Source organism: Neltuma alba, unplaced genomic scaffold, assembly GCF_004799145.2.
Source record: "Neltuma alba isolate B1F8T4 unplaced genomic scaffold, ASM479914v2 tig00012586_pilon, whole genome shotgun sequence".
Taxonomy (NCBI): Eukaryota; Viridiplantae; Streptophyta; class Magnoliopsida; order Fabales; family Fabaceae; genus Neltuma; species Neltuma alba.
The window spans coordinates 308,396-380,484 of NW_021637038.1; the positions used below are offsets into that span (position 1 = coordinate 308,396).

Consider the following 72,089-nt stretch of genomic DNA (forward strand, 5'->3'; position numbering starts at 1 on the left):
TCTCCTGCTCTCTTCTCTGCTGAACCAAACATAGCATTAGAGCTTATTCGGCAAATTATTTTACGTTTTATAAGATAAATACAATGAAAAATCACTCAAAATAAATTCTTTCAAAATTGTCTCGCTCAATTGTAATTCGGGTTTCTCATACTTCTAAGGAGATGTGTTCGTTTGATTGGGTTTTTTCCACCTCCATCATTGGCTTCTGTCAATGCTGTTATTTCCTTTCATTCTGTTTGAAGTTTGTTTTTTCGCTTTGGGGTGTAAATCTTGACTGCAGTAATAATACTAGTTTCTCCCCTTCCCCCCCCCCCCCAAAAAAAAAAGTAAAAAAAGGCTAATGCAAACCTTTTTAGCATTTCGATTTTCAAGCCTAGGAGAATACTGCTTTGATGATAAAAAATAGTCCCTCGGGTGCTTTTTCATAAAAGTTTCAATTTTTCAAATGCATCTGGTTTTTTTTTATAAGGTACACTGTTAAAAGTGTCTATTTAATACATTTTTTAATTTTTATCCCTAACTAATTATATATTTTTATTTTTATTTTTATTTTTTACGATTCATTCTCTCTCGTGTTTTTTTCTACTAACTCACTCTGCCACTCACACTCTCCATAGATAAAAAGAGCTTTTGAGAAAAATTAGTTGCATTGTTTAGATATTTATCAGGAAAAAAGACAGTAAAATACCCTCAAAATTACTAAATGACAAATTAGGGTAGGTAAATTTCAAAATCCCAATTCAGACCCCAGGTACTATTTTGGAATTTTCAAATCTTGTAAAATGACAACATTGTCTTTACTGTCGGTGACTACTTCTAGATAGCTATTGACTACTCTGTTTTAACTATTGACAACTTTTGTTTTCAAAGTTCCAATAAATATTTTTATATAACTATTGACTATACAAGAGTAGTAAATCGCATTACTGGAGTTGTCAATAGCTTACCAAGAGTAGTCATCAGAATTTAAAAATAAATGTAGTCAATAGCTAAAAAAGAATAGTCAATACATAAGCAAGAGTAGTCATCAGAATTTAAAAATAAATGTAGTCAATAGCTAAAAAAGAGTAGTCAATACATAAGAAAGAGTAGTCACTAGAGCACCCCTGACCAGTCATCGGAGTTTCGGTAACGTGTCATCAAAGTTCAAAAATAAATGTAGTCAATGGATAAAAAAGAGTGGTCAATATATAAGAAAGAGTAGTCATCGGAGCTCTGACAACCGGTCACCGGAACTCCGATGACCAGTCGCCGGAGCTCCGGTGGTTGGTCGCCGGCAGGGTCGTCGGCGTCGGAGCTCTGGCAGCCGGAATTGATGATGTGGCAGTATTTAAAAAAAAAGTAAAAAAAAAAGGTAAAGGGCATTTGTGTAATTTTACAAGATTTGAAAATTCTAAAATAGTACCTGGGGACTGAATTGAGATTTTAAAATTTATCTACCCTAATTTGTCATTTAGTAATTTTAAGGGTATTTTACTGTCTTTTTTCCCTATTTATTATCTCCAACACTTTTAACCAGCTTTTTAGTTTGTATAATTTAATTATTTTGAAACTTATAAAAAAGACTGCGGCGGTTCGTAAAATAGCTTGAGATGGATGGCTCACAGTGCAGACATCTAATCAGAGAAGCTAGTGGGTTACCGTCCAGACATTTGGATTGATCAAATCTTCGGTCAAGTCGGTGACAAAATAAGTAAATACATAAAATACATTAACCACTCATATATTTTATATAAATTATAAAAACATTCTCTCTATTTTGAAAATACTTGTAAACTCCTCATTTAAAATTAAAATGCATATTAGATAAACCTTTTTTTATAGACTTGAAATTTAATTTTCATCTACCTAAAATGATTAGTTGACCATTAAATTTGACTTTTAAATTTTTATTTTGACTAAAATACTATTATTTAACATAAGAATTATTGAAACATTTATATTATCCAAGAATAAATTTTTATACGATATACAACTAATTCTAATACATATATTTTCAAATTTTCCATATGTTATAAAATTTATTGTTTTTGATTATATTATAAAATTTTATAATTTTTAAAATTTTTAATACATAACTTGAGAATAAAAATAAACAAGCTCATATATAATACTCCTTCCGGTCTTATTTATAAGTTTTAAATTTGAAGGGTGATGTGGTCTATTTTATAAGCTTAAATTTGAAGTTTATCTAAACATTTAATACATGTTTTGAATTTTGTCCTTAATTACTTATTTTCTCTCTTTTGCTATACTCTCTTATTTCGTTTCTCCGTATATTTTCTTTTTTTTTAATTATTACAAGAACATATTTGAAAACAAAACTATATTTTTAACTTATTTATTATTTTTAACAAAACTTAACTAATTATTTAAAGTTTATAATACCAAACGGAGGGAGTAATATGTATCGGTCGCAACTCTCAACTACTGTGCACTTTTAATATAATATTATTATAATACTCTTCCAGTTCTTAATATAAGGATCTAATTATTAAATTAATCTTGATTCTAAATATAAGATCTATTTTTCATATTTATCAATTTTCTCTAAATTATCCTGATAGATATTCCCTTAATCATAATCAAGTATAAAGAGAGAGGGGATATTAAAAAAAATGATTATGGTGTTTTATAAAAAATATGTCATATTTCTTATAATTAATTAACTTATCTAATTTTTTTAGTCTAATCAAATTAATTAAATGAATTTTATAATAATAATTGGAAGAGTATTATTTTTCTTTCTTGTTTTCTTACGTTTTTTTAAAAAATCATTTCACTGCAACAGCTACATGTTTTGGTTGTTTTGCAGTTTCTTTTTTTCGGCCTGAAGGTTGCTTTTCAATTTCACTTCCCAAGGCCAAGGGTGCAGAAACAGTGCAGCTTTTTATTTAAAATATTTTGATGGTGCTGCATCAGGTGTTGCTCAAAAATCAAAGTGGGAGACGGCTTTGGCAGCGGTTGGCAGGCATGGACACCTCCTCTTACAAAACCAAAAGCTGGGGAAGATCTAATTTTGATGGCTTTTTTAACTCTTTTTTTTATGAAAAGGAAAAATAAAATTAAAATTAAAATAAAGGAGGTTTAACAGGCTAAAAAAAGCAGCGAAAAAAAAAAAAGACAAGAAACTGGGAACCTAGAGAAGTCTTCAAAAGAAAGAAGAAAATATGAAGTACTGATAATGCAAGGATTTCCCGCAGAGTTTGCAGCCGCAATGCTGATAAAATGTTTGCCCACGCATAGTGTTCAAATGGGATTCCACTAGTGGAGAGCCTCGCCGGACAAGAAATGTTAGTTCATGAGATCTTTCCGGATACATGCATGATGATGATGCTCCGTACATGTAAATAATTTGTTACGAGCGTAGGAAAAGTCAAGTCTGATGGCTTCTTTTATCCAGAGTGAAAATGAATACAGCTCCGTTATTGCTCCGTTATTGCTCGATGTCGGCCACGTAAAAAGGGCAACCCACTAAGTATACTAAGCAGAGTATAGCTCCATTATTGCTCGGCCATTCCAACATGTATCCTTGGCAGCTGCGGTGCCTTGTTCTTGCGGTACTCACCGCTTCAGATCACCTCATTCTCCTTCACAGTCAGCAAGTGCCTCCGGCCTACACAGAGTCGCCGCCGATTCCCTCCACCTCTCCAAACTACGCAGTAATCGGATTAGCGATTGTGTTTATTTCGGCGATCACGGTGGGTTTATGTTGGATTTTCTTTGTAAAATCACCCGGAGGTAAACCCTTTTTCTTGCTTTTCTTTCTGCTAAGGATTTAGCAGGGGAAGGTTTCACATGCGAGAGAGAGAGAGAGAGAGAGAGACCCTAAAATATCTCTGCCCTTCCCTCGTTTTGTTTTATTTAATTTCACCTTTACAACCAGTCAGTATTTTACATACACACAAATCATCCATACCCGTTCGTTCGTTTCCTTCTTGGAGCATTTTAGATGTCCATACGAAATTATTATACAGGCTTTTACAACTCCATATGTTCTAAGTATAACGCCATGTGATGCGTAATTATGGTTTTTTTTTTGGGCCGAAAAAGAAACTACATTACTTCAAAGAAACTGAAACTTAACACACCGGTTCAGGAATAAAGGAAACAAAACCAGCAAAAAGACGAACACAAACGGAAACAATCTAACCTATACCTGTAACATCAACAAGAGAAACAAAGTGAAAGGAGGGTGGGGGGAATGAATCCCTGACACCAAAACTCAAACTCCTGCAAAGACAGCTAGCTAGCAAAATAGCCACCTTGTCAGTCCCTCCAGGAACCAATTGCCAAATTAGCTACCTACGGCGGTTCCTTCCTAGATCTCGTTCCTGCTTCCCAAATGTCCCTTGCGTCCTCTAAGCCCACGCACCCACCCATACAAGACGCACACCCGAACCTAGTTCACTCTGGGGAAAAGACGCCGCCATCGCGCCGCTCCTCGCATTGCAGATCTCTCACAAAAGAGAGAAGGGAAACTTATAAAAGCTCCCCGGCTGAGGCTCTCTCGCCGAATAAATTATTCGCCCTCACCGAAGGTAGCCGTCACGCCACACCGTCGACAAAGAGTGAGGGTTTTTCCCATCCTTTCCATGATTATTGCATAGGGTTTGGTTGGACCCATGGTGTGCAAATGGTTAAGCACTCGTGGCCTTGCCGGTGCTTGCGGTGTTGTTATGTGGTTTAAATTCTGAGATTAGATATTCCACTATTTTTTGTTTTGCTCTTCCGTTTCAATTTCTTAGTTCCTGAAGATTCATTGTTCATCTATAAACAAAATATCTTATCGATCACCAACCTCAAGATTCAATATTTAGTGGGATTAAGTTTTTGCTGTTTACGGCAAACTACAGAATCCTTATTCTGATCTATGGCAATATACGATAACACCGATGGACCCCTCTTTAAGTGATTTCCTACATCTACATGAAGAAATTACTAGATCTTGATAACATATAAAAGAATTAAGAAATTAATTTGTATCTTTCGAAACATTAAAAACTAAACAGGCGAAAACTGAAATCCGTGAAAATTAGGTTTTAATGAAGTATGATAAACCAAACCCTTTTTCAATGCCGTTGTTACTGTGCCTAGTAGCAGGATAGTAGCTAGTGAATAGGTACAAGATGTGAAAGCGACAATAGAAAAATAAACTTGTTTAATTTGGAAATTAGATATTGATTGAGTGTGTGTGTGTTTTTTTTTTATGAGGACCAACCACTTGATGAAGCAGAGCTTGGCATGGATTAAGAACGTAGAGCTTGGCATGGATTAAGAACGTGGCATCATCTTTAAATGTAATAATTAAAGTAATATTTTTGACCAAGATGACTAGTTACTAAGCAAAGTAACTATATGGGTTGAGATAAAGAAGAAAACCATCCAAAGAGAATAGTTTAAATAAGAAAAATCGTCCAAGATGACTAACTACTAAATAAGGGTAGAGACTGAAAAAGATTGGGATTTAAAGAGAGTTATTTAATTTATGAATTATAGTTGGACCAAGTATTGACCTACCCTTACTAATATAATAGGTGATGATAAGAAAAAAGAAAAGAAAGTAAAGTGGAATTTGGAAGCTAATGTGGAATATGAAAGCTAATTTGGAAGCGTAAGGCTCAGGTAGTAGTTCTTTCCTACCTCACACTTGTGTTTGATTGTTGCATGTCTGTTTGTGCCATATAGCTATTCAAAAAGTATAAGAGCATGTAATCCTTAATTCCTTGTATGCGTTATTAACCGTAATCACGTGCAGCTAAAAGATAGGGCCTTATAAGTCATTATTTATGCGGCTTTTTGAGCCATTGTATGTCCGGTCTTATGTTGTTGATGATTGTGCATTTAGCAAATTAATCTGACTATGTGTCATTGCATTTAAATGCTTTTTATGCATAGCTTGCAAGGTTATGTTCCATATGACTTGTTTTGCATGTTTAATGTAATCTGCATGTGTGTTTGATGGAAATTACTACTACTGGGATTCGTTCAAATCTCACCCTCCCTTCCTATATTATACAACCAGGGCAAGTAGTTCTAAGGGTGAGGAAGTCGTACAAGTTGAAGATGGGCATGTATGAAGAGCAGGAATGCCTGCTACTTTTGTACTTGTGAAATATATATTTTGGTAGATAATTAATTGACTTATTAAGTATTTAAGTGCAAGTGACCTCTACTTGCCTGTATATATACTATTTTGTATACTCCATAAGGAATTATGTACTGTCGGTGCATAGGTAAGGGCTATTGACTGAGATGACCAATATATATATATATATATATATCTACCTAATATGTAGTGTTACGTTATGTTTGTACACCTACTTTATTAGTATTGAGTCAGGGTTCAAGTGTGTGAATCACTCGTCAATATTAAAAAAAAATTCTGTCTTATTCCCTAATAGAACACTGGTGTTAGTGATTCACAGATGTTAAATTGATCCTATTGGTATATAGAAAACTAGGTGATGCAGTTGGAGTGGCCGCTGTTGATGAGAAAATGGTAAAAAACCAATTGAGATGTTTTGGTCATGTGTAAAGAAAGTCTTGGGAAGAGTCGGTGAGAAGAGTTGATCAAACAGTATGAAGTCCTCTAAAAAGGAGTAAAGGAAAGCTGAAGACAACGCTTAATGAAGTCATTGAGCGAGATCTTTCCATTAACAATATGTCCAAAGATTTGGCTTTAGATAGGGCTTAATAGTATCATACAATTCATATAACTGACTCCACCTAGTGGAATAAAGCTTTGTTGTTGTTAAATTATATTGAATCAAAGTTTAAAAATTAGATTTTAGCTAAGTTAAATCTATATGGGCCGAATGATTAATTTTTCTAAACAAATTTTGATGTTAATTTAACTGTTGGAGTTCCCAATCTCTCTATCATTAAACCCTATCTTTAACAAGGCACATCAAACAAGTCAAATTAGTTGACTTTCTATTTATCAGATATTTTTCCTGCTCCAAATTAAAGCAGAATCCGTTCAAATATCAATATATGTAATATCTATGACCAATTAATATGTGCTTCTGTCTATATATATTTATCAGGTTGCGGATTTTGGACTCGCTAGATTGCTACGAGAGCCCTCTATCATGACTCAAGTGCTGGGGGTCAGTCTTAATCTCTTAGTCTCACTATTAATTATAAGTACATGGATTCGCACTGGATGTGTATTCAGTAGTGCTTATTTCAATATTTATGAAATTCTGAGATTTCATTGATATGAGCGGCAATTACTCTGAGAAGTCAGATATATTCTCCTTTGGCATTGTGCTTTTAGAGCTGATTACAGGACGAAAACCTGTTGATGATCCTGAGAAGTAACCGAAAGGCAGTTTATGAGTGGGTCTGTACTGTACTACTTAAAAATATTTCTCTTTTATACAACATCTTACTAGCTATTATATGTTCCTTGATCGATAAGTTATCTTATTTATGGATGCAACTGAAAATTAATATCAGGATGCTGGATGCTACTTTGCGCATGTTTTAATTTGTTTGTTTTGATGACTTCATTGATAGAAGAGTGATAACTGTAGTGGGCTGACACGCACACACACACACGTTAAAAATCACGGGCGACAACGCTGTTGTCGGAAGCTTTGGAGAACAGAAACTTTGAAGAGTTTGCTGATGCAAGGTTGCAGAGAAAGTATGACCCGGGAGAGATGTTTCGAATGGTTTCTTGTGCTGCTAATTGCGTTCGCCATTCAGCCGAGCGTCGTCCTCGAATGAGCCAGGTTAGTGCCCATAAATTATAAAATTTTTGTTTCCCTTTCAAAGAAATTTATTAGGATTGGATTCTGTTATGAAATTGGTTTTTTTTTTTTAGAAAGTATGATAATATATATATAAATATATAAATATATAAATATAAGGGAGTCGTTGATGTAAAACAAATCATATATGAAAATGGGATAATTAATATATAAATCCTTATACTTTCATATATTTTTAATCAAGTCCTTATAATTTTTTTTCTTTTTATCAGGTCTTTATTGTTTTACTTTATTTTTAATTAGGTCCTTCTAGTTTTTATTCTTTATTTTACAAATAATAACATTTTAAAAATAATAAATTATTGTAACAATCTTATGTCAATATTCTTTTAAATTTTTAGTTAAACAAATATATTATTTATTTTCAATTCAAATTATAATAATAAATTTATCTAAAATTAAAATATGATTATAAATAATTTATATTTAAGTATGATTCTTATTCTGATTATTTATTAATTACTAAATGATTATATTAATTATTTTTTCCAATTATATAATTATTAATTTAAAAATGAAATTAATTTTAAAGAATAAATTTAATAAATAATATTTCAAAAACTACAAAGCACCTAATTAAAAAAATAAGTAAAACTATAAGGACCTGATAAAAAGAAAAAAAAATAGAATGACCTAATTAAAAACACACGAAAGTAAAAGGATTTGATAAAAAGAAAAAATTTTATAAGGACCTAATTAAAAATCAGATGAAACTATAAGGACCTGGAGATTAATTATCCCTATGAAAATCATTAAACCAAACTAAGCATCCAATCCTACCATTTACAGAGCAGTACGCAGTGGATGACTTAAACGTATAAATATCCATCGCCATAGTTATGTGATTGGGAGTAGTAAACCTCAGATCGCTTGTGATCTCTAATAGGGATAACTGACACATGGTTATCATTTACAAAGTATTCTTCACCCTTTTTATAAGGTATTTGTTCGTTTAGTTTCAAGGAGTATTAAATATGTTTTCCACAAATGCCCATATTATAAAAGTAGCACGGGAGAGAGTAAAAATTAATATGATGATGGAGTTTAGTGCAGTAAATAATGATAATGTTGGATTGGCAAAAAGAAAATAATGATAATATTAGAAATCATTTAAATTTTTTTAACTATTTTAATCAATATGTGTGAATTAGCTAGACTTTTTTCCCACCGTGAATAATTAGAAAAGATTTAGACTAGAGAGAGTATAACGCAGTCAAAATAAAAGAATGTCAGGGATTACGGTGATCGCGGTTGGGAAAAATAAAGTCATCACCAACCAATCAATGAACTCTCAAGAGGAGCTAGCGAATTAGATTTATGATATGTCACGATCCTACTTCGTCTAGTCATAACCTTAATAACTTTTCTTAGTTATTTTAGGTCACTGTATAATTTTTAAGGGAAAATCCCAAAAAGGATTCTTGGAATATGAGAAATGTCAAATTGAGTCTTTAAATTTCGAAAATGACAGAATGGATCATTGACCCAATCTGTCATTTGTGAAATTCAGGCGAATTAACAATTTTACTCTCATTTATTCATTCACTACAATGATTCAAAGAATCACTATAAGAGTTTAGGTGTTACCTAAATTCGCGTAGCGAATAACTACTCATTTTTTCATAGTCATGTGTCTTGTTATTAACTACAACTAATTCTGTAATCACTAGAACAATGTAAACATTACCTAGATTTGTATAGAGAATAACTACTCATTTTTTCATAGTCAAGTATCTTATTATTGTCAGGTACCTTATTATTAACTACAACGAATCTTGTAATCACTAGAACAGTGTAAGTGTTACCTATATTTGTTTAGAGAATAACTACTCACTTTTGCTCAAGGGCAAAAATGTCAATTCGCCTGAATTTCATAAATGACAGATTGGGTCATTGACCCATTCTGTCATTTTCGAACTTTAAAGGCCTAATTTGAGATTTGGTATATTCCAATAGCTTTTTCTAAGATTTTCCCTATTTTTAATAATTATTTCTTCTTTATTTTCTTATATTTCTTACTCAATAGTAGACTTTTATAGAATAATTATTTTCCTGAGGCTTTAAATAAATATTTATGCCTCTTAAACATCTTATAAATTTGTAGCTACAAAATTTGGGATATTACAAGCATTATTGTATTCACAATGTTATTGAATATGAAGGAATTAACTATCTTGAATAGCTACAATAAAAATGATTTAACTGATTCACAGGCATCTAAATCATATCATATTTGCCCAAACTATGGATACGCAATGTATTAACTCTTGCGCCTCCAAAAAGTAGTGTGGTGACGCATAGTATGGCATGTACAACAGCCAACACAAAGATGATATAGTGATTCTAGCTAGTGACAATAGTAGAATCTTCCCCTGCTTTGCCAAACACAACCAACCAATATATTATAGAGAGGTATCCCGGTTTAGCGAGTTCAATTTCAAAATCAAAACACACGCAAGGAATCTCACCAAACTGATTTGTTTGATACTACTACCTCCGGTTCTTATTATAAGACCCCATTTGACTTTTTATTTGGTCCTAATTATAAGACTCCAATCTATTTTGTCTCTCATATTTATGCATTTTTTTCTAAGATAATCCTTCTAATAATGATAGTTCTAGCTAATATACTTAATTAGCAAGGATATTTTAGGAATGACAACACTTATTTATTACAAATAACTAACTTAACTTACTTCCTTAATCTCCTCAATAAGTCAACTGGGTCTTATAATTAGGACCGGAGGTAGTATTATTATTTCTCACTAAGCACATGTTTGAAAATAAAGTCAACACAAACAGCAAACATAAATAGAGAGAGAGAGGTATTCTAACATTTCTGGGTTTCTCATTTTTTTTTTTTAAAACCCGAACTACATTGAGAAACAGTGAATATACATGCTGCTGTAAGAAATTCATGGTCATGATTAAACATGGATTATCGTCCTTAAAATTATAGTCTAGTCTTTCAAATGCAATAGGGATGGCACAAAAACAAACAATAAGAAGTATCATTAGATAAAAGTTGAAAGCCAACGATGAAACAAAACTGCATTTAAAGAGATAAGAAAGAATAAAAATGACATTCAATACCATGGTGAATGTAGTCATTGTTTATTATTTATTATTAGGTAGATATTCAAAAAGGTAACATGACAGTGTGTCATCATATTCATATTTTAATACTGAACCAATGAGCATGAACTATAATGGCCTGCTTACAAATATGTAAACCGCAATACAGGTCATTTTAGACAATGTTAAGCAGCTACTATATACCAACTAACACCCTTTTTTTCATTGGAATATTTGAAAGAATTGGCATTCAACGCTTAATTTTGTTAATATCAAATGTTATTTTGAAGCACAACGAACTGCAATCGGGAAGATCACCAAAGACAAGTATAAAATGAAGTATATGTCTCTGGTTGCAATTTGAAATAACTCATCAGATTAAAATGAATGAACACTAACTAAAGTTAGAGGCTAATGAATACAAGGTTTTGCTTTTTCTCGTGACGAGTGATAAGAAGATTGTTGCATTGAAGTAACATTTATGCAGAGTATGTACGAAGCTTGATTGCTATATATTACCAATCCTCGGCTAAGCATCTCTGATTTCTTTGATTTCTTCATGGCATAAATCTCTCCAGTACTTTTAGCACGACATAACCTCACCTGCATTATATAAAAATGCCACGAACAAAACAAACTATTAGAATCCTAAATTTGTAATGCAATCTATCTTCATTGCGCACCTCGCCAAAGGCACCTTTTCTAATTACAGTTTAACTGCTCCAAGTCATCAATTCTAACTTTACATCTCTGCAGTCTCATATATTCAGTCTCTTGATGCTCAAAATTCCGCATCACTACCTCATTTTCTTCAGCTGAAATTTGAGCTTCTCATGCCTGCCTTAGAAGCGTTTTATGTCTGAAACAAAAGCATGATTTATTGAAGTAAACCTTATAGTTTATTTGCTTTGACTTTTTTAAGTTGAATTGATAATTATAAAATCTAAGCTCATACATCCTGAACACCATCATGAATAAGTTGTTGAAGAAAACCCCTTTACACCCATAGTACTCTGTCATTTGACCTCTGATTATTGCTTCCACCATCAAAGTCAGATTTGATATAGAATTAAAGACCCGAATAGAGAAAACAACAATCGATGATATAATCAGCAAGAGAATGATTGAGCTGAAATTTAAAACATCATTCGATTAAACACATTAACAATGTCCGAAAGTTTTTTTCCTCCGGAAGAAGCAGAACAATAAAATACACAAAGACAAAAGGCAACATCAAAACTATGAGGAAGACTAAAGAGAGTATGTAGAAAAGTGAAAGGAAGAAGAAGGCTTGGATTTACCTGTAGGCTTCACTCCAGAAGCACTCCCTGCCGTATATGAGAGTTATCGGCATCAGAGGCAGCAAACTGAAGGCCCCAGAGTTGGTTTATAAGCGAAGAAGAAAGAGTAATGATTCCCCTGGGAAATTGAGGAGGAGGGGGGAAGGGATGTGGAGAAATAGAATTAAAAACGCAATTGAAAAGCAGGGAGTTAAAAGTGAAGAATGGATTTGATTTGGAAAGGAAAAGGTACGGGTAGGGGAAATTTTCAAATTTAAGACTGAAATGAAAAAGAGAGAAAGGGTAAGGGTGAGGGGAATTTCAAAATTTGAAATTCAAATCAAAGCACTCAACAAAAGTATCCAGAAAATCTGCACCACAGAGATACACCATACATTTTTCTCAAAGCACATCATTGTAGCATGGCAGCCCCCGTCCAAACCAAGCGTGGATAACCATCTTTTGTGCGCACGTAGCCCAACGCGCACCCAGTACTGTTTATAGAACAGCGAAAATAGAGAGGAGCCGACAATGGTGGCTCGGCTTCTCTCATCGTTTCATCCTTATCCTCTTCAGATCTCATGCACCACTCTCTCCACCCTGCACATTCTCCCTTTTCGAAATGACGGTGGGGAGGCAGAAAAACCGAGGCACCAGTCGACGAGGGTAGCAGATCTACGAGATAATGCACCAGTCGATGAGGAGATAATACCGTCACATTCTTCCAACTCTCTTTGCTGGTGAGCGGCGGGAGAACACGATAGGGCTTAGGAATGATGGAGGCAAAGTCGATGATTGCAAGAAGATGGAGTCGAGTTTGCGAGGCTCCTGTTCAACGCGTGGCCGACTGTGATGCTGGAGGTGAATTTTTTTCTGTTATTATCTCGTGTTCTGGGCATTGATCTGGTATTCCATTTTTGTTTTCTCACCATTTGCAAATCTGGTTGATCTGGTCTTCCATATCTGTTATTATCTCACCATTTAAGAGATAAAAGAAAGCAAACGATCATCCCAAGGATTTTCAGAGTCACACTACCCACTGCAATCCGCCTAACCGATCAGACAAACATGACCGAACAACACTGTAGTGGTATAAATATCATCAAAATTGCTTCGAGTATATTTTGATCGTTAGTGAGCAAAAGTGACTTCTAACTCAACTAAGTTTTGTAACTGAAGTTAGAGTAAAAGTCAGTTAGTGTAATGTAATTTATGTTTAGATATATACTTTTAAAAAGTCAGTTGAAAAAATTAAAAGTTGTTTGGATGATTAATAAAAAAATTAGTTTAGTTGTAAAATGACTGAAAAGAATATAGAGTAGTACTTGAAATTTTATATTTTTAATATGGTAATAATTTAAAGAAATACGTAAAATTATTATGATAAAATATAAATAATTTATTTGTAAAATTATAAAATAAAAATATTTGTTACAAAGAAAAATTTGAAAATATATTGTAGATAATTAATTAAATATACATAATGAACAAACATGAATATAAATTAAAATTTATTTGGTCTCTAATTAAAGTAAATAAAATCACATAACTAATTAGATCATAAGCTTTACACAATTTTTTCATAAGTCAGTTAAAAAAGTTGATTCAGATTACGTTGGATAAGTCAGTTAGAAAAGTTATTTCTTTTTCATAAGTCAGTTAAAAACGAAACTCAATCCAAACAATCTTCTAAACTGTAATAAGCCACAAACCTCAGTTTCACGTTTTCCTCTGTGCTTTTGGCATTCCAGACGGCAATCCAAACAAGCCATTCGTATTATTTTTCACCTAATAAAAGAACAGTATCCCTCTTTTTTACTTCTGTGGTTGCAGACCAAACCCAATTTATGCGAGACCAAATATCACAGTTAAGATCTATAATCCCAAACCCACATTTTCCTGCTTACTGAGACCGAATACTACTCATTTAAGATCTTTAATATATAGCTTAAGATTAATTTTTTATGCCTGTTGTTCTTCCGACCTTCATCTTCTGTTCCTCATTCATTTTTCATTTTTAATTTGTCTTCTGTTTTTCCTTTTTCACTGGCCATTACTTATTTTGTTGTATACCCTGTTGAAATGAAGAAGTTGAAAATGATTCGGTGTTTCTTCATAATGTTGAGCTTTAAACACGCGCGCGCGCGCGCCCCTCTATTGCAGTGGGGTTTTGTTGGTAAGCATTCTGTCCTTTGTATCTCCATTCATTGAATATTCTTCTTTGAATGTTGTCTAAATTGTTTATTGTTTATTGCCAAGTTTGTGGGATATTGAAGTCAATTTGTACGTTTAGCTGGACTTTGAGATATTGAAGTTAATTCTCATGAAATCAGCTACTCCTCCGGTCCCTAATATAAGACCATTTAACTAATTTGATTAGATTAAGGAAGTTAGGTAAGTTAGTTAATTATAAGAAATGTGACACGTTTTTCCTAAAATACCATAATCATCTTTCTTAATACCCTCTCTTCCTCTTCTACTTGATTATGGTTGAGGGAGTATCTATAAGGGTAATTTAGAAAAAATTGAAAAATATAATAAATGGGTCTTATATTTAGGACCAAAACTAACTCAACAATTGGGTTCTATATTAAGGACCGGAGGAGTAATACCATAAAATAGTAACTTTGACTTTTAGTATTAACAGCTCTTTTTTTGGACTGCAAGTATTAACTCTTTTACATAACGTTAATTACAAAATTATTCTCTATCAATTGGGCATTATGTATGTTCAATAATATACATATAAGTCATTTCGTATTTTGTATTAACAAACTTTATAATCAATTCACAACAGTTCTTTTTCCAATTTCCAAGTAAATCTTTCTCTTTTTTTTTTTTTACAATGGAAAAGGCAAGCAAAAGCTTGAAAAGGGGGGAGACTAAGACTCCTACAAAAGACCCGAAGTCAGACACGAAGTTTTGTCTTCCAAAAACATCTTCCTGCATCCATCAGGAATCTCCCATCTCAGCACCATCCCCATTGATCCTCTAGGGCCTGTTTGGGTATCCCCAAACCGTGGTTTCAGAAGCACTTTTCCGCAAAACGAGATAATCTCCTCCACATATTTACTTCGTAATCCGTAAAAGCACTTCTGAAACCATGGTTTGGTTTCTATCCAAACACACCCTATGTCCTTCTCGGGCCATGAAATCCGCGCACTTAATATGGGTCCGACTTGTGTGATGAATCTGAACATTTCTCTCCTCGAAAGCCATGTCTCTTATCTCCGTTATGAGGTCTCTCTGTGAGTGTTCCCCGACATAGTCTCTCATAAGTAAATTAACCGCTTCAATAGAGTCTGTGAAAACCAAAACCTGTTCAGCTGAGAGGTTTCTTCCTAGCTGGAGCCCCGCGTGTATCGCCTGTAACTCTGCTTCCAGAGTTGAGCATATACCTAAATTCTTATGGAAACCCACGATCCAGTTGGCATTTGAGTCTCTGATGACTCCACCGCACGCCGCTTGTTGATGCATCCAAACCGAGCCATCCACATCGATTCGGATAGCATTTACTGGTGGTGGTGTCCAATGTTCCTCCCTGTATCCTAGCTTGCCGAATACTCGATGCTTAAATTCATTGTTGATGACGCCTTCCATCAGCATGTAGTAACATTTGTGCAGCATTTCCTTCGGTGATGATGTATGCCCTTCAAAAACAAACTTGCACCGTGTTGTCCAAAGTAGCCAGCAGGCTAAGCTGAAGACTCGCATCCAAGGATACTTGCTAACACTTCCTCTGCCTGGGTTATGCACAGCGTTCCAGTTAAGCCAAACCTGCAAAGAGCCAGTATAAAAACTAGAAAAATAGTTAGGATGAATAATAAGCTTCCAAAGATCTTTTGCTCTCTCACAATCTCTCAAGTAAATCTTTCTCTATATTAAGCACTTATTAAAGGTATGTTTGGATTAGTGGTAGAAAAAGTAACTTATTTGCAATCTAACTTTTAGAAAAATGAGATTGGGTAAAAGTTAAATTGAGTAATGTGATTTATATTTGGATTGACTTTTATAAATAAGTTAGTTTGTGAAAGTAAGTTGTTTAGACTATGACTGAATAAGTCATTTTAGTTTGTAAAAGTACCAAAATGAGTATCACTTTTATTAAATAATGAAAAGTTAAAAAAATAATCAATTTACATAATATAATTATTTTAAATTATTTATAAGCTCCGGTTCATCTCATATATATATTTTTATTTTTTATCAATTATTATGAGGGTATATTTGAAAATAAAAGTATATTTCTAATTTATTTATTATTTTTAACTAATTTTAACTGATTTTTTTATTATCTACAAATCAGTTATTTGAGAATTATAATAAGAATAAAAAGAGGTAGTAAATTTTTTAACTTTTTTTCTCTCTATGTTTCAAAAGCCATAAGTCATAAGCAGCTGATTTTTACTTGTAGTTTATTGTAGTTTTTTATACTAAAGTGATATTGCTCAATTACCAACCCAAACATTATAAATTGTTCAAACGTGCTCGTGGTTAAAGAAAAGTAGCTTATTGGCCCAAAAACGCTGAGCCCAATAGGCTCTAAACTATCACTTTTTCACAACAGAGCCATTTTTCAATATTGTTAGCTTTTAATGAAATACAAAAATTGTAAAGAAAATTTTGATTGTGATGTAAGTTTATTCATCCGCAAAATTTAGAAAGAATGTAAAATCAACAAAATTTGCATAAAGAAGTAGGTAAAACACAAAATTATCTACAGAAAAGAATAGAAATGAAGAGCGACAGTGCCTTCTTCCTATTGATAAATCAAAACAAAAGGAGATGAGAAAACCTTGTTCTTCTTGTCATTTCAGTAACATTGGCAAGTCCTTGCCGAAGATTACAGATCAATGAGACAAGCAAAATCATGTTACTTGCTTTTTAAGAATTTTGTGGTTTTTAATTAAATGTAATTGTCTCTTAACAGTCCTCAAATGTTATTATCCACCGAAATTTTTAGTACGCACAAGGTCAATCGTACGTGAGTCAACGGTCAACGGTTTCAGGATATGTCTTCACCTTCTTCTCATTTTTTCACTGTTTGCTTCTCCAGAGTTCAGAGTTCTTAATTATTCTCCTTAATTATGTCTTCGCCCTCTCCGCCGTCTATACCTCAAGAGTCCCGGCCGTGCCGCCGCCTCGTGTCCCACAGTGATGAACACTCTATAGTGTTGCCACCGTCTACCTCGCCATCTGTAACCTCGCCGTCTCCCTCGCCGCCTGCTTACGAACGAGCCGGATCACAGCCAGGCGATCTATTACTGGGGGCTTTGCTTAGCTCGCTGATGACTCCGTTGCTGCTGACTTTGGTGCTTGGTGTCTTTTACGTATGGAGAAAGAGGAGGCACTCACCACAACCACCAAACCAACCATCAGCTCGTAAACCCTTTCTGCTTTCCTCTCTTTTAATTTAAGCATTTCGGTTTGCAATCCACAATATAGGGTCCGGTCCCTCTTCTTTGTTTTATTTAATTTAACATTTACACTTAGTTAATTAGCATATCATTTTACATTTCCTTTATATATTAGACCTATATTAAAACATTATTTTATTTTACATTTCCTGTGTTTCTTGGATCATTTATGAACAGGCGGCTAAAAGAAATAATCTTTTTCACTACTAATAGAAATGATAACAGGTTGATTTGGTCAGATGATACACCAAAAAGCAAACAAATTAAATCAGCCCACATCTAACAGATCGAAGTGACAGACATAAACTCTTTTTATAATAACCTCATGCTTTATGATTAACGACAAACAATTAAATAAGTGGGTAGGGCATGGCTCTCTCTCTCTCTCTCTATATATATATATATATATATAATAATATCCCCATCGGGTTTGATTATATTATAAAATTTTATTATTTAATCTTTCCTCACATTTATCGGTTTCTTTTGAATAGCTAAAAGCATGATTCAAAGCATATTATTTTAACATTTAAAATTTTTAGATACTTTTTTCTATAAACATTTATAAACACATTTAGTCAATTATATGTTTATTAAAAAAATTATTCAAATTTCTAGTCAAGTTTTTTATATCTACGTTAACTAAATTATTTCTACTTCTATGCCAATATGATTAAAAAAAATAAAGGAATAATCTTTTGCAAAAAAAAAAAATTAAATAAAATAAAAAGAAAAAACAGTTAAATTCTTCAAAATAATTTGAACTAAAACTGAGGATTAAATATGATGAAGGGTAGATAAAAGGGATGTCCATGTGGTTAAGGCAAAATGTAAGGAATGTTAGAATATTTTACTCTAAATTTTACTATGGACAAAACATATGTCAATTTGCTTTTATTAATTAGATCAAGTTCATGTGTGAATTTATAAAAGCATACGTATATTTTAATAATTTATAATAGCAACATAACTTGATCTAACAGATATAAAAAACCTGACCTAAATTTTATCCTTATACTATACATACATATATATATATATATATATATATGAACATACATACATAAATACATAGCTGCATACATGTGTGTGCATATCTATTTTTGATTGTTGATGTCACCTTCTCTTGCAGCTGAAGAGGTTGCAGTTTCACTTCTACCATCTTCCATTGCCTTTGAACACTCACCGGGCACATTTACATATGAAGAATTAGAATTGGCAACAGATGAATCTCAGAGTCAAATTTTCTGGGCCAAGGTGGTTTTGGCACCGTCCATAAAGGAATCCTTCCTCAAAATAATCAAAGTGTAGCCGTTAAGCAGCAAAAATCTGGAAGCAGACAGGGAATGCAAGAGTTCCAGACTGAAGTGCAGGTCATTAGTAGAGTCCATCACAGACATCTTGTTTCCCTTGTTGGCTACTGCATTGCTGAATCTCAAAAGACTTTGATGCTTGTTTATGAGTTTGTCCCTAATAAAACCCTAGAGTTCCACCTCCACGGTATGATTTAGGGCCTGTTTCACAATGTTGTAGATTTCTGTAGGTTTTTTTATGACTCTTTTAGCTGTTGGTATATGGGGAAATCACTAGTCAGGTCCCAAATAAAGAATATAATCACTAAAAATTTTCAATAATAAATGAGCAGTTTGGAACTTCTTGTTATTTTCTGCACGAGAACTTATCTTTCACTAGTTTTGAAACTTTATAGTAATTATATTTCTTTTTTGAGATCACAATGTGATTTCCCCTTGATAAATCATAAAATATTGTTAAAAGGGAATTATCATAACATGTATATGTAGAGGAAATTAGGAAAACGTAATGGTACACACACTCTTCACTTTTCTCAACAGTATGTAGATATGTTAAACATGGATAGGAATGTTTCGAAGCTCTTGGAATCTCTAAGTGTTGGAATATCCCTATTTATAGCATAATGAGAAGGTCCCTTTATAGCTCTTATAAAAGAAGTCTACGCGCTTTGCTTCCATGCACATATCAGAATTTGAACAAAAAGGAAAAATGATGTACGTAAATTTTATAAGTTTGTTCATAATGGTGCAAATTATATCTTGGCCAGTCTTGGCTGTAAAGATACCATAATGGATATATATGTGCAATCATTCAGGAAAAGATACAGAAGCTGTGGACTGGTCAACAAGGATGAAAATTGCAAATGGCTCTGCAAAAGGATTGGCATATCTGCATGAAGACTGTGAGTTTAGTTACTTGATATAATATCCAGTATAAATAAAGAAAACTTATTTCACTTATTACTCATAGAAGTTTTACTTTTTCAGTCCAATAACGTTTGTTACGTTGCAGGTGAACCCAAAATCATACATCGTGACATCAAGGCAGCTAACATTCTTATTGATAACAATTTTGAGCCAAAGGCAGGTCTCTCATTGTATAACCCTGACTCTGTCTTTAATGAAGATATCAACTAACATTATTCCACTTTCTCTGCATCAAATGCTTTCCCTGCACTAAAAGAATCGATTCAAATATCTTGGGGACTTGTTCATCTTCCCACTTGGCACTTGATATCAGACACTAATATCTATAAAGAGAAATAACGCGTGCCTATTGTATCTATTAATCAGATTTCAGATTTTGGACTTGCCAAACTTTCATCAGACACTGATACCCATGTCACCACAGCTCGAATAAAAGGAACCTTTGGGTAAGTCTTACATACAGTCTTATATTATCTAACTTCTCGTCTGCCTCTCGATGAAGTCCGTGGATTTCCGTTAGATAATACGTTTCTTTGAATTACCTTCTTTCACCATTAACTCTTTCTTTTCATATTCATGCATAAATTTCTGTTTTCATTGAATTCAGATACTTGGCTCCAGAATATGCATCCAGCGGGAGACTCACAGAGAAGGCAGATGTCTTCTCCTTTGGTGTTGTGCTCTTGGAGTTGATTACTGGAACGAAAACCTGTTCTTGAAACTGGGTCTTCTACGCAAGGTAGCCTGGCTGAGGGGGTATGTGCTGTGCTTTATTATTATTTTTCCTTTTCGATCTTAGGTTTATGTTCGAATTTTTTGCTTAAAAAGGAATGGATCTCATTGATAGATATATGATAATACAAGCAAGGCCGTTACTCTCCACGGCATTGGATAATCGAAATTTTGAGCTTCTTGCTCATCCGAAGTTGCAGAATAATTACAACTCCGAAGAGATGTTTCGCATGGCTTCTTGTGCTCTAAATTGTGTGCGCCCCTCAGCAGATCGTCGTCCTCGAATGAGCCAGGTTAGCGAACCAATTCTTAAAATCTGTGTTTTTTCTGTTCAAAACTAAAAGAAGTTGAATTACTTGCGACATTTCTAATTCTAACAGTAGTGAAGCCCGAGGCCTCTATGACAGTAGATATCATTATCCTTGTTCTTAATACAGCTTCTTTTTTACCCCTGCGTCCTAAATTATGTAACAAAGATATAGATTTATTCACCTTCTTGGCTTGTTAATTCTTCCATATCACTAATCATTTCCCATCTATTGTTGAAAAGCTTGTTAAAGTAGTCACCCCATCTGTCTCTGATATCTTCATCTGAAATCAAAACTTTCCATCCTTAATACATCTAATCAGTCCAAAATCTTGATTTCCTTTCCCTATACTTGAAAATTTTGAATATCTCTCTGAATTTGACGTCTACGAACTCGTTATGGGGTGATATTGTCGTAGAACGCCTAATAACTTTTAGGATGACCATTTTGCGAATTGATTTTCTAAACCAAAATACCCATATATATAAAAGATTAAATTTAATGACATGAAGCTGTCTGCAGGTAGTTGATGCTTTAGAAGGAAAGAGTCATCTGGATAATCGGGACGAGGTAAACCCACAAGGCGGCGGCGAACTTAGTACAAATGGCATTAGACGGAGTTTGAAGCCACCAAAATGCTTGAGAGAACTTGGAATGTGAAGGGCTGCTTGGTGATTTTAAATATCTATATATATTTTCCAGACTGGGTGCATATTTTAATTGCTTTTTATTCCGGGAAACTTTAGTCAAACAATATGGATAATTTTTATGTAAAATACGGAGTGATAATTGAAGTAAAATTAAATAAAAGAAAGAAGAGGGAGAAGAGCTGGGATATTAATAAACACAGGTTGGAATTTTCTTCACCCATAATGATCCATGTCTGAGCTGGGTGTGGGAGTGGGGTTAGTGAAATAAAAACCAAGAATGAAGGGGACGGGTATGGCTGGAAGCTGAGAAAATTGGATTATCAAGAGAGTATTATTGCACCGATGACTTTGGGCCTACGGTGGGCAAAAGTGAAGATATATATATATATATTTATATATAGACGCAACAGAAAGAAGACCTGGAGTGTGGAATGATTTTGGACTCTTCTCCCTCTGCGTATCCGAATATTATCCATTCGAATCTATGTAAAAGTACTTTAAAAAAAAAATCAAAACTCTTTTTTATCGGGTTTTTCATTGGAGCCATTGAAGCTATAAAGTCCACGATATTAATTTTTTGTACTCCATTATTTTCTTAAAACTTCAATAACAAGTAAGTAATATGAATTTGTTGTTATTTCTTGCACTGAAATTTGTTATTGAACGTTGTGAACTTGTTATGAGGTTTTTTTAATAATTACGTTCTTTTTAAAAATGTCCGTAATGATTTTTCAAATTTGAGTGGTGCTTGGTCCATGAGTTGTTAATTGTTGTTGGGGGTTAAATGTTAGGATTCCCGTTCGCTTTTTTTGTGCGGTCCAAGCCAACCCATTGCACACGTTCATTCGTGCGCCCAAATTCCTTTTATTAATTGTGAGAGAAAGGCCCAAAACTATCATTTGGATCATAAGATCTAGTTAGTGACAATATAGAAGACAGATACTGAAATTATGAAAAAAAGAGAGTAATTAAAAAAATTGACTCAAAAGATACCTTAAGATCAGTAAAATATTACATAAAAAATCACTTTAATTAGGACGCTGATCGGTGAGTGAGTGAGTGCGTGCTATTAAGAAAACGAAAAAGTATTTGACGTTGCTCATTTCTTCAAAACAAAACCCTCGTAACAGCACAATAAAAAACAATAGAAATTTTGTCGGGAACTAAATATTAACGTTGTAAGAAATAGATAGGGAAAACCATATTAGAGGTACTTATACTTTTTTTCAATTTTCAATTTGGTACCTATGTGTTTTTTGTTCTTAACTAAATCTTTATTTTTCCTCTATTAACATCATTAATTCTTATATAGAGACTAAAAATATCAATAGAACAAAGTTATAAGAGCTAATGTTGCTAAAAAGATAAAATTAAATGTTTAATTAAAGAGGAAAAAACACATAGGTACCAATTAAAAATTGAGAGAAAGTATAGGTACCTTCAATATGGTTTTCCCAAATAGATATTACTTTGATCTTTAATATAAAAACTAGTTTGATTTTCAATTTACTCCAAAATATAAGATTCCAGTCCACTTTATTTCTCATATTTATCTATTTTTTTAAATAGTTATTATAGTAGTTGCATATGTTAAAGTTTTAATCAACTTTATTTCTTATATTTATTTGTTTAACGTTGTAAGAAATAGATAATACTTTTGATCTTTAATAATAGCTATTTTTTTAAAATAATTATTTAAAGATTTTAAATCTAAACCGTCAAATAAAATATAGACAGTTCAAATTTGATGAGTTTAGAATACTCATCAAAGTAATGTGTATTGAAACTGGTTCCCAATGGGCACCACTAGATCTTAATCAATAATACGAGTTCAGCGTTATGATAATGTAACAGTGATATGTTGGATACACAAACTCTATATTTATGACTTAACCCTTTCACTTTATGCTAAAAAAGTTTAACAAGAATAGTTATAATTTTAACAGTAGCTCGCCTAAATCTTTAAAGAATGAGAAAAAGAATTCTAACTCAACCTGAATTCATGATCTATGTACGCCTCAAAATAAGCAGGGGAATACAGCAATGCAATAAAAAATATATTATAAAAATTTTAAGAGTAATTAACAGATAACAATAATATACAATGTAACGTAGTTGAAACAGTTATTGATGCCAGCTCTCCGTGTGATCAGGTAAAGTTGAAGTAGTTTCAAGTCCAGCGTCACGAGTTGCTTCTGGCCTTGTATTAGGGCCTCAAACATTTACATATCAGGAATTAACATTGGCAACAGATGGATTCTCAAGGTCAAATTTTCTGGGCGAAGGTGGTTTTGGCATTGTCCATAAAGGAGTCCACCCCAGTAAGAATAATAAAACTGTTGCCATTAAGCAGCTTAAATCTACAATGGAAGAGGCAAAGAGGGATTTCCAGTCTGAGGCCGAGATCATTAGTCGAATCCATCACAAACGTCTTGTTTCACTTGTTGGATACTGCGTTAATGAAGTTCACAAAAAGATGATGCTTGCTTATGAGTATGTCCCAAATAAAACCTAGCGCAGCAACTGCATGGTAAGATTTGTAGCCTATTCCAATGCTCTACATTTCTCTGTTTACTAGGAAAAATCTCTCAGCATTCGCTACTGCATAATTATTGATGTTTGATGATTATTTTCATTCATATTTAACGGTTTAGAACCGTCGAATATGAAAGTATCATATATGATTAGAGAAAATGTTTATGTATGCAAATTCAGGAGAAGGCACAACACATGTAGACTGGGAAACAAGGATGAAAATTGCTGTTGGCTCTGCGCAAGGATTGAAATATCTGCATGAAGACTGTAACTTTTCTTGACCTGCCACTGTAGATTAATTTGGTTCACTATGTGTGTTACTCTTAAGATATTTGCTTCTTTCAATCCAATATTATTCTTGTTTATTTAGGTCATCCTCCAATTATACACAGTGACATCAAGGCGGACAACATTCTTCTTGACGATAATTTTGAGCCAAAGGTAGGTCTTGTACAATTGCTTATTAATTTCCAGCAAGATATGCAAATTTACATATGGCCAGTAATTGTAATAAGACAATATCTATATCAAGTCTTTATCTATTATGGCAAGTTTTCCAATCACGCACTATCATGTGTGCTATTTTTTAACATTATTAGTATTTACTAGCATTTAATTATGAACACATACACAAGATTAGGACACATATCCATACATGGTCGGAGAACTTAACACAATTAATATAAGAAATATAACCGAAGTATTTTTCATTGTAATATACCTTAATAATTTGGTTCTTATATTTTTTTTTTCTCAGTTAAAACTCAATCCCTAATTGAATATGATTTAATTCTTATAGTTTTGACTTGATCAAAATTACTTGGTCTCTAAATTTTGGCTTAAAGCAACTCAATCCTTATTATTTTACCAGTTTAAAACATTGGCTCCAAGAATTCAAGAAATAGCTTTAGTTCTTCTTTTCTTGTTGAAATATAGGTACTGATACAACTATAAGGAATGGATTACGTCGAGCTAACGTTTAAGGGTTAAGTTTTAATGAAATAAAAAATTATAAGGATTGAAGCTTTATGAGCCAAAGTTTAAAAATTAAATTTTAGCTGAGTTAAATCTATAGGGGCCAAATGATTAATTTTTCCTTTATACTTAAAAAACAAATTTTGATGTTGACTTAACAAGGAGAAAATTGGGAGAGTTCCCAGCTCTCTCTATCATTAAACCCTATCTTTAATAAGGCACATCAACTAAGTCAAATTAGTTGACTTTCTATTTATCAGATATTTTTCCTGCTCTAACGTAGAATCAGTTCAAATATATCAATATATGTAATATGGATGACAAATTAATATGTGCTTCTATCTATATATATTTATCAGGTTGTAGATTTTGGACTCGCCAGATTGCTGTTAGAGGCCTATATCATGACTCAAGTAATGGGAACTAAGGGTTCAGTCTTAATCTTTTATTCTCACTATTAATTATAAGTACATGGATTCGCACTGGATATATATTCAGTAGTGCTTATTTCAATATTTATGAAATTCTGAAATTTCATTGAACACAGGTACGTTGCTCCAGAATTTGCTATGAGCGGCAATTACTCTGAGAAGTCGGATCTATTTTTCTTTGGCAATGTGCTTTTAGAGCTGATTACAGGACGAAAACCTGCTAATGATCCTGAGAAGTACCCAAAAGGCAGTTTGTATGAGTGGGTCTGTACTGTACTACTTAAGAATATTTCTCTTTTATATAACATCGCACTATTATATGTTCTTCGATAGATAGGTTATTTTATTTCCTAACTACATCCAACAGCGTGATCCTATCTATGGATGCACATAGAAAATAACATGATCCTACTTTATCTCCTAACGTGATGACTTCATTGATAGAAGAGTGATAACTGTAGTGGACTGGTACTTGCATATATACGTTAAAAATCACAGGCGACAACGTTGTTGTCGGAAACTTTGAGAAACAGAAACTTTGAGGAGCTTGCTGATGCATGGTTGCGCGGAAAGTACGACCCGGCAGAGATGTTTCGAATGGTTTCTTGTGCTGCTAATTGCGTTCGCCATTCAGCCGACCGTCGTCCTCGAAGGAGCGAGGTTAGTGCCCACAAATTATAAATTTTTTGTTTCCCTTCTAAAGAAATTTATTTGGACTGGATTCTCTTATGAAATTGATTTTTTTTTTTTAAAAAAGTATGATAACACACACACACAAGGGAGTCGTTGATGTAAAACAAATCGTATGTGAAAATCATTAAACCAAAATACATATCCAATCCTACCGTATACGGAGCAGCAGGTAGTGGATGACTTAAATATATAAATATGTATCACCATAGTTATGTGATTGGGAATAGTGAACCTCAAATCCCTTGTGATCTCTAATAGAGATAACTCACACATAGTTATCATTTAGAAGGCAGTCTTCATCCTTTTTAAAAGGTATTTGTTTAGTTTCAAGAGTATTAAATATGTTTTCCATACATGCCTATATTATAAAAGTAGCATGGGAGAGAATAAATTAATATGATGATGGAGTTTGGTGCAGTTAAAAAGTTAAAATCTTGTGTAAAGTTAAAGGGACTAAATGTATAATTTAGTCTTCTAGATAATACATATTTATTACAAATAATTAACTTAACTAATTTTTTAATATATGTAAATTAGTTAATTAGGCCTTATATTAAATACAAAATGTAGTAGTAATAATATCTAACAGGTGGTTAAAGCTTTAGAAGGAGTGATTTCGCTGGACAATGATTTGACGGGGGACCCCGCCGCAATACGTCGAGGGGAAGCATACGCGGAGACGTTGAGAAGGATGGTAGCAGGATCAGGTAGCACGCCGCTCCCATCCGATCAATGATCACCACCTCGAGGATTAGTTCTGATCGATGGCTCCAAAATATCCACATAATTATGAATTTAAATTGTGTGATTTCTATTTGTTTTGATTATGGTAATTTCCTTGAACTTCCGTAAGCTGTATGTTGTGTTGGAATTTTTTTTTTTGATGAATTAATTAATATATATGTGGGTTTGTCATAAATTAAATAACTATTTGGTAAATTATTACGTTTAAGCAAATAGAGGTTCCCCACTAGACTAATAATAATATCTGAATATAACCATCAAGGAATATGGTCACCTTTGCAATTATCTAAAGGGAAATTTGTGAATAAATCCCAAATATATGAGACTTGTATTCCCACAAATTTGGAAAACAAAAAGCCTACTCTCAAGTATTTTGTGATGACTTGATTGCGATTAATTTTTCCTGTGAAATAACACAAATGCCATTGAATTCATCCTCTTTAACTGACATTGGTCGACCGTTGGTGGCCGTTAACCGGTCATCGATTCAAAATAAAAAAATTTAAAGCTACAACGTACTTGAAGATGGTAGTGCAATGTATGAATTGTTCTTCCCTCAAAATTAGGAGCAAAATTAATTCTAATGTTTACAGGTTTTAGTGAATCTAGTAAACACACAAGAAAAGTGTAATGTCAAGACATTCTCTAGAAATTGGAATTAGGAGCAATACTAGATCTTTCACTTAATTAGTTCCTCATCGACATTAGAATCAATCAATTATACCTAAAAAATCCCTTTAAACTTGTGCAATCACTCCTTTCATCTTTTTTAATAAAAAAAACATTTGACTAAATCACATGGTTCTAGGAGGAAGAGAGAATGAGGAAATGAATGAATGGTGCTTCAAAAAATGAGATCATAAATATAAATTGAGTATTAAAATAAGTAATTAATGGCATTGGTTGGGTGCAGAGAATTGCATGCAATAATAAAGCAATAATTGTATAAGTGAAAGAGATTACCAAATGCGTATCTTTTAAGAGGCAATGACGTGTTACGTTGGGAGGCAAAGGATAAATTTAAACATCTGTATCAAAGATAGGCAATAAATTAAAATAGCATATTCATAGCAGTACCAATTTTGAAAGTGCTTTAGAAGCAAAAGATATAGAGAAAAACTGTAGTAGTGAAAAGGCAAGAACCGGGTTCCATACATATTTTCAGTCTTGATCATGGTACACTCTTGGTTCAAAATGCTTTTGGTGAATGGGATTCAACTTCAGCTCCTCCAAAAGAAGTTCGTGGACATCATTATTAGAAATACAATCAATGACAACATCAATTATAAGGTTAAGCGAGGAGGGCTTAATATTTAGAACACAAAATTTCAAGTCAATGTATGATATGGACATCATTATTAGAAATACAATTAATGACAACATCAATTATAAGGTTAAGCGAGGAGAGCTTAATATTTAGAAAACAAAATTTCAAGTCAATGTATGATACCAAAGAGGGTTTTACCTAGATGTTACAAAATGTTAACATAATCGCCAGTAGGCATCAAATTAAAGCAATATTATTGTATTCACAATGTTGTTGAATATGAAGGAACTAAACTATCTTGAATAGCTACAATAAAAATGATTTAATTGATTCACAGGCATCTAAATCATATCATATTTGCCCAAACTATGGATATGCCATGTATAGCTTAAGATTCATTTTATATGCCTGTTGTATTTCCCGCCTTCATCTTCTGTTCCTCATTCATTTTTCATTTTTAATTTGTTTTCTTCTGTTTTTCCTTTTAGTGTTATCTACTTTTATTACCTACTTTTTCACTGGCCATTACTTACTTTATTGTATTGTTGAAAATGATTCGGTGTTTCTTCATAATGTTGAGCTTTAAACACGCGCGCCCACACACCCCTCTATTGCAGTCGGGTTTTGTTGGTAGGCATTCTGTCCTTTGTGTCTCCATTCATTGAATATTCTTCTTTGAATGTTGTCTAAATTGTTTATTGTTTATTGCATAAGTTTGTGGGATATTGAAGTCAATTTGCACGTTTAGCTGACCTTTGGGATATTGAAGTCAATTCTCATGAACGCAGCTAATACCATAAAATAGTAACTTTCACTTTTAGTATTAACAGCTCTTTTTTTGGACTGCAAGTATTAACACTCTTTTACATAACGTTAGTTACAAAATTATTCTCTATCAATTGGGCATTATGTTTGTTCAATAATATACATATACATCATTTGGTATTTTGTATTAACAAACTTTATAATCATTTCACAACAGTTCTTTTTCCAACTAAATCTTTCTCTATCTGCAGCACTAACTAAACTATCACTTTTTCATACAGAGCTATTTTTCAATGTTATTAGCTTTTAATGAAATACAAAAAATTGTAAAGAAAATTTTGATTGTGATATAAGTTTATTCATCTGCAAAATTTAGAAAGAATGTAAAATCAACAAAATTTGCATAAAGACGCAGGTAAAACGCAAAATTATCTACAGAAAAAAATAGAAATGAAGAGCGACAGTGCTTTCTTCCTATTGATAAATAAAAACAAAAGGAGATGAGAAACCTTGTTCCTCTTGTCATTTCAGTAATATTGGTAAGTCAAGGTCAAAAAAGAAAAAACTAATATTGGTAAGTCCTTGCTGGAGATTACAGATCAACGGTTTCATGATGTCTTCACCCTCTTCTCATTTTTTCACTGTTTGCTTCTTCAGAGTTCAGAGTTCTTAATTATTCTCCTTAATTCTGAACTCAATCCAAGACGACACACTTGACCGGTGCCGCAACAGTATTCTTCGCCGGCAATATGTCTTCACGCTCTCCGCCATGTACACCTCAAGAGTCCCGGCCATACCGGCGCCTCCTCTCCTACAGTGATGAATACTCTATAGTGTTGCCACCGTCTACCTCGCCATCTATAACCTCGCCGTCTCCCTTGGCGTTTTACCCGCCGCCTGCTCTCCCATCGGACCGACCAAAGCCAGGCGATCTATTACTGGGGCCTTTGCTTAGCTCACTGATGACTCTGGTGCTGCTGACTTTGGTACTTGGTGTCTTTTACGTATGGAGAAAGAGGAGGCACTCACTACAACCACCAAACCAACCATGAGCTGGTAAACCCTTTCTGCTTTCCACTCTTTTAATTTAAGCATTTCGCTTTGCAATCCGCAATACAGGGTCAGGTTCCTCTTTGTTTTATTTAGTTTTACATTTACACTCATTTAATTAGCATATCATTTTACATTCCCTTTATATAAAAGATCTATATTAAGACATTATTCTCTTTTTTTTAAAATGATAACTGGAAAGCATGTAGCAATTAAAGAGTACAACCCAAACTAACATGCCTTGCTCTCTGACAATCTATTATTTTTATATATTTTGATATCTTTTATATGGGTTTTGTCAACTTAATTAGTTCTTTTGGCCTTAATTGATTGATAATTGATTTAATATATTTTATTTTGAATTAATATTTTATAGGGGCAAAATTGTCATATTTTGGTTTAATTATGATTAGTTGATTTTTAAGAACAATTAATGTTACCTTGTTCTTGAATTTTGACTACAGGTTTTTGGAAGGCATAAAAATAAAAAATAAAAAGAAGAAAAGAAGAAAATGGATTAAATAAATAAATAAAGAAAAAAATAATAATAAAAAGAGGGAGCACCTGATACACTGATATTCAATTATTCATCATCATCATCATCATCTTGGTAAAAGGGGGGGCTGGACGAAAGGGTTTTGGCAGCAGAGTTTGGCAGGAAGGAAAAAAAAAAGAAACAGAGTGGGCGCTGGACACACGTTAGCTTGACGGCGCAGGGAGATTCAGCGACGGCAAACCAGAGGGAGAACACGAGACGACCAGGGGAGCTCGGCGCACCATCCATCATCTTCTTCTTCTCCTTCTCCTTCTCGACGCGAACAGAGTGGCAGCGGCGTGAAGAATTCAGCATGGACAGTGTTCTTCCATGGAAGCTTGACATCATCCACTAAGAATTCAGCATGGGTAACTGTCTTCGCACCATCGAGTCACTAAGTTGATAGCCTCTATGCAGTCTAAAGAGATACAAATCTTTCGAAGAACTCTAGACCAGCATAAATTCAACTTAGACTGCATAGAGGCTATCAACTTAGTGACTCGATGGTGCGAAGACAGTTAGCCAGACCAGCATAAATTCAAACCATGCAGAAGCCCCATTAGTTCCTCAATGGTTGGGGACACATTTGTGAGCTTTGAACAAAAGCCAAATATTCAACGGTCCGAGTGATCCTGAAGAACTCCGTCACAGCCACTATGTCCATTTATCATAACAGATCCATCCACATCCAACTTAACAAAAATATCATCAATACAATTCGTGTCTTGCAGCTGAGTAGTCTTCACCCTGTAAACTGTACAAGAATTTGCTAGGTTATAATCCAAACAAGAGGAAATGTAATCTTAAACTAGGGGACATTAAAATAGGGGATGGGATGATGTTGATGAAGCTGAAATTTTATAAAAGTATGAAATAAATGCTGTTGCTATTATAATTTTAGGGACCTTGAATATTCGATGTTGCTGAATTATTTTTTAAGACTAGGAATAAATGATCTAGATATATATATATCTGAAGATTAATCAGCCCTTGCTTATATAATTTATAGGATTTGATATTTGTTCGAATCCATTAAAAAGTAGCCAAGAAGGAAGCAAGGGGAAGGGAACATGGAAGAAAAAGCAAAAGGTAGTAACGCTTTTCTTTTAATGTGATTGTGTATTGATTGCCACATGCTTGAATGTGCCTTTATGCTGATTGTGCATGAGAACATGTAAGTTGCCTTTGCATGATAATATTTGTCATGAAAATATGCGCTGGTTTCCATGTATTTTGGAATATGGGCGTGATAAATAGCGACTGGCTATATGAACGTATGGTGTATGTACATCATTGATTATATTTAGATACATGGTTTTGTTCTCTTTGGCCTGTATAGCATGTTGTTTGTGATCTTGTATGATTACTTGAAGAAAATTTGTTACTACTGAGATTCTTTAGAATCTCACCCTTTCTTCCATGTAATATAGCAAAAGCAGGTACTCCTAAGGGTAAGAGAGTAGTGATTGTTGGAGCTTAAAGGTGCAAGAAGATGAGGATTTTTTGTATATGTATTTTGCTTAAAAATGCATCTTATTTTGAAGTGAAGATATAATGTATATCTACTATGATATGTAAATATTCTTCCATAAGGATATAACTAAGGGCAGATAAATCATAATAACTGCTATTGAAGGAAATGATCAATATTTTGATATACAGTTATCATATTTAAATAACCGCCGTAAAAAAATACTTTTAACGGCGGTTTTTTAAATAACTGCCGTAAAAAGTCTATCAGAATTTTAAAATCCATCACGCGATAGTTTTCACTTTTCAGAGTCAGAGCTCACAGTCCCCCATACCACATCCTCACTCGATTTTCTCCCTCCTCCTATATTTGTCGGCGTTTATCCATTGCCTCTATCATTTCCGCCATGTTCTTCCATCACTGTCACTGTTGCTATTGCCGTCACCATCGCCTCATCCTCTTCATTCTTATTTGTGAGTTTTTCACCTCCATTCTTTTTGTGGATTTTGCAGTTTTTGTGGTTTGATATGATTATTTTCTTTAGTTAAAAAATAAGATGCTTAATCTGAGTTTAAAGAGATCTGATTTTTAGCAGATCTAAGTTTTTGATTTTATCAGATCTGAGTCTTTGATTTTACCTTTATTAAATCTTAGTTGCTTCGATCTGGTGGTCGAAGGTGAAGCTAAGTGACGCTATGAAGGCAAGAAAGAATCTATATTTACTCCATCAGAATGCTTTTAACTGGCGAGAAATTTCCTTTGAGGCTTTGTTCTCCCGTTCCCTCCTTATCAGTAGGATGAAACGTAGCTTAAAGGAATAAAAATTTTTCACGACGGTTATTTATATAACCCATGAAAAGTCACATATCACGGCGGTTCTTAAACCGCCGTGAAATCCTCTACATTTTACGTCAATGGCATAGACGTCGGTCTCAAAACCGTCGTAAAAAGCTTATTTTAACCGCCGTTAAATGTATTTTTTGCAGTAGTGATGAGCCTATGGCCACAGTATTGAATGTTAAACCCTACTGGCTATAGTTGACTTAATACAAGATTCAAAAGGCTAGATGGAAAGAAGAATGAGTTCAACGGTTGAATACGAATCATGGTTTTTAGACGGTTTTTACCATTTTTGTAAAAGTGTTAAATCGGCTACTTGAACCACTAGACAGGTTTTTTCGAAAGTGAGTTTTTAAAAAGTTTAAAACTTTTGAGAAAATCCAATTTCTTGAACAGGATCAGACCTTATGTTTGGGAATTATTAAAAAAAAAACATGTCTTTAACTTTATTGGTATATAAGGGATAATCGTTACAGGTCTTCTCTGGAAAATATATCAGTATCTACTTTGCCTGACCTGTGTTGGCTATTGAGGGACAAGGGGCTCCACTATTGAGTTGCAGATTTGATAATCTTACTGGTAACATATAAAGGAATCGTCCCTCATATAATAATCAAAGTGTTGCAATTAAGAGAGGCTAAAATCTGGAAGCAAACAAGGGATGCGAGAGTTCAGACTGAAGTCAAAGTCATTAGCAGAATCAGTCCATCAGAGACATCTTTTTTCCCTTGTTAGCAACTGTATTGCTGAATCTCACAGGACGATATGTTACTTATTCATTTGTAGTCTGTTCCAAATGAAACCCTAGACTTCCACCTCCACGGTATGAATATCGATCATCCAGAGCCTTGTTTCTTAGATTTCTCTTTACTTTTGTGAACTAGAATTGCCTGATCTTACATATCACGAGTATAACGCATTAATAAGATGCTATGGATCAACATGTGTAAAATCATTCAGGAAAGATCGCAGTAACTACGTACTGGACAACAAGGATGAAGATTGCTACTGGTTCAGCAAAAGGATTCGCATATATATATCTGCATGAAGATTGTGAGTTTACTTGTTGATTTTAGTCCACTTTGTGGAAATCTTATTCACTTCAATTTTATGTTACTCTCCGAAGTTTTACTTCTTTCCGTCCAATATATATTAGTCCACTAAATTGATTAATTTTTAGTGGGTATTGGGTGTTACTGGGTACTAAAAATTAATTAATTTAGAATACTACATGCTAGTAAAAAAATACTAACTGGAAAAAATTTTCTGGATGCACAAAAAATTCATTAATTTGTGATGCTGGGTGCTATTATAAAATACTTTAAATTGTTAGATACAATTAAATTCAAATAAAAAAAATTAATAAAATTAAAGTTAAAAAAGAAAGAAAGAAAGAAAGTTGATATCTCATCCCCGGACGCTGCCATTTGTGGTGATGAGCATTCCCTTTTCATCAATTACACTAAAAATTAATTAATTACTTTAGGATACTGGATGCTATAAAATATTTTAAGATGCTAGAAGCACTAAAAATTAATTAATTAAGGATATTGAGCACTGCTGAAAAAATATTTTTGGATACTAAATACACTAAAAATAATAAATTTAAAATGCTTAGTGCTCCTGAAAATGTACTTTAGAGTGTTGCATGTAACACCCCGAATTTTTTGACTCAGGATGAGCAGAAAAGAGAAAGTTCATTAAAATTATTTAATAGCTCAATCAATTAGGAAAAATTATGGAATATTGATTTTTTCAAGGTTTAGAAATATTTTGGAAAAGTTCATTCCCCGAAAAGTGGCTTAAATGATTTTAAAGCTATTTTCATAGCAAAATGGGTTATTTTCTTAGAAAATACTTAGAGGTTTCTAATTAACTAGAAAATTTTAGGGAAATTATTTTATGGTTCAAAGAAGCTAATGGATAAGAAAAATCCATTTATGATATTTTGGTTTAATTTCTGGACATATCTTATATTTCAGAAAAATAGGAGAAGGATAAGATTGGAGAAATAATTATTTTGGAGGGCAAAATGGTCCAGCAACTATGTAATACACGTGCTTCCTTCTCCATTAGCCACCTGATTCACTTCTTCATTACATAACTGATCACCGTGGCATTCTTTCATTTCCTTCCATCCGCGACAGTGAGAGAACTCGAGAGAGGGGAAGACCGAGAGGAAGAAGTTGGTGATCGGAGGTAGTGATCGGTGGCCAGATTCCTGCATGCAAACGGAGTTTCAGATTCAGGTGAGCCCCCTGATCATCATTCTACTCTTCGTTCTTTGGTTTGTTGTGTGTTTGAAGAGTTAATGATGAAAGAAGTTTGGGTTCTAGTGAGAGAAAGTGAGTAAAAGGATACAAGTTTTAGTGAGCTGGTGTTTTTATGGCCGATTGAAGTATATGGTGCTGGTTTTTGAGCTTGCATGTGCTATTTTTCTTCTCTGTTTATGTCAACCGAAAACAGAGGTTAAAGGGAGGAGAAGGACGCTTCTTTTATTTATATATATATATAGATATATGCATGTGCTGCGGGATCATGAAGGTGTTTATATGTGATAGGTTGCTCTGTTTCTTGAATCCGAGACAGGGGAGTGGGTTTTGTGCTCGCATGTTGTTTTCGGTTGTGGTTCTTAGCTTCTAACACAGGAGCTAATAGCTTGAGATAATGATGTTTGGTTTTTGGTGGTTGGATGTTATATGAATGAGGTATATAGGTTTGTTCTGGGATTGCATGTCGTCTAGCTTTATTGTGCGTGAAGTTTCTAAGTTCATGAGCCCTGATTCTGGTAAGCCGAGACAAGCTCTAAAGGTTGGAAAGTTTCTGGTTTTTGTTGGTTATGAGATAGGAAAGAAAATGATACACGTTTGTCTATGGCGCCTCGGTCAAGTTTGTGGGAACTGAATTTACATAGTTAAGTGGCGTTGGGTTCACTGGTTGTGAGGAGACCGAACTGACATATATGTATATAGTTTCGGTACATGTGTGTGTTTGTTGCTGTCGTGAGACTTGAATTCATGGAGCTAGGGGAAATAATCAATGGTTAGATGATGACTGGTTTGGAGAGGAGACTGAATTGATGTATATATATGTATATAGTCTCACAATATATAGTAATATATGACTTACGTGGGAATTTACAGTGGTTATATTTTATATATAAGGGCCGTGGGATTATAATGGAAGGAAAGGTAATTGAGGAGGAATGTTAAAGTTTGAAGGAATTAAATGGGTAGATGTTTGAAGTTAGAAATGAATTAATAAAATGTGAAGTGATTTTCATGAACTTAAGATATGGAGAAGTAAGGAAATAGACTAGTGGTAATAGAATAGATATAATGGGAAGTTTTAAAGATTGAAGGATTGAGTGAGAATTAAAGTTAATGGCTGTTTGGTCGCCGAATAATCTTAAAGTTAGATAGTTGCTTGAGGAAGTTTAACTTGGGATCTAAGAGATTAGAATAATTAAGTGAAGGGAACTCATTATTTTGCCTTCAAATATAATAGATAAAAATAGTATATTTGACCAAGATGACCAGTTACTAAGAAAAGTAACTGTTTGGGCTGAGATAAAGAGAGAAACCCCCCACAGTAAATGTATTAAATAAGAAAATTGTCCAGAATGATCAACTACTAAGTAAGGGTAGAGATTGAAGAAGATCTAGGACGTTAAGTGAGCTATTTAATTTATGAATTTACAGTTGGATCAAGCGTTAATCTATCCTTACCAATATGATAGGTTTTGATATCTGCAAAAGCCCACCAAGAAGCAGAAAGAAAGGAGAACGGTAAGGTTTGATTTGGAGGGATGCGGACCAGGTAGTAGTTCTTTCCTACCTTACACTTGTGTATGATTGCTGCATGTCTGTTTGTGCCATATTACTTTTCTAAAGCATGAGAACATGTAATCCTTAATTCCTTGCATGGATTTTTAGCCGTGACCACGTGCAGCTGATAAACATGGGGCAGTGATTGCCAATTATATGCGCGGCAGTGATTGCCAGTTATTTGCGCGGCAGTGATTGCCAATTATATGCGCGGCAGTGATTGCCAGTTATTTGCGCGGCAGTGATTGCCAATTATATGCACGGCAGTGATTGCCAGTTATTTGCGCGGCAGTGATTGCCAATTATATGCGCGGCAGTGATTGCCAGTTATTTGCGCGGCAGTGATTGCCAGTTATTTGCGCGGCAGTGATTGCCAGTTATATGCGCGGCAGTGATTGCCAATTATATGCGCGGCAGTGATTGCCAATTATTAGCGCATTATTTATTCAGCTTGTCTAATAGACATGGGGCAGTGATTGCCAGGTATGTGAGCATTATTTATTCAGCTTTTCTATCTGTCATTGTGCATAAATGCTTAATTGCATTAGCTTGCAAGGTTATGTTCCACTTTGGCTTGTTTTGCATGCTTTATGTGATCTGCACATTTGTTTGATGGAAATTACTACTACGGGGATTCTTCGGAATCTCACCCTCCAATTTATGATGAACAGTGAAAGCTAGTAGCCCGAAGGACAAGGAGGTTGTTTAAGAAGAAGGTGGGCTGATTGAAGAGCAGAGATACCTGTTATAATTCTGTAAATTGTATAGTAAAATATTCGGGCAAGTAACTTTACTTGCTTTATGGAAATATTATTTTGTATCCTTTAGAAGAAGGAGGTGAGCATTGCCAGGTGCACGTATATGCTGTCAACCAAGAGCGTTGCTTTATTTTTAATATAATATTTAAGATTGTATAGTATGAAATTATTTTAGGTGATAATAGATTGAGTTGAAAGCAGGGTTGATATTGGATCACTAATCTGTTATCTGAAGGTTTGAAACATTTGATCAACGGATTCCAATGTTAAAGAAAAAAAAAAATTCCCTGTCTTTTCCCAGGACGGAAACCTGGCGTTAGTGATTCACAGACGTTAAAATGATCCTATTAGTATATAAAAGTGAGGTGTTGCATTGCATATACCAAAAATTAATCAAATTAGAATATTGAGTACTTCTAAAAAATATTTCAGGATACTAAATCCAACTTAACCCAAATGAGTAAAAAAACAAAAATTCCAAAAAGTGATGGGTCTCATTCCCAGACCATGCCGTATGGGGGATGAGCATGCCCTGCTCATAGACCCGATGAGCAGGGCAAGCAGACTCCATTTTTATGATACTAATAGTCTGCCTGTTACTTGAAAAAATTTCTTTCAGTATCTTATAAATAGGATTAAAAAGTATTTTTTCTTTCAGCTCTATGTCATTCGTTTTTATTATATCTAGACGCTGGACAGAAACTGAGATAAATTATTGCTTAACGTGGAATTCTCATGAATCTTGCTATATGAAGCATCGGGGAGCTAATGGAATATTGAAGGATGAATAAAATTTGGATGCCAATTCTTAAAACGTTTCTAAAATAAAGGAATACAATGAGAATGTACAAAGAATTTTATTTTTTATTTTCATTCAATTATTTTATTTTATTTTTAAGTAAAAATTACAATTCAACTTTTTAAATTGGGTTAGAATAATTAACTTCACAACATGAGTTCTCTTTTATTGTCTCTCAAACATGAGTTCTCTTTTATTGTCTCTCAATTATTTTATTTATTTAATTTTATTTTTACGTAAAAATTGCAATTCTATCTTTTACACGTAATCCAATAATTTCCCATATGTAACGTCATACTTTTTATATCCCTAAGATTTAAGTAAATTTTTATTAAGATAGAATAGATAGTTGTTAAATATATATAAGCAATTAAAATAATTTAAATTATATATATGTGTATATGTATAAATACTTATATATATATATGAATAAATGAATAAAATAATATTATTGAGAAGTTTCACATTGACTAAATAATGAGAAGATAGATAAAATACCAATGTAGAGAAATCCCACATCGACTAAATAATGAAGCACCGCACATACCCACTCAACCAGGCTATCTTCGGTAGAAGACCCAGTTTGAAGGACAGGTTTTCGTCCAGTAATCAACTCCCAGAGCAAAACACCAAAGGAGAAGGCATCTGCCTTCTCTGTGAGTCTCCCGCTAGATCCATATTCTGGAGCCAAGTATCTGTACTCAATGAAAACAAAACTTTATGCATGAGATGAAAAGAAAGAGTTAATGGTGAAAGAAGGTGATTCAAAGAACCGTATTATCTAATGGAAATCCACGGACTTCATCGAGAGGCAGACGAGAAGTTAGATAATATAAGACTGTGTGTAAGACTTACCCAAAGGTTCCTTTTATTCGAGCTGCGGTGACATGGGTATCAGTGTCTGATGAAAGTTCGGCAAGTCCAAAATCTGCAATCTGATTAATAGATGCAATAGGCACATGTTATTTTTCTTTATAGATATTAGTGTCTGATATCAAGGCCAAGTGGGAAGATAAGCACGTCCTCAAGATATTCGAACCGATTCTTTTAGTGCAGGGAAAGCGTTTGATGAAGAGAAAGTGGAATAATGTCAGTTGATGTCTTCATTAAAGACAGAGTCAGGTGTTATACAATGAGAGACAACCTTTGGCTCAAAATTGTTATCAATAAGAATGTTAGCTGCCTTAATGTCACGATGTCTGATTCTGGGTTCACCTACGACGTAACAAACGTTATTGGACTGAAAAAGTAAAACTTCTATGAGTAATAAGTGAAATCAGTTTTCTTTATACTTGATATATCTGGATATTATATCAAGTAATTAACTAAACTCAGTCTTCGTGCAGATATGCCAATCCTTTTGCAGAGCCATTGGCAATTTTCATCCTTGTTGACCAGTCCAGAGTTCCTGTATCTTTTTCTGAATGATTGCACAGATATATCCATTATGGTATCTTTACAGCTAAGACTGGCTAAGATATCATTTCCACCATTATGAACAAACATATAAAATTTATGTACATTTTTCATTTTTTGTTCAAATTCTGATATGTGCATATAAGCAAAGCGTATATAAGCAGCCACTAAGACTTCTTTTATAGGAGCTATAAAGGGACCTTCTCATTATGCTATAAATAGGGATATTCCAATATTTAGAGATTCCAAGAGCTTCGAAACATTCCTATCTATGTTCAACATATCTATATACATGTTATGATAATTCCCTTTTAACAATTTTTTATGATTTATCAGGGGGAAATCACACTGTGATCCCAAAAAAAAATATAATTACTATAAAGTTTTAAAATTAGTGAAAGATAAGTTCTCGTGTAGAAAATAACAAGAAGTTCCAAACTGCTCACTTATTATTGAAAATTTTTAGTAATTATATGCTTTATTTGGGACCTAACAGTGATTTCCTCGCATATCAACGGCTACAAGAGTTAATAAAAAACCTACAAAAATCTACAACATTGTGAAACAGGCCCCAAATCATACCGTGGACATGGAAGTCTAGGGTTTTATTAGGGACAAACTCATAAACAAGCATCAACGTCCTTTGAGATTCAGCAATGCAGTAGCCAACAAGGGAAACAAGATGTCTGTGATGGACTCTACTAATGACCTGCACTTCAATCTGGAACTCTTGCATTCCCTCTCTGCTTCCAGATTTTTGCTGCTTAATGGCTACACTTTGATTTTTTTTTTTTTAAGGAAGGATTCCTTTATGGACAGTTCCAAAACCACCTTGGCCCAGAAAATTTGACTCTGAGAATCCATCTGTTGCCAATTCTAATTCTTCATATGTAAATGTGCCCAGTGAGCGTTCAAAGGCAATGGAAGATGGTAGAAGTGAAACTACAACCTCTTCAGCTGGCAGAGAAGGTGATATCAACAATCAATAATAGATATACAGACGCATGTATGCAGGTATAAGGATAAAATTTAGGTCATGTTAGATCAAATTTTTCAATCACAGTGGTCATTTTGCTATTCTAAATAATTAAAATATACATATGCATTTATAAATTCATATATGAACTTGATCTAATTAATATAAGCAACTCGACATATGTTTTGTTCATAGTAAATTTAGAGTAAAATATTCTAACCTTCCTTATATTTTGCCTTAACTACATGGACATCCCTTTTATCTACCCTTCATCATATTTAATTCTTAATTTTAGTTCAAATTATTTTGAAGAATTTAAGTGTTTTTTTCTTTTTATTTTGTTTAATTTTTTTTGCAAATGATTATTCCTTTATTTTTTTTATCATATTGGGATAGAAGTAGAAATAATTTAGTTAACATAGATATAAAAAATTTGATTAGAAATTTGAATAATTTTTTTAATAAACATATAATTGACTAAATGTGTTTATAAATGTTTATAGAAAAAAATGTATTTAAAAATTTTAAATGTTAAAATAATATGCTTTGAAGCATGCTTTTAGCTATTCAAAAGAAACCGATAAATGTGATGAAAAATTTAATAGTAAAATTTTATAATATAATCAAACCCGATGGGAATATTATGTGTGTGTCTTGCCCTACCCCACTTATTTAATTGTTTTTCGTTAATCATAAAGCATGAGGTTACGATAAAAAGAGTCTCAGGCTGCCACCTCGATCTGTTGGATGTGGGGTGATTTAATTTGTTTGCTTTTTGGTGTATCATCTGACCAAATCAACCTGTTATCATTTCTATTAGTTGTAAAAAAGATTATTTCTCTGTTCATAAATGATCCAAGAAACACAGGAAATGTAAAATAGAATAACGTTTTAATATAGGTGTTATATATAAGGGAAATGTAAAATGATATGCTAATTAACTCAGTGTAAATGTAAAATTAAATAAAACAAAGAAGAGGAAACTGACCCTATACTGCGGATTGCAAAGCGAAATGCTTAAATTAAAGGAGAGGAAAGCAAAAAGGGTTTACCTGCTGATGGTTGGTTTGGTGGTTGTAGTGAGTGCCTCCTCTTTCTCCACACGTAAAAGACACCAAATACCAAAGTCAGCAGCACCAGAGTCATCAGCGAGGTAGGCAAAGCCTGCAGTAATAGATCTCGTGGGGAAGCAGCCGGCAGGTAAGATGGCCTGGGAGACGGCGAGATATACGGTGGCAACACTATAGAGTATCATCACTGTAGGAGATGAGGGAGAAGGCGAGTATCGGTGTACACGGCGGAGAGGGCGAAGACATATTGCCGGCAAAGAATACTGTTGCGGCACCGATCAAATGTGTCATCTTGGAAAATAATTACGATCTCTGAACTCTGAAGAAGCAAACATTTAAAAAAATTAGAAGAGGGTGAAGATATATCATGAAACCGTGGACCCACGTTCGGTTGACCTTGGGCTATTAAAAATTTTGGAGGATAACATTTGAGGACTGTTAAGAGGGACAATTCCATTTAATTAAAAACCACAAATTCTTAAAAAGCAAGTAACATGATTTTGCTTATCTCATTGATCTGTAATCTTCAGCAAGGACTTACCAATATTACTTCAAATTAATTTTTTAGTTGAAAATTTGTTATTTATGGAATATATAATGTTTATATCAATTAAAATTAAATAATTTATTTTGGTTGTTTGACATATTATTGAGATTTTAATTAATTTAGAATATTGAAAATGCTGAGGATATATTATTAGAGAACTTTTGAAGTTTGAAGCTTAACTTATAAATTAAGAATTATATACAATTAAATTAAATTAAATTAGAAATTAAATTAAAATACATAAGCTTAATTAATTAATTAATTATCTTATATTAATATGTGGTTATATTAATTGTGCAGATTAATTATTGGTTAACCGCTTTCTATTTGTTATATATGCTAATGTGTTGTTTATGAGTATTTTGCTATTTTGGAATAATGATATGCTTTTTGGAACCTGAATAAATATGTTTTAACTTTTGAGCTATGAAAATTGTCTTGTGGGAATTTTGAAATTGTGATTGAAATGTTTAGGAAAAAAATTATATAGTATATGATTTATATCTTATGGATTATGTTGAGAAAAGATTAACGTATTTCTGGTTACAGTGTGATTGATTGGATGGTTGACAAACCCAATTATTTTTATATATTTTGATATCTTTTATATGGGTTTTGTCAACTTAATTAGTCCTTTTGGCCTTAATTGATTGTTAATTAATTTAATAGTTTTATTTTGATTTTTATAGGGGCAAAATTATCATATTTTGGTTTAGTTATGACTAATTAATTTTTTAATGACAATTAATGCTACCTTATTCTTAAATTTTGATGGCAGGTTTTTGGAAGATTTAAAAATAAATAAATAAATAGAAGAAAAAAATAAATATTAATAAAAGGGGGAGCAAAACGTTACGTTTTGCCCCATCCCTATTCCCTAATGCCCAATATTCATCATCATCATCTTGAGAAGGACCAGGCGAGAAGAGCTGGCAGAGAAGAAATAGAAGAGAGAACCAGAGGACGCAAGGCACAAAACTAACGGCAAAAAGAAAAACAAGAACAGGGGGATTCAGCATGAACAACAATAGCGCCTTCATCTTCTTCTTCTTCTCGACGTCAACAGAACCAATAAGGACCAGAGGATTGTGACAGCACGACAGAATCAGAACAGAGCAGCGACGACGTGAAGCTGTAATCAGGCATCCATATCCTATTCTCGCTGAATCTTCACTCCTCCTTCAATATTCTTCATGGCTGGATATGGTAGACTGCTGGAGGTGGCATTTTTTATGGCAAACCGTGGCTAGAGCTTAATAATTCTCTAATTTAACAATAATGGCAGGAGTTCGGATCATCAAAGGGGAGTTTTAGTTACTTTAATTTTCTATCCAATAATTGTTTAACAATTCATAGGTCTTAGGATAGCTATTCTGATTGTTGAAAAAATTGTATTATTTAATCTGATTATATTTAGAGATTATTGTGGTTGGATTATTGTTTAGTATTTGACATTGGGCTGTTTATAGCTTTGATCTCAATTATGATGTTGTGGTTATGGCATTTGTATTGATTTTGGAGTTAATATATTGTAATTTTCTGAGGTGGCTTGTAGTCTTGGATCATATTGTCTCTTGCTAACTTCAATTCCGTTGTTTTGGATTTAAAAGTTCTAATTAAGTATTGGTTTTTAGCATTCTTAATCCCATTTTACTATTCTGGTTGCAGTTAGTAAGTTGGGATTTTAGGAATGTATTTTGTGGCAATTCGAGGTGGCTCGGTTGTTGGATTAAAAGTTTAATTATAATTATAAATTCATCGTTTTAACTCTCGTATCTTTTGGAGTGATGATTGTTTGCGTTATTGAATTGGAGGATTGATTATTATCATTGTTATTCGTGTGTTCATTTCCATTTCTTTCATCTTCATTCATTTTAGTCATTTTTATATAAAAAATAAAAAAATATTTTAATTTCAATTTGATTCATAGTATTTAATTAGCAATTCATCAAAATCAAAAATTCTTTTTATAGTTTAGGTTACTTGCATTTATTTACTATGATTTAATTTCGTTTTCGGCTCCTCAAAGTGAATACGACCCAGATTGTATACTATATTGTATTAATTCGGTTAATATTTGAAGTAACCCTAAAGTGATAAATTAAGGGCAATTATTTCAACTGGCACCATTGCCAGGGAGCCAAGAAATTGGTTCTCTAGTAATTAAGTGTCAAGTAACCTTGATTGGGGTTCATTTGTTGAGCTTTTTTAGTTTTCATTTTTGTTAGTTTTTGTATTTTTTTAGTAGTTTGCATTTGTTTCTCTTAATTTTTCATAGCACTCCTTTCATTTGCCAAAAAAAAAAAAACTAAATATCTTGATTTTTCATTCATTTGTATTTCTCATTTTCATTTTCATTTTACCTCTTGCATTTTCATTCTCATACACATACACTTGAATTGCATTGCATTCATCTTTTTTTTTTTTGCTTAATTGCTTCTGGTTGGTTGATTGTTTATGCCAAGAAGGAGTAGGTCTAAAATCCTAGTTCCTTCCAATCTTGAGCTTCAAAGTTTTTTAAGAGAAGTTAGACAAGACCAAGGGGTAGAAAGGACTAGTGAGGTTGAACTAGACAATTTAACTGGTCCAGATTTGGTGGTTGACTTAGGTGACATAATGGAAACTAATAACAATCCCAATAGTGGTAATGGTAGAGGGGGCAATGGACATAATAGGGAACAGGATAGAGTAGGAGAGAATAATGGAGGTAACCCTAGAAGAACCATTAGAAAGCCACTACTTCTGATACAAATTATGATCCTTTTAATATTGCATGCCCTAATGTTGATGTTAATTTTGAGATTAAAGGTCCACTGCTTAATTCTTCATCTAAATTCTATGGTTTGACAGGTGAGGACCCGTACAATCATCTAAAATCTCTCTCTATGATATGTTCTAGCATGAAGCCGGTCGGGACTAGTTTGGATGAGGTTCTTTGAAAGGTATTCCACTTGTCTCTGGGGGGCAAAGCACAAGAATGGTATATGAGCTTGCCTATACATATGGCAGATGCCTACCATAACTGGAACAACCTCAGAAAAGCATTCTTAGAGAAGTATTTCCCCGCTTCTCGGGCTTCCATATTGAGAAAAGAGATCTACTTTGTGAAGCAAGACTATAATGAGTCACTTTATGACTACTGGAACCGTTTTCAAGACTTGCTTTCTAGATGTCCACACCATTAGATTCTGGATGAACAGTTAGTCCAATACTTTTATGATGGACTTAAGACCCAAGACAAGGGGATGTTAGATGTTGCTTCTGGGAGTTCTCTCATTGATTTAACTGCTGAGGAGGCATGGGAACTTATCAAGAAAATGGCTTTGAACCATCAATAGTATGGCACCAGTGAGTCTAAAAATGTTAATGCAATACATACTAATCCTTCTTCAGTCCATATTTCTCAATTGGACACATTCACTTCTCAAATTGCTGCTTGGACTACACAGTTGAATAAGCTTGCATCTCATACTCCTCCTGTTGACACTCAAAATCCTAATTCTATGGAGATCACTACACCTTGTTGTGAGCATTGTAATTCTGTTATGCATATTTTTGTTACTTGCCGTCATAGATATGAGGAAGTTTCCGCCATGTATCAAGGAAGGGTCAATCAATCCAAGCAATGGAACCCATACTCAAATACATATAATGAAGGGTGGAAAGCTCATCCAAATCTATGATAGGGAGGAGGTGATAATAGGCAAGTTCAAGAAGGGTTTCAAGGGAATATGGTTCCTCAAGGGCAATCTTACAATGGAGGGTTACAAGGAAAATCCTCTAGAGGTATGTCTACCCCACAACAACCGCAGTCTAAGGATGATGAGCGATTTTCTCAAATACTCAAGGGCATTGAGGTAATGACAGAGCACATATCTAAGTCTGAAGCTAAATCTGAAGCAAGATTTGCAGCCCTATAGAATAGGATGGAGCAATGGGAAACCAGAACCTCTAGTTTGACTTCTTACATTACTAAGTTGTCAAATAGTATGAGTGAACAGCAAGCTAAGGCTAGTGGTTCAATGCGTTCTAACACAGTGATAAATCCTAAATCTTTGAATGCGATCACATTGAGGAGCGGTAAGGAAATTTGTGCTAAGAAATTACAATTCAAAGATGATGAAGAACCAGTTGACAAAGAGTTAGAAGTTGAGTCTCCTCCTTCTAAAACCACTCAAGACATTCTCAAGACTACTCAAGAGACATCCATTCAATCCAAAGGGCCAATAGAGAAAGGATCACCTTCCAGAGGTGATGAGGTAAGTATTTCTAACTTGCCTTTTTCTCATTCTTATCTCATGAGTAAGAAAGTTGTTGAAAAGAAAGATAATGAAGAGCTTTTTGAAATGTTTAGCAAACTTGAGATTAATGTGCCATTACTTGATTTGATTAAAAAGATACCTAAGTGTGCTAAGTTTCTGAAAGACCTTTATACAAACAAAAGGAAGTATAGGCATAGTGAGAGAATCCAACTGGGGTCTAGTGTTAGTGCTATTTTCAAACCACAGCTGCCTATTAAGTGTAAAGACCCGAGTTCTTACACTATTCCCTGTACCATAGGCAAAACAAACATTTCACATGCCTGACTAGATTTAGGTGCAGCCATAAATGTTATGCCTACCTCTATCTATGAGAGTTTGGGCATTCATGCCTTGAAAGACACCAGTGTTGTGCTAGGTCTAGTTGATAGGATTGTGAGACACCCTAAGGGCTTTCTTGAGGACGTTCTTGTGCAAATGAAGAGTCTTGTGTTCCCAGCTGACTTCTATGTGCTAGACATGACTGATGAGATTAAAGCTGGTAGCACTCTGATTCTAGGAAGACCTTTCCTTAGAACAACCCAAACCATAATTAATGTGAAAGACAGGGTCATTACCATAGGCTTTGTGTAACATCCTGAGTTTTATCAGGTTTTAATAGCCTTTTTTGGGTTGATTTTGAGGATAGATTAGTGATTTAATCTTGATCTTGGTGTTTGGGTTGGATTTGAGGTTGGTTGGAGGCATAGGTGAACGTACCCCTCTCAGGGTATGTTCGCCGCGGCGCACCGGGAGTTTCAGAGGGGAGTGTCTTCTCGGGAAGGTTTGGCCGCGGCGAAGTCTAGGGGACGCCGCGGCGAAGTTGTTCAGGTGAGCGAGGCTTCCCTTTCGGGAAGGTTTCGCCGCGGCGAAGGTAGGGGTATGCCGCGGCAAATGTTTTCTGGGCGAGCGAAAGTTTCCTCTCGGGAAGCTTTCGCCGCAGCGAAAATTGGGGTTCGCCGCGGCGAAGTCAGGTTTTCAAGCGACTAATTCCTCTCGGGATTAGTTCGCGGCGGCGAAAGGTCGCGAATCTATATATTCACGAGAGCAGTCAGCGTGCGAAAAATAAGAAAATCTGAGGAGGAGAGAGGAGCTCTGCTAGGGTTTCGTTGTTGAGGCTTGGGAAAGGCATTTCTAAGGATCCATTATCTCAAGTAAGTGATTTTAACCTCTAATCTTCTTCCTTTCTTGGGATTTCTTGGAATCTATAAGGAATTATGGTGAAACCCTAGGATTTTCTAGGTTGTGTTGGAACTGAGGTTTTTGACCGATTGTCTTGAGTTTAATTGATTGCATTGGGTTAGTTTAAGTGTTTAATCAGTGTAACTTCCTTGGATTTAAAGAATCTTGAATTTTTGGAGCTAGGGTTTATGGAATTGGATGATTTGGGATTGAGGATGATAATGTAGAGATTGATTTTGAGTTTTGTGAATTGGGTTATGTTAAGGAGGGTTAAATTGGATGTTTAATCGGTTTAGATTTGTTGTTGGAACCTTAATTGCTCAAATGAGATGTTGGAGGTTGAATTCCTATAGTGGGTCCTTGAGGTTTGAACTCTAATTGATGCTTGGAAGGAGACTTGATGTTTTAATAGACTTTAAGGACTTTGGAGTGTTGTTTTGATAGTTATACCCTTTGAGTTGGGTAGAGTTTTGATGGAAGATAGGAATTTTGTGTCCCCAAGTGTTGTTTTGGCCACATTATTAGTTTGAGAGCTAATATATGTTGGTTGTGTGTTTGTGTGCTTGTGTAGACCGGTTGTGAGTCTTGGTGGTGCGCGGGGCCACTTTATTGGTTGTTATTCCTTGCTCAGGCGAGAGGTAACCACTTTCCAATCCTTAGTACTTGCTTCTGTGGTATTGTGAGTAGATTTATTTTGTGCTCTAAGTAGTAATTATGTTCAAACTATATGTTGTGTATAAAAAGGAAAACCGTCTTGTGGGGTTTCGACTAATAATGAATGAATTTTGGAATTGTGAAAGATATGCCACTGAATGAGGTTAATTGTGAAATATTATTACTCTTTGATTATGATTTGAGCATGATGCATTAATTGGGAATTGGTGAGAGTTTTGTCTGTTACTACCACGTGGTAAGGCCTCCATTAATGCATGATGGTTGGCTCTTTACGTCCCCTATAGTGAGGGATAGGCCTTCGGGCTCATTACGTCCCCTAGAGTGAGGGATAGGCCTTTATGGCTCCTTACGTCCCCCATAGTGAGGGATAGGCCGGGTTTGGCTCCTGAAAATCCCCCAAAGTGAGGGATTTGATTGATGGGATTGCATCATTGCACTTGCATGAATTGTTGTGGCTATCAATATATATATATATGATTTGTGAACTGCCCCACTTACACCTCACGAGCACCTATTTAGTAGTACCTAGTATTGGAAAGGTTGGTTACTGGGACTTTGTCTCACCCCGTGGTTTACAATATTTTCAGGTGAAGGTTCTAGGCGTGCGCCTTCGGGAAGAGACGCAGAGGCTTGAGCTTGGTTAGCTTTAGGCCTCTAGCCTTTGTTGATGTATGGCTAGTTGTATATTGCCACGTTTAGGGTCCTTTTAAACTATTTTGATTGCCCGGTTTATTTGTAAACTGGAGGAAGTGTATCTTCTTATTTTAATTGGGCCGGAGGCCCCTTTTTACTGATTATGGAACTTGGATTTACATGGTTGGAAACCGTTTGGATGGGCTAATTTTGTTGTCTTTTGTTACCCGAGCTGGAGGCTCGAAGGCCCAGTGATTGTGATTGAATGATGATAGTTGCATGCAACTGTGTTTGAGATAGAACCAAGTTTTAAATGTTAATTTTTCTAAAATTACGCAATTTCTTTCTACTATGGTAGTTGTTGTAACATCTTTCTTTTTCTACCATAGTAGTGGTCTTATGACAAGTTATAATGTTTTAAGGTTAAGGGTTTTACACTTTGGGGACCAACAGATTACCTTCAACACTTCCGATGCTATGAGTCAAGGTTATGCAGATTGCTCTTACTTGGGTGTTAATTTGATTGATTGTGCTATGAATGATGTTGATGATTTGTATGAATCCGAGATGCATGAACATGGCTGGTATGACGAGATTGTTGAGCATGATGATGCATTTACTTGTTTATCTGCCCCTCATTCTTCTTCTTTTTGCTCATGTTATAGTGACGTGGTGTGTGTTAACTGTTTAGAAGTTGATTGCCTCCTTTCCACCTCTCATGATTTTGATGCATCATCTTGTCTTAACCGTGATCCTGCTTTGAACATTACACTTGATGATAGCCTTGAGAAAGGTGAGTTTGTTGATTTTGTAAGTACTGATGATAAAGGAGCTGTTATACAAGCTACACCGGTAGCTTCTCCTTTGAGTGGTGCTAGAACATTAGAAGAGGCTAGCAACAAGCTTGCTATTGACTTAGTCACTTCTAATCCCACTCTTTCTTGTGATTTACTTAATGTTTCTGCTGGTAAAATTGATACTGATCCTTCTTTTTGTAGGTCATCCAAGAATGACACTGAGTTGGAAAGTGAAGGACACACACATCATGATGAGCTTATATCTCCTTCCCCAAGCCATATGGACATGCCGCTTGCATTGAATGCACTTGATATAGAAGATTTAGTTCCTTCTATTGTGCAACCTCCTGATTTAGAACTAAAACCCCTCCCCCTTAATTTGAAATATGTCTTTCTTACTGCTAATTCTAAATTGCCTGTTATTATTTCCAGTTCTTTGAGTAGTTCTAAAGAAGAAAAATTGATTTCTGTGTTAAAGAGTTATAAAGGGCTATAGAATGGTCTTTAGGGGATATACCAAGGATTAATCCCTCAGTTTTGCACACACAGGATCCTTTTGAATGAAGGGTCCAAGCTAGTTAGGCAACCACAGAGGAGACTGAATCCTCTCATTTTGGATGTGGTTAAAAACGAAGTCTCTAAACTATTGAGTACTAAGATCATCTATCCCATATCAGATAGCGAGTGGGTAAGTTTGGTACAAGTAGTACCAAAGAAGAGCGGTATCACAGTAGTGAAAAATGAAAATGATGAACTGATTCCAACTAGGGTTCAAAATGCTTAGAGAGTGTGTATAGATTATAGGAAGTTGAATGATGCTACGAGAAAGGACCATTTTCCATTACCTTTTATAGATCAGATGTTGGAGAGAATTTCAGGGAAGTCTCACTATTGTTTTTTGGACAGTTTTTCTGGCTATTTTCAAGTGACTATTGCTCCTGAAGATCAGGGCAAGACTACTTTACATGCCCTTTTGATACCTTTGCTTATCGAAGGATGCCATTTGGGTTGCGTAACGCTCCAGGCACCTTTCAAAGGTGCATGATGGCGATATTTAGTGATCTTCTAGAGCAAAACATGAAAGTTTATATGGATGACTTTACTGTTTACGGTGCGAGTTTTGATGAGTGCTTGAATAGCCTAGAGCAAGCTCTTGAGAGGTGTATTGATAAGAAATTGGTTTTAAACTTTGAAAAGTGTCATTTCATGATTGATAGAGGGATAGTATTAGGTCACCTCATCTTCCAAAAGGGGATTGAGGTTGATAGGGCTAAAATTGAAGTTATTGCATCCCTTTCTTATTCTTGTTTAAAGGACTTGAGGTATTTCTTAGGGCATGCAGGTTTCTATCAGCGCTTTATTAAGAATTTAGTAAAGTTGCTTTGCCTCTTTCTACCTTGTTGAAAAAGGATACTGAATTTAAATTTGATGATGAGTGTAGATATGCTTTTGACACTTTGAAATCTATGCTTATTTCACCTCTTATTCTCACTGCACCTAACTGGAATTTACATTTTGAGTTGTCTTGTGATACTTCTAACTTTGTAGTAGGTGCCATGCTTGGACAGAAGGAGGAGAAACAGTCTAGAGTCATCGCATATGCCTCCAAGATGCTTGATTCTGCTCAAGTCAATTATACCACTACAGAGAAGGAACTGTTTGCTATTATTTTTGCTTTGGATAAGTTTAGACAATATCTAATAAACTCTCGAGTGGTTGTCTTTACAGATCATGCAGCGGCTCGGTACTTGTTTAAGAAGCCTCAGTCTAAACCAAGACTACTGAGATGGGCTTTGCTGCTACAGAAGTTTGATATCGAGATCAAAGATAGAGCTGGAGCAGAGAATCATGTAGCTGACCACCTTAACCAGTTACCTAAAGGGGCACAGGGAATTGATAAGCTGAAGAGGGAGGCAAGATACTATATTTGGGATGCTCCAATCCTGTGGAAGCAATGCAGTGACCAGATCATCAGACACTGTGTTCCAAACAATGAGATCCACTCTATCCTTACCTTTGCACATTCTTTATCTTGTAGGGGGCATTTTAGTGCTAATAGGACTGCTAGGAGGGTTTTAGAATGTGGTTTTTATTGGCCTTCTCTATTTAAGGATGCTTATTCTTTCTGCAAGTCTTGTGATAAGTGTAAGAGGTTTGGGAGTTTGGGTAGGAACCATGAGATGCCTCTAAGACCTATGCATTTTTGTGAAATCTTTGATACGTGGGGCATGGACTTTATGGGTCCCTTCCCTTCATCTTTTGGGTTTTCATACATATTACTTGATGTAAATTATGTGTCTAGATGGGTAGAGGCAGTGCCAACTAGGTAAGATGATGCTTCTACTATTGCCAAGTTTTTATGTTCTCATATCTTTTGCAGGTATAGCATTCCAAGAGTAATCATCAGTGACCAAGGAATATACTTCTGTAACAGGACCATAAAGTTTTTATTGGCTAAATATGGAGTCAATCACAAGCTTGCCACTCCTTATCACCCTCAAACAAATGGGTTAGCTGAGGTCTCTAACCGGGAAGCAAAGCGAATACTTGAGAAGATCATGAAACCATCCCGTAAGAACTGGAGTGAAAGGTTTGAGGAAGCTCTTTGGGCTTACAGGACTGCCTACAAGACCCCTATAGGCATGTCTCCCTTCCGATTGCTCTATGGCAAGGCTTGCCATCTGCCTATAGAGATCGAACACAAATCTTATTGGGCAATCAAGGCATGTGATGCAGATCTTGAATCTTCACTTGTCAATCGGAAGATGCAACTCCAGGAACTTGAAGAAATGAGACTTGAGTCCTATGACAATGCCAGAATCTACCAGGACAAATTGAAAATGATTCATCACAAACAGATTCTAAGGAAGTAGTTTCATGAAGGTGACAAGGTTTTAAAGTTTAAAGCTCAGTTGAAGCTGATGCATGGGAAGTTTGTCACCAAGTGGGAAGGTCTGTTTAGAGTTACTAAAGTATATACCTTTGGCACGGTAGAGCTCGTAGATGAGGAGACTGGTATAACTTCACAAGTCAACGGCCATCTGCTGAAGCACTACCATGAGGATCAAAGACTTCCCTGATCACACAGTTGTTCCCTTCCACCCTACTCTTTTACTTTCTATTGTATTGTTGGTGATATCTATTTGCTGAGATGGTTAGGAGTAAGTGTGGGGGAGGGAACTTTTCTAGTAGTTGTAGTTGTAGCTGTCTATTTCTGTTTAGTAGTTATGTGTTTTGTTTCCTCTTGATTCTGTCATCTCTTTTGATCACTTAATTTATACTTGTCCATTTTCATTTCACATTATCTTATCCTACCTCTCCCTTCTCTCTTCTTCATGATAGTGACGTGTTGTGCTTTGATTTCAAATCGGACTTCACAACTTCCACCTCACCTGAAAGTTTAGGTCAAGATAATATTGTTTTTCTTACATTGAGGACAATGTATTGATCAAGTGTGGGGGAGGGATTGTTGTTGAGTTGTTGGGCTGAATTTAAAGGGGGAAAAAACAAACTTTGTCTTTGGATTTGCTCCTGTTTCCTAAGTATTGCTGCTATAATTGCTCTCTTCTTTGTCTCATTGGTTGATTTCTGAATACTATCGCATGATTTGAGAGTAATTCTTGCTTGGAAATTTTGTTGTTGGTTTCTATATCCTCCTGTTTTTACTCGCCTCAGTGTTTTGCACTCTGTATGGGCGAGTTGCTATTTTCTTTGTTGCTGACTTGACTTTTGTAATCCTTGGACATCTCTTTTTAAAATCTTTTTGCACAATGCTTGTGAATGTTGCACAGCTGAGTTTGATTGCATTTGATTTGAGTGATTTTTGTTCTTAGTTGATTAGCATAGGAGAATGCCTTTGGTGCAGTGTTATTAATCTTGTTTCATAGCTTGATCCTTAAGGAGAAAACATTTTGGAGAAAGTCTTGATGGAAGGATTTTTGAGCCATATATTCTTTCTCATCTTGTGTGATTTTCACCTAGTTTTGGTTAACCTCTAGAACTTGTCTAGATCCTTTTTTCAAAGCTGCATTAATACCTAGGTTTGTGAAGATGATAGGAGCATTCATTTCTAAACCCTTTACCTAAACACAAGCTATTTTATTTAATCTTTGTTCACCCCTTTGAGCCTTCACTTTCATTCTATTCATTACTTTTTAGCAAGTGTTTTGCATGAGTCACATTTGGTTTTTCAATTTGAAAAGTATATCATTAAAGTCTATATCTTTGCTTTCTTGGGTTTGGATGCCAAGAAAAAAAAGAGAGAAAAAAAAAGAATACAAAAGAAAAAAAAAGAAAAAGGCAATAAAGAGGAGAAAATGTATAGAAAAATCCAAAGAAAGAAAGTTATAGGGAAAAAAAGAGAGGAAATAAGTTGCAACAAAAGAATAAAATTTAAAATAAGGCGTTCCATGGTGGTTTGAAAAGCAAGGATTTCTGTTTCAAAAGTTTAAGATTTGCACATTGGTGTTGTTTCATGATTGTACCTTAGCTTACTTTGAGTTAATACTTTATTACTCATGCATTTCACTTGTTAGTTTATTTCATTCATTTGGCCTTGCTTTCCAACATTACAACACTTCAAGTCCCCTTGATCATGAGTCCAAGGTGTATTAGTGGTGGAGACATTAGAATCTTTACAAGCTTATGGTAGGTGGTAATCTAGGTGGAATGAGTGAAATTTTTCCCATTTGAGAGATGAGTGAAACACTTGTATCCTATGTGAGCTCTATTATGTTTTTCTTCCTTTATCCTGCTATGTTTCTTGTGTTAATTTCTTTTCACTGAAGTATTCTATGATTGTTGATTAATTAGGAATAAAAGTTGCTTGAGTTAATTGCACATTCATGCTTAGTTGATTTTATGGTTGCTTGCATTGAGTCTCTCTATCGGATTCTTTTTTAATGAAGTTTTGTCCAGGAGTGTAAAAGGTTAAGTGTGAGGGAGTTGACAAACTCAATTATTTTTATATATTTTGATATATTTTATATGGGTTTTGTTAACTTAATTAGTCCTTTTGGCCGTAATTGATTGTTAATTGATTTAATATGTTTTATTTTGAATTATTATTTTATAGGGGCAAATTGTCATATTTTGGTTTAATTGTGACTAATTAATTTTTTAAGGATAATTAATGCTACCTTATTCTTAAATTTTGATTGCAGGTTTTTAGAAGATTTAAAAATTTAAAAAAAGAAAAATAAGTAAATAAATAAATATTAATAAAGGGGGAGCAAAACGTTGCGTTTTGCCCCTAGCCCTATTCCGTAATAGCCAATGTTCATCATCATCATCTTGGGAAGGACCAGGCAAGGCAAGAAGAGTTGGCGGCGAAGAAATAAAAGAGAGAACTAGAGGACGCGAGGCACAAAACTGACAGCAAAAAGAAATAAAAGAACAGGGGGATTCAACATGAACAACAACAACCCCTTCATCTTCTTCTTCTTCTTGGCGTCAACAGAATCAGTGAGGACCAGAGGACTGTGACAGCACGACAGAATCAGAATGGAGCAGCGACGCCGTGAAGCTGTAATCAGGCCTCCATATCCTATTCTCGCTAAATCTTCACTCCTCCTTCAATATTCTTCATGGCTGGATATGGTAGACCACTGGATGTGGCATTTTTTTATGGCAAATCGTGGCTAGAGCTTAATAATTCTCTAATTCAACAACAATGGCAGGAGCTCTGATCATCAAAAGCGAGTTTTAGTCACTTTAATTTCCTATCCAATAATTGTTTAACAATTTGTAGGTCTTAGAACAGTTATTCTGATTATTAAAAAATTTGTATTATTTAATCTAATTAAATTTGGAGATTATTGTGGCTGTATTATTGTTTAGTATTTGATATTGGGCTGTTTATAACTTTGATTTCAATTATGATGTTGTGGTTATGGCATTTGTATTGATTTTGGAGTTAATATATTGTGATTTTCTGAGGTAGCTTGGAGTCTTGGATCATATTGTCTCTTGCTAACTTTAATTCTATTGTTTTGGATTTAAGAGTTCTAATTAAGTATTGGTTTTTAGCATCCTTAATCCTATTTTACTATTCTGGTTGCAGTTAGTAAGTTGGGATTTTAGGAAAATATTTTGTGACAATTCGAGGTGGCTCGGTTGTTGGATTAAAAGTTTAATTATAATTCTAAATTCATCGTTTTAACTCTCATATCTTTTGGAGTGATAATTGCCTACATTGTTGAATTGGAGGATTGATTATTATCATTGTTATTCGTGTGTTCATTTCCATTTCTTTCATCTTCATTCATTTAATAATTTTTATATAAAAAAATAAAAAATATTTTAATTTCAATTTGATTCATAGTATTTAATTAGCAATTCATCAAAATCAAAAATCCTTTTTATAGTTTATGTTACTTGCATTCATTTACTAGGATTTAATTTCATTTTCGGCTCCTCAAAGTGAATACGACCCAGATTGTGTACTATATTGTATTAATTCGATTAATTTCTGGAGTAACCCCAAAGCGACAAATTAAGGGCAATTATTTTAATGGTATTTAGTTTTGGAGTTGAGTCATGTTCTACCACATATTAAAGCTGTCATAGGTGCATATTGGTTGGCTTTCTTCATTCTCATAGTGAAGGATAGGCCATTGTGTCTCTTATTCATCCCTGAGAGTGATGGATGGCCTATGTGTCTAATTGATCCCTTATAATGAGGGATAAACTTATGTGACTTGTGTGTTAGCCCCCATAGTGAGGGGTTTAGATAATTGAAATTATCTTAGTATAAATGTTTTATACTTCTAGTGATATATCTATATTTCTTGAGAATTAATAATTGTTCTATTTGACACTACACGAGCAAATTTTGAGCCGAAGGTTGTCTCTCATTGTGTAACCCCTGACTCTGTCTTTAATGAAGACATCAACTGACATTATTCCACTTTCTCTTCATCAAAAGCTTTCCCTGCACTAAAAGAATCGGTTCGAATATCTTGAGGACGTGCTTATCTTCCCACTTGGCCTTGATATCAGACACTATATCTATAAAGAAAAATAACATGTGCCTATTGCATCTATTAATCAGATTGCAGATTTTGGACTTGCCGAACTTTCATCAGACACTGATACCCATGTCACCGCAGCTCGAATAAAAGGAACCTTTGGGTAAGTCTTACATACAGTCTTATATTATCTAACTTCTCGTCTGCCTCTCGATGAAGTCCGTGGATTTCCATTAGATAATACGTTTCTTTGAATTACCTTCTCGTCTGCCTCTTTCTTTTCATCTCATGCATAAAGTTTTGTTTTCATTGAATACAGATTCTCGGTTCCAGAATATGCATCTAGCGGGAGACTCACAGAGAAGGCAGATGTCTTCTCCTTTGGTGTTTTGCTCTTGGAGTTGATTACTGGACGAAAACCTGTCCTTCAAACTGGGTCTTCTACGGAAGATAGCCTGGTTGAGTGGGTATGTGCGGTGCTTCATTATTGTTTTTCCTTTTCGATCTGAAGTTTATGTTCGAATTTTTTGTTTAAAGAGGAATGGATCTGATTGATAGATATATGATTCTACAAGCAAGACCGTTACTCTCCACGGCATTGCATAATCGAAATTTTGATGTCCTTGCTGATCCAAAGTTGGAGAATAATTACAACTCTAAGAGCATAAACAACTCAAAGAGATGTTTCGAATGGCTTCTTGCGCTGCAAATTGTGTTCGCCACTCAGCAGATCGTCGTCCTAGAATGAACCAGATTAAAATACATTTTTGAGAGTTTTCCCTCCTAGTATTCTTTCCTTTCCATTTTTCTTCCCATCCAAACTAAGAATAAGGGTGTGAGTAAGTTGTGAAGAGTTTGTATAAATTTAATGAGATGTTTGTGCAAAAATGAAGCAGGTAGTGGCTGGTTTAGCAGGAAAGATTAGTGTGGATAATTGGAGCGAGGAGAGCACAGAAGTGGAACTGAACAAGTTGTGGAAGGAGGCACTAGGCGGAGGCAATAGAACTGGAGAATGCTGAACCTAGCAGTTCATGAAGCCGCGAAAATACAACTGAAGGCTCTTCTTGAACTTCTGCTTAATAGACATTTATGTGTTGGTTTCTTTATAATACCATTTCTAATTATGTGTATTGGTATTGCTCCCCGATAAAAACTTTCTTATTATATACAATCTACTTTGAAAAAGAAACTATAAATTTGTGGGATAATATGGATCAAAATTTTATATTTAGAATTGAAATAAGCCAATTTTCTAAACTTTATATTTCGGACTGGAGGTAGTACTTCAAATTTTAACAGATGAATTTGAGATGATTGTGGTGCAGTATACTGAAAGACATGTTACAAATCACAGGCAACGCCAAGCTTTGGAAACCAGAAACTTTGAGATCTCATTTGGTATGAAGCATTGAAAACCATTAAAAAAGCATTCAATATAAGGAATTGCTTGTTACTTAAGATTGAACAAATTACACCTATATAGGTGGGACTTGGGAATACCGCATCTTTTAATGGGATTTTCCAATTTCAAGTAACAAATAATTCCGCATATTAAATACTAACTTCTTAATGAGTTTTTCTAACATCAATCCTTGCCTCTCGTTCTTAATGCTTCATACTAAACAGGACCTGAGGGTGGTATTGCTGATTCATGGTTGCAGAATGATCAAGATGTCGAAGAAACATTTCAAATGGTTTTCTTGCGCTGCAAATTGTGTCCGCCATTCGGCCATGAATCCTCAAATGAGCCAGGTTAGCAATAGAAATCATCAAATATGCTTTCAAGCTAGTGTAGTTATCTAATTCAGAAGAAAACAATTACAATGCCTTATAGCCTTTGGAATTCAGAGAGAAATTGACTATTTGAGGAGTTTTTTTTTTTTTTCATCTTGAAAATTAAAGAAAGGAACAAACAAAAGAGTAAGGTTAACTATTGAATGTAATTAATGCGAGGAAGCAGGCAGTTCAAGCTATAGAAGGAGTGATTTGGCCGGATAATAATGATCTGACGGAGTCAACTTAGCAAAGACCAGAAGAAGTTGGGGAAGATGGCACACTAGATAGGATCATATAGCACCAGTGAATCTCATCACCAGTTCTGCCATCAAAATATTCTAATACACATGAAACTTGAATATGTAGATCTAATGTACAGTTTTTTTTTTTTCCGGGGGAAAAAAGAGAAGAAGATAAAAGCAAAGGAGGAAAGCCAGACCCTAAAGTTGCAACTCCTTGACTTCTAGTTAACTAATTTAGAAAGACTGAGGAAGTTAAATAAGTTACTTTTAAAGTACTCTTTAATGTAAGACCTAGTTAACTAATTTGAAGAGATTAAAAAAATTAGTTAAGTTAGTTATTTGTAATAAATATATACTGATAAATACCCTTGCTAATCTTGGTATTAGATAAAACTATTATTTGATGAAATCTTTAACATGTGTAATTAGTACAAAAAACTACTTTAAAAAAATGGACAAATATGAAAGGCAAAGTGGATTGAAATCTTATATTTAGAATTAATTGAAAGTCAAACTAGCTCTTATATTGAGAATTAGAGATAGTATTATACCTATTCTTTTTATCCAAACAAATTTTCCTGGATTATCAACAGATACATAATATAATAATACATATAAATATTTTAAATAGATCATGTGACATATGCTATAATTATGTAATTTTTTAATTTTTAAAATTTTTTTAAATTAGTCAATCAGGTCTTATATTAAAGACAAGAGTAAGTAGTTATATATATATATATATATATATATATATATAATATTGCGCTGTGTGATTTTATTTTTGGTCTTCCACGAAAATTGCAACAAACCACCCTGATCCTCTTCAGATGAAATCACGGTCAAGACCCCATAATTTCTCTCTCATCCTTCAAAATCTTTTATCTTATTTTATATTATCTACAAAATAGACAAGATATAAGAAGATTTCGTGGAAAGATAACTTTTTATCCAGAAAAAATATATAGAGGAAAAATAAATAAAAAATATATAATATCTATAAATTCAGTTTAATATCTCCTAAAATTTACACATATTTATAAGTCTGCTTAGGAGATTTGAAAGATGTCTATGATAAACCACCAATGACCTTGTCGTCAACAAGAATGCATCCATGTTACGATCATCAATCAAATCCGCCACTATTGAGAAAGACAAATGTGTCGCTCTCATCTTCCTTCCAATGATAATTTTTTTGCTCTATTTTTTTTAAAAAAATATTTAGGTATTGTAATATGAGAAGACGACCAAACCCGACAAAGTGACTTGCTTAGGGAAAAATAAGCAGTGAATAAAAAATCAGACCCAATCGGCCGGTTTAACTGGTGAACTGGGAGGCAATAGAACTTGTAGAGAACCAATTAAACCGGTATGAATTGGTAATAAACCGGTTTGGATGATTAAGTTATTATTGGTCCTATTTTTTCTTATTTATCTTCTAATATCTCAGCCTCTATAGACTTGAATGAATTTTAATGATAATTTTGGTGTCAATGATTATTAATTTTAGTTAATGATTAATCATAAAGATCAAAATTCTCAATATTGTTATAATTTATTATTGTTACAATTAAACTATTATCCTTATATTTTGTTATTAGTGATTATTAATGTTATTATATTTTATTTTTTTAATTAAATTATATTATTTTAATATGACCGGTTGGATCTCGAGTTGATCTCGATCTAATCAACTAACCCTTGAACCACTAGCTAAACCAGTTTAGTGTCCAATTCGGTTTTTTGTTTATTGAAAATAACTTTCATCTTATTTATCACAGGAATTATAGGTTAGGTCAAGTCAAGGGCTAGTATCTTCATTTCATATTTTCATTCAGCCCATTATTTTCAAGTCAAAATAAAAGTAAGGAATTGTTTTAATCAAATAATTTATAATTAAATTAAAAGATCCATTTTTCTGAAACGAATTGGCCCAACTCGGTTTTGCAGATGTGGCGCTCCTGTGCTCCGCTTGTTTCTTGTCCTTGAGAAATGAGTTTCTCCGCTTTTCTTTTTATCTATTTTTCATCTCATTCGTTAAAATTAAAATTTGAACAATTCAGATTTTATATTTTATAGAATAATTTCTAAAATTTTATTATTATTTTTTAAATTGCCACGCCTTTAATTTAGCAGTTTCATTTTTTTTTTTTGAAAACTTAATATTTTATTCATAATTTTGTAAGAGATGAAATTTGGGCAGTTCAAAATTTAATTTTTTTATCATATTGAGATGATAAGAGAGAAGAAACATCACAATTAATAAAAAGCAGTTGGGTGCATGAATTCAATATGAATAGTACCGCTAGCCGTGGCTCTTAGATTTTAGATTCTAAACTTGAGTTTAGAGTTAACATGTTTATGTGTGTGTAGGTTTAGATTTTTTACTTTTCCGATTCTTAATATACAACCTTATTGTTAAGTTAATTTTGATCTTAAATATAAGACATATTTCTCATATTTATCAATTTTTTAAATTACCCATGTGGATATTCCCTCAACTATAATCAAATAAGCAAAGGAGAAAAAATATTAAGAAAGATGATTATGGTATTTTAGAAAAAATATGTCATATTTTTTATAATTAACTAACTTACCTAACTTTTTAATCTAATAAAATTAATTAAATAAATTTCATATTAAGAATAGGAGGAGTATTAAATATAAAAAAAAGGGACATGTGCAGTGGTGTGAACCGCGCAAAAAGCAAATGGGGTCCTGATATTAAAGCCCCAGCAACAATTAACAATCCTGGGACCATGCTTGACTTCAATTTTATAGGAAAAATTATTATGGGACCTTCAAGAAGGGATGCAATTATCAAAAAGTTTTATAACAAGCAAGCAACATGACAAATTTCAACAATATAAATAACAATAATAGTTCCATATCACTCAATTACTACTAAAATTTTTAAGTAGTTGTATTTTTTTCTGGGAATTGTATCGGTGATTTTCTCACAACTCAGTAATGATTGATTGGGTGCTGGTTTTGGTTTAATCAAGCCTCAGTAGAGTTTGCAGTACTGTTTGCAAAAAGTGTTTATTAAGGTGGTCCGAACCAGGTGATGATGATATGCTTAGTAAATTCTACTTCTGATCCTAAATATAAATACTAGTTAAAGATTCAATTTGATTTTAAATATAAGACTCTAATTTATTTTGTCTCTCATATTTTCTCCCAAAATAGTCTCCCATGGTGAATTCATATGTTAAACTTTATATGAAATTTTAAACTATAGTCTTTTCATGTTTATCCCTATTAAATGTGTACTACTTATTAGCTCTCTGTGATTAACTTTCACTCATTATCTCTCATGTACTCTCTTTAAAAATAAGGGTATAATTGAAAAAAAAAATCTGTATATATATCATACATATTTACTGTTTTTAACTAAATTTAACTAATATTTTGGACTGCGTGATTTTAATAATTGTTTCTTATTATAAGTCGTGGAAGGAGTCCCATTCTAAGTCCTTTTCAATGAATTCTCACATATCAATGAATGATAATTAAGTCATTAAATATGTGTTAAGTTGATAAAAAAATTTCAAGTTTATCCTTATTAAAATTTTATTTCCTTCTATATTTACAAATCATTATCATCTTTTTCGTCTTTCTATCTTTTCAACAAGAATTATATAAGAGTTTAGAATAATTAATAGGGATATTTTAAAGAAAACATTATAAATTTAAGAAAACAAGTATAATTAGTTCTCATGTTAAAGAGGGATATATTTTAGGAGTTGTCAGGTTCTCAAATCTTAACGTCGTAAGAAATAGACATTGACTTTATTTCTTGGTTGTCGTCAGCACTGAGGTATTGGGACATGGATCGTATAGGTGAAGAAAATTCAAAACCAATCAATGTCACCAATTAAATGCCTCCACCAGCGTCTAAGCTAACATACTCCTCTGGTCCTATTTATAGGGCAGAGAGAGAATGTATTTTTTGGTCCTATTTATAGGGCACTGAAAGAATTTTTTGTATGGATATACAATTTCACCCCTCATTTATTATTGTGTTGACTTGTTTATATGAGGTATAATATATATTAAATAGGGATAAAGTTAGAAAGTCATTAAATTTTAAATGAGAGTTAATGAAGTTTAAGGTTTTTCTTGATCTGTGTGAAACATGCTGGAAGTGCCTTATAAATAGGATCAGAAGAGTAATTGTGCAATTGGGCAAATTTAATTAATGGTATTTCGTGAGTCAACGTGGAGTCAACGGGAGTCTTGCAATAACACGAGATCCCTTGCTGCTCTCAATATTCTGCACATCATCGCGCTCGCCCGCTGCTTCAGAAAGCTCAGGCGAGCCTACAAGGCCGCGGCGAACTCTTGCACATGCCTTGGAAAGTGAGAAACGGAGTTGATGGCAGTTCCAGAGTGGGTGCATATTTTAACCGCTTTTTATTCCGGGAAACTTTGGGCGAACGATATCGATAGTAAAATACGGAGTGATAAGATCAACCTCCACCTCTTATGCAACAGGAGGAGGAGCTTGATGACGAGTGTTAGCTCGTTTAGCTTGGCTGTACTTTTGTTTCTTTTGAATCCAGTTTTCATTCAAAAAAAAAAATACGGAGTGATAATAAAAGTAAAATTAAATAAAAAAAAGAAGAGGGAGAAGAGCTGGGATATTAATAAACACAGGTTGGAATTTTCTTCTCCCATAATGGTCCATGTCTGGGCTGGGTGTGGGAGTGGGGTTAGTGAAATAAAAACCAAGAATGAAGGGGACGGGTATGGCTGGAAGCTGAGAGAATTGGATAATCAAGAGAGTAATATACTAATATAAAATTACTTTGAAAAATCAAAACTCTTTTTTATCGGGTTTTTCATTGGAGTCATTGAAGCTATAAAGTCCATGATGTTAATTTTTTGTACTCCATTATTTTCTTAAAACTTCAATAACAAGTAAGTAATATGAATTTGTTGTTATTTCTTGCACTGAAATTTGTTGTTGAACGTTGTGAACTTGTTATGAGATTTTTTAATAATTACATTTTTTTTAAATGTACATGATGATTTTTCAAATTTGAGCGGTGCTTGGTCCCTGAGTTGTTAATTGTTTTTGGGGGTTAAATGTTAGGATTCCCATTCGCTTTTTTTGTGCGGTTCAAACCAACCCATCGCACGCGTTCATTCGTGCGTCCCAATTTTTTTTATTAAGAGTAAAATACACCAATTACCTTTCTATTTTATCTCAATTATAGAAATCTCCCCTTGATTTTGAAAACATATATAAACTTGCTTTACAATTACAACATATGTTACATAAACATCCCTCTTATATTTAAGATTTTATTTTCATCCATCCAAACTGTTAGTTGACCGTTAGATTTGACTTTAAATTATTTTTTGACCAAAATACCCTTTTTAAATAAATAATTATTGAGACATTTATATTTTCCAAAAAATATTTTTATAAGATCAAAAAATAATTATCTTTAAAGTTTTTAATATGGTATAAAATTTATTAATTTTGATCTAAATCATAAGATTTTATAATTTTCATATTTTACTTTAAATCATAAAATTAGTTTATTTTTAATCAAATCTTTTATATTTGCCTTAACTAAATGAAATTGATGTAACTTTAAAAATACAATTTAGGAATTTATTAGAATGAGGAGTAAAATAATCAATAAATTTTATTTTGATATACATTTTAGTTAAAAAATATTTTTAGAATATTCCTAATGGTATTAACTAATTGGACCAAATTGTATGTTTTTAAAATAAAGGAGAGGTCTGTGTAATTGATACAAACTAGAAGGGTAGTCAAAGTATTTTACCAAGACCCAAAACTATCATTTGGATCATAAGATCTAGTTAGTGAAAATATAGAAGATAAATACTGAAATTATGAAAAAAAGGTAATTAAAAAAATTAACTTAAAAGATGCTTTAAGATCAGTAAAATACTACACAAAAGATTACTTTAGGATGTTGGCCAAGTGCTATTAAGAAAATGAGAAAATATATGAAGTTTTTCATTTCTTCAAAACAAAATCCTCGTAGCAGCCACAATAAAAAATAAGAGAAATTAATTTCGTTGTGAACCACATATTAACGTTGTAAGAAATAGATATTAGTTGACTTTAATTTATTTCTAGTCTTGGCCAGCTCAGACGTGGATCGTGAGCCTTGGCTCGCTCTCTGCTTCAGAAAGCTCAAGTAGACGCACTCGAACGGAAAAAGCCACAACTAACTCTTCGCCTCGATGCATCCACCGTCTCTGGGTACACCTCTCCCCAGTTACAGAATCGACGATTACCAGCCAGAGGCCCCACCCCCCTGGGACAACTCGCCGCCTCCGCCGCCTTCACAGACAGAGTTGGGCCTTGCCCCAGATTTGGCCCCTGGCACTGGCACTGGCCCTGGCCCTGGCCCTGGCACTGGCCCTGGCCCTGGCCCTGCCCCTAACCTCGCCGCTCGCCCCACCTCTGCCCCTGTCGCTGCCTCCGCCCCCGGTCCTCCCGCTCCCCCCCCCCCCCCCGCCCCTGCCCCTGCCCCTCCCGCTCCCGCTGCCCCTGCCCCTGCCCCTCTGGCATCCCCCGGGTCTACGCCAATCTTGCTAATCGCAGGACTCTCTGTGCTTGGTTTGTTGCTGATACTGGGGTTATTATGTGCTGTTTTCTTTATCTGGAGAGCGAGAAGGAACAGAAGGACGAGAGGAAGAGACAACCCCTCTGCACAACCACACCAACCAGGAGGTAATAAACTTCTTTTGCGTTGTGGGGTGAAAATAAACAACACGTATGAAAATATCTGCTCTACCCTCCTCTTTGTTTTATTTATTTAATTTTACTTTCACAATCATTAGGTAATATATTTTACATAAATTTCTCGGATCATTCATAAAAAATTATTATACAAACTTTCATACATAAATTTCTTGGATCATTTATACGAAATTATTATACAAACTTCCATAAATTTCAAGTTTATCCAGTAGCCTAAAGTATTTTCTCAGGTGCATCTAACATTTTTAAGTATTTGTGATACATCCAATACTTTGAAATATTTTATTTGGTGCATCTAGTAATGTGAGGTATTTTTTAATAAACATCCAACACGTTAAAGTATTTTTTTTAGGTGATGAATATCTTTTAATGCATCCAACATCAAGGCTAAAAACATTCTTCAAGACACTGGACGCAGTGTTAGATGTATTACAAAATACTTAAAGGTACTAGATCCACACAAAAAAAATATTTCAGGGTACTAGATATACCTCAACCCTAACTTTTTACCTTGACAATGCCGTTTTTAAGAAATTATCCCCAATAAGCATATTTACTTTTCTCTTAATTACCATCATCAACTTGGGGAAGTTAGATGACACTGAATATTCGTATGCGTTAGAGCGAAGAAAACAATAAGTTGAAAAAATAATGGAGAAGCCATAAATGAATCAAACTGCTAAATGCGTGCATGAACAATTGTTTAGATTTTCTCTGCTTAGAGAGAAAAAATTTTTTAAAAAAAATATTAATTAAACAATAAGACCTGTGTGTTTTCCTTCCTCTTTCTGTTCTTCAGATGTGTCCATACGTACATAAATATATTAATTTCGGATTTTGAAAGTTATAATGTTAACCTATTTTTGCTGAAATGATGTTCTGATTTTCTGCCTAAAATTGGTGTCTGATCTGGTTCTTCTATTGTAGTATTTGAAAATTGGTTCTCAGATGTATTTCATTTGCTGGTGTTATTATTCGGAAATGAATTTTTTTAAAAAAAAAATAAGGACATGACCTAGAAGAATATTTCGTAAATGGCATCTTGTTTTTTGGTCCAAATTGCGTAAGTGGTATCTACAAAAGGATTTTGAAGCGCTCACACACCCACGTACGAGGACGCCTTACGCCTACATGAAGCCTTCTGAAAACGCTCCTGTAGACAAAAAAAGAAGAAGTTATTTTTTAGCAGTGACCGGTGAGTAGAGCTATTAATAAGGGTCGGGTCAATTCTAAAAAATTAGTGTTTGAAGGGCTAGGGCCTAAAAGAGTTGACCCTTTAAAACCCGTATACCTTAAAATTATTTAATCATTAAAACCTGTTCTTGGACATGTAGACTCAAGGTTTAAAAAAGTTGGCCCTTTTAAGTTATTTTTTAAAATTTAAATTCTTTTCAATTATTTTAAAATAAAAAATAAAACAAAAAACTTCTAAAATTTTTTATTCAAATTATAAGTATTAGTAAAATAAACTCATGGTGTATAGAAAAAAAGATTAAATACCAATAAGCTATTGTCCATAATAAAAATAAAATCAAATCAAATGAAACGGGAAAAACAAAAAGATAAAAATCTAGTAGCTAAAGATTAACAACCTTTTCATAAAAGATTAATCCATAATTTTATAAATATATTGAAAATAATTTTAAAAAATGTGGGTTTACAAGAGCTGGCTCTTTTATTTTTGCTAGCCCTTTTAAATCTAATTTCTCTTTGAACGACTTAAAATACAAGCCCCGCCCTTCACTTAAAAAGGCTTAAAAGGGTGGCCCTGCTCCTGTAGACCAAAAAAAAAAAAGGGAAGATATTTTTTAGTAGTGACCGGTGAGTAGAACTGTTAACAAGGGCTGATCAATTCTAAAACCTAGCTTTTGAAGGGTTAGGGCCTAAAAGATCCGGCCCTTTAAAGCACGTATACTTTAAAATTATTTAATTATTAAAACCTGCCCTTGGACATGTAAACTCAAAGTTTAAAAAGGTTGGCCCTTTTAAGTTATTTTTTTAAATTTAAATTCTTTTCAATTATTTTAAAATAAAAAAAACCTCTAAATTTTTTTATTCAAATTATAAATATTAGTAAAATAAACTAATGGTGTATAGAAAAAAAGATTAAATACCAATAAACTATTGTCCAAAATAAAGAAAAAATAAAATCTAATGAAACGGGAAAAACAGAAAGATAAAAATCTAGCAGCTAAAGATTAACAACATGTTCATAAAAGATTAATCCATAACTTTATAAATATATTGATAATAATAAAAAATATGTGGGTTTACAAGAGTTGGCTCTTTTATTTTTGAGCCCTACAGGGCTAGTCATTTTAAATCCAATTTCTTTTTAAAAAATAAAAAACTGTTTAAGATTATTTAATTACGTGCAAATAATGCCATTACGGAGGGGTAAACCGATACTTCCTCAGTTCCTCTCCCTTCCTTACTTATTATAAGATCTAAAGTTTTGATAGTTTGGTTTTTTTTTATAAGATATATTTTTCATTCGTCTAAATATTAAATATATTTTTACTTATTTTATCCCTATTTAGTATACTCTTTCGTTACCTTTTCAACATATATTTAAACTAAGTTTAATAAGTTAGGCTTAGGAAGCCTAACCCACTCATTAGCCCCTGTCGTTCGTCTCCTTCTTGGAGCATTTTAGATATCCATACGAAATTGGTATACAAACTTTTACAACTCCTTATGTCCTAAGGATAATGCCTTGTGATACATGATTATTGCATAGGGTTAGGTTGGACTCAGTGTGTGGAAATGGGTATGCACTCGTAGCCCCGCCGCTGCTTGCGGTATTGTAATGTGGTTTATATTCTGAGATTAGATATTCCAGACCATTACTTTGTTTTTCTTCTTCTTTTTTTTTTTCAGTCTTCTGTTTCAATTTCTTTATTACTGAAGATTCAGTGTTCATCTATGAACAAAATATCTTGTCAATCACCTACCCCAAGATCCAATATTTAGTGGGATTAAGTAGTTGTTGTTTACGGCACACTAAAAATCCTTGTTCTAATCTATAGTACTCCCTCTGGTCCTAAATATAAGATATTTAGGACCAGAGGAGTAATATATAATAACATTGATGGACCCCTCTTAAAGTGATTTCCTATATCTACGTGAAGAAATTACTAAATGTTGATAACATGAAAAAGAAAAAGAAAAAGAAGCATGTTCTGTTTTTAAAGTAAAACAATATAATTATTAAGAAATTAATTTGCATCTTTTGAGAAATTAAAAACTAAACAAGGAAGCCGAACCCAGCAAGTAGCCCCACAAGGCCTTCTCAAGCACCAGGTAACATTAAATTCAAAATGATCGGTTGCTTCTCCTTCAAATTTTCTTGTCATTGATGGTGACACAGTATAAATGCAATACTACTTCGGGGAATATTACTGTTTGCAGAAATTTACACCCATCCCATATGATTGGGTTTAACTTGGTACAGATTTGTTACGCTTCCCTGTCACACTTTGCAGCTTCACCACCTCCCACAGTCTTGGAATTCCCACATTTACCAAAAGAATTTAAAGATTATGAAGAATTACGCTCCGCAACAGGGGGATTCTCAGAGTCAAATATACTCGGCCAAGGTGGTTTTGGCACCGTCTATAAAGGAGTCCTCCCACCTAATAATAAAATTGTTGCAATTAAGAAGCTAAAGCCTGATGCCACACAAGGAAAGCCGGAGTTCCTCACTGAAGTTGAGACCATTAGCCGGGCCCATCACAGACATATTGTTTCCCTGGTGGGATACTACATCGGTCCAGACGAAGCTCATAAGGAGGTCATGATGCTTGTTTATGAGTACATCCCAAATAATTCACTAGACTCCCACCTGCATGGTAAGACATGGACCCACTTTTACAAGGGAATGATTATAACATGAATATATTTGGATATATTTGACTTAATTAAGTCGCTTAATTACAAACCAGTCTCGAGAAGAAGAAATAGCACAGGGGCCACACTCTATAAATGCAGACATTTGCACAGAATAATTGCGATAATAATCTTCAGTTGTTTACCTCAGCAAATTGTTATTTTGAGTTACTACATGTATTGGCTTCCTGTGCGCTTTGTTCTAGAGGAATTGATATCTTGCCTGATCTTACGTATAAGTCGTAAAATACTATGGATACATATAATCATTCAGGTGCAGGCACAGAAACTATAGACTGGCAAACAAGGATGAAGATTGCTATTGGCTCCGCAAAAGGATTGACATATCTTCATGAAGGCTGTGAGATTACTTTATATAACTAATTTCGTCGTACTCTTTTGAAGTCGTAACTATTAAAAGACTTTATTACTCCTGTAATATTTCTCTTTTTCGGTCCAATATCGATGTTTTGTTTTAGGTAATCCCAAAATCATACACCGTGACATCAAATCAGCTAACATTCTTCTTCTTGATGATTTTCAGCCAAAGGTAGGTCTCTCTTGTTACTTTACAATTACTACGTGAATCCACAAATGCAAGTTCCTGTGCCTTTACATTTCAGTGAAGACAAACCTCACTTTCCTTGCGAACGCCCTTGGAAAATATAGAATTGCAATTGAATAGATGGCTTTCCAACGGAATAATTTCATTGAAAAAAGTTTGAACTCACAATCTTGTTTCCATATTTCGTAAATTTTATTATGAGGAATTCCATATTGTTTTTCCTGCACCAAAGCATCCGTTCAATTGCCATATAACAAATTGCGAAGTTACTGGACTTCGCTCATCTTGAATTTCAACGTGGCACTTTGAATATCAATATATGTTATATCTATAACAGAATAATTACGTGCGTGTGCTTGTATCTCTCTATCAGATAGCAGACTTTGGACTTGCAAAACCTTTATCAGACACTGTTACCCACCAGTCTTTGCAACAAGTGGCAGGAACCGTTGGGTAAGTCTTAGTCGTATGATCTTTAAAAATCTCCTCTTTTGAATCTTATCTCAATATACAAAGGTTCCGCCATCGTTGGGATACAGATATTTAGCTCCAGAGTGTTTGGCTGGCGGGAAAATCAGTGAGAAGTCGGATGTCTTCGCTTTTGGTGTTGTGCTTTTGGAGTTGATTACGGGAGAAAAGCCTTGTCGACCTTTCGCAGATGGCGCCATCGTTAACTGGGTGTGTGCAGTGTTCATCAGTGTTTTGTCCAGTGTATAGTCTATGTTCTTCGAAATTGTTTAAAGATGAACGAGCTGACCTTAGATAAGAGATTTGGGCTACATTAATGGTTTTCAGATTAGTTACGAAATATAACTAGTCCAAGATGCCAACTTTAATTATTTGTCTATCAGCTGTTTCAAATTTTAACAGAAATGATGTTGAACAAAATGTTAGATAACTAATAATGAATACTTGAAATTTCTGCACTGATACATGTTACAATTACAGGCAAGACCTAAACTCTTCACAGCCTTGAACTCAAAAGATCGAAACTTTGAGGCTCTTGCTGATCCAAGGTTGCAGAATAAGTACAACTCTGAAGAGATGTTTCGGATGGTTTCTTGTGCTGCAAATTGCCTGCGCGATTCAGCCAATCTTCGTCCTCGAAGGAGCCAGGTTAGCAAACCAATTCTTAAAATCTGTGTTTTTTCTGTTCAAAACTAAAAGAAGTTGAATTGCTTAGGACATTTCTAACAGTAGTGAAGCCCGAAGCCTCTATAACAGTAGATATCATTATCCTTGTTCTTAATACAGCCTCTTTTTTACCCCTGCGTCCTAAATTCTGTAACAAAGATATAAATTTTATTCACCTTTTTGGGTTGTTAATTCTTCCATATCACTAATCATTTCCAATCTATTGTTGAAAAGCTTGTTAAAGTAGTCACCCCATCTGTCTCTGATATCTTCGTCTGAAATCAAGACTTTCCATCCTTAATACATCTTAATCAGTACAAAATCTTGATTTCCTTTCCTATACTTGGAAATTTTGAATATCTCTCTGAATTTGAGATTTACGAGCTCGTTGTTGGGGTGATATTGTGGTAGGACGCCCAGTGACTTCTAGGATGACCATTTTGCGAATTGATTTTCTAAACCAAAATACCCATATACATAAAAGATTAAATTTAATGGCATGAAGCCGTCAGCAGGTAGTTGATGCTTTAGAAGAAAAGATTCCTCTGGATAATCGGGAGGAGGTGAGCCCACAAGGCCGCGGCGAACTCTTGCATATGCTTTGGAAAGTGATAAACGGAGTTGATGGCAGTTCCAGAGTGGGTGCATATTTTAACCGCTTTTTATCCCGGGAAACTTTAGTCGAACGATATCGATAGTAAAATACGGAGTGATAATAAAAGTAAAATTAAATAAAAGAAAGAAGAGGGAGAAGAGCTGGGATATTAATAAACACAGGTTGGAATTTTCTTCTCCCATAATGGTCCATGTCTGGGCTGGGTGTGGGAGTGAGGTTAGTCAAATAAAAACCAAGAATGAAGGGGACGGGTGTGGCTGGAAGCTGAGAGAATTGGATAATCAAGAGAGTATTATTGGACCAATGAATTTGCGCTTAGGGCGGGCAAAAGTGAAGATATATATAGACAAAACACAAAGAAGACCAGAAGGAGTGTGGA

At 34.1% G+C, this 72,089-nt stretch overlaps 2 protein-coding genes, 1 long non-coding RNA gene and 2 pseudogenes across 3 annotated transcripts in view; 3 read left to right on the forward strand and 2 right to left on the reverse strand.

Moving 5' to 3' along the window:
* Nucleotides 1-11,215: 11,215 nt before the first annotated feature.
* Nucleotides 11,216-12,866, reverse strand: LOC114728981 (uncharacterized). Its single transcript, XR_003738700.1, has 3 exons — nucleotides 12,158-12,866; nucleotides 11,658-11,715; nucleotides 11,216-11,459 (listed from the first exon to the last, which is right to left on the reverse strand). It is a non-coding gene; the product is annotated as an uncharacterized LOC114728981 (long non-coding RNA).
* Nucleotides 12,867-17,223: 4,357 nt separating this feature from the next.
* Nucleotides 17,224-21,493, forward strand: LOC114728965 (proline-rich receptor-like protein kinase PERK1; annotated as a pseudogene).
* Nucleotides 21,494-23,848: 2,355 nt separating this feature from the next.
* Nucleotides 23,849-26,853, forward strand: LOC114728966 (proline-rich receptor-like protein kinase PERK1). Its single transcript, XM_028915909.1, has 8 exons — nucleotides 23,849-23,912; nucleotides 23,999-24,013; nucleotides 24,199-24,285; nucleotides 24,389-24,459; nucleotides 25,353-25,422; nucleotides 25,540-25,688; nucleotides 25,923-26,084; nucleotides 26,707-26,853. The coding sequence occupies exons 1-8, from the start codon at nucleotides 23,849-23,851 to the stop codon at nucleotides 26,851-26,853; spliced, it is 765 nt and encodes a 254-aa protein (XP_028771742.1).
* Nucleotides 26,854-31,092: 4,239 nt separating this feature from the next.
* Nucleotides 31,093-41,820, reverse strand: LOC114728967 (proline-rich receptor-like protein kinase PERK1; annotated as a pseudogene).
* A 23,164-nt stretch (nucleotides 41,821-64,984) lies between these two features.
* LOC114728968 (proline-rich receptor-like protein kinase PERK1) overlaps nucleotides 64,985-72,089 on the forward strand; it is a 7,273-nt gene continuing 168 nt past the window's right edge. The window contains exons 1-8 of the mRNA XM_028915910.1: nucleotides 64,985-65,477; nucleotides 68,993-69,358; nucleotides 69,670-69,756; nucleotides 69,875-69,945; nucleotides 70,334-70,413; nucleotides 70,500-70,638; nucleotides 70,909-71,076; nucleotides 71,610-72,089. The exon at nucleotides 71,610-72,089 is cut by the window's right edge and continues 168 nt beyond it. Of these exons, the coding sequence (XP_028771743.1) occupies nucleotides 64,985-65,477; nucleotides 68,993-69,358; nucleotides 69,670-69,756; nucleotides 69,875-69,945; nucleotides 70,334-70,413; nucleotides 70,500-70,638; nucleotides 70,909-71,076; nucleotides 71,610-71,792 (1,587 nt within the window). The 3' untranslated portion in view covers nucleotides 71,793-72,089. The remainder of the gene's footprint in view (nucleotides 65,478-68,992; nucleotides 69,359-69,669; nucleotides 69,757-69,874; nucleotides 69,946-70,333; nucleotides 70,414-70,499; nucleotides 70,639-70,908; nucleotides 71,077-71,609) is intronic.

Bases quoted from the DNA above. Each gene is read 5' to 3' on its own strand.
- LOC114728966 (XM_028915909.1), top strand. From the start codon at position 23,849: ATGGAAGAGGCAAAGAGGGATTTCCAGTCTGAGGCCGAGATCATTAGT. The intron at 24,460-25,352 runs GTAGGTCTTGTA...TATATTTATCAG, and splicing joins ACGATAATTTTGAGCCAAAG to GTTGTAGATTTTGGACTCGC. The intron at 25,689-25,922 runs GTCTGTACTGTA...TAAAAATCACAG, and splicing joins AAGGCAGTTTGTATGAGTGG to GCGACAACGTTGTTGTCGGA.